Genomic DNA, 59,197 nt, shown 5'->3' on the forward strand with positions numbered 1-59,197 from the left:
GGCAAGGGTCAAACACAGTAGAATCAGTCAGGAATCGCTCAGGATAACACCCAGGAACTTGCTAATAGAACCTAACAACGGGCAATTTGCTGAAGACTGAATTCCCCTTTTAAACTGTTTGAATTTCGTGCCAGCGCACCTGCGCTTGTAAGAAACGGACAAGCGCGACATAGGGGAACCCGGAACCAGGAAGGGAGCAGCGCAGCAGAGGGCGTCTACGCCAGGGACGTGGCGTTGGACCCTGCTGCCCACTAGACCACCAGGTAACTTCCTTACAAGACCACTATTTTGGTGTTGGTCACTGGGCATAATGTCAAGCTATGGTAATTTAGCCCAACTGGCCAGATTGTTTTAACTGAACACAAAATGGCTTTTCCAATTGCGCGGATTTTTCTTGGCCAACGCAAAACAAGGCTGAAGCAAGAGCTCACTGGCACTCAGGCATCAACACAATGAGCCATTCCAATTAACTTGCTTCTAAGTTAAGACCAATCCCCACCATGGGAAAGAGGTACTACAGTCACAAACCCCAAGCTGGAAAGGAGTCATCTGTGAACTGGTTATAGAAGTCAGAATGTCCGCCCTGCCAGTATAGTACTTCTCCTCTGATGCCCTGGGACCAAGTTATTGATCTTTATGTGGTGTCTCCAGGATTGCTGGTGGGCTTTCAAAAGCCTATGGAGCTATAAGTTGTAATGCCGCTTATATTCAGGTCAGGTGTCACACTCACCTCCTCCATTATTCATCAGGAATATGAGATTGAACATGCACAAGAAGACATGACGGAGGTTTTTAACACTGGAAGATTTGAAATCTGGCATTTTTCAATTACATACTACTGCCAGTTATTCTGTGTCCCATTAGAGCCAACATGTTGCTCACCAACCCCTGGGATGTTGCTCCCAGTGGCCTTAAAGGAGCTGCTTAGTTTTGAATTCCTGGCTTGGAAGCAAGTTTTAGTTGTATAAAAAATAGGTGTGCTGCCAAGCAGAGCCTCCTGTAGGCTGCCAGTCCACAAAGGGGCTACCAAATGGCCAATCACAGCCCTTATTTGGCATCCCCATGGACTTTTTCGTGTTTGTGTGGCTCTCCAACTCCTTTTTACATTTAAATGTGGCTCACGAGTAAAAAAGGTTGGGGACCCCTGCATTAGAGCTTACATGGGGAACCTGTTGGTTCTCCTACCACATTCCGGTGATGCTGAGCCTTTTGCAGTCTGTTTATTTATTTATCTATTTTTGTTACAGGATTATCTATCTATTATCTATACAAGAAGTTGTTACCACCCTCCAGAACCTCCCTCCCTACAACCTGCCCAAGTAGAGGGACCTTCTCAGCCAGGACAATCTGATTCATGTTCAAAAAAGATGGTGGTCACAATTTGGTTCTTGAGAAGCAATGAGGTTATCAGAAAACTGTCTATTCTTGCAGCCAGAAAACCGTCCACCATTTTAGAGTACATTAAAATATGGGAAGATTATATTCTTAGTGTAAGAAAAGGAATGCTCCTCCTTATGATACCAATAAAATACATATAGTTGATTTATTGCAATTTGGAGCCAAGCTCAACCATAGCAAATGAACCCTTAAGAGGCAAATTTCAGCTCCCACTTTTCCGGGACCTATTTGGCACAAAACCTATTATCTATCTAAATTCTTACAGTCCCTTAGGACTGTAAAAATAAGTTAATGTGAAATTGATGAGGGTGCTATTCTAAGCACTTTTGAAAGGTAATACGTTCATTAATTATATTTTTTACTTCCAATATATTAAGGGATATATGTACTGTTAATATGTATGAATTTTGTTACAACAGCACAACTTCCTGGTCATTTTCTGACCAGTCTGAACACCAAGTAGTCAAGGAAGTTAGAAACCTTTCTTAAATCTTTCCTAAGCAGAACATCAGAGCAGCCGCTTTCTTTCTCCTGACAACTTCCTTCACCACTTATCTTAAGACTGGAACCAGGGTGGAACTGTGCCACAAGACCAGTGGTGTAGCTATAGAGGAAGCAGAACAGGGGGGTCCAGATTGTGGTGGGTCTGCTTCCTCTATAGCTAATAAAAAAACCCTCCTCCCCAGCCTTTCCTGCGGCAAGGAAGGAGGATGCAAGTTGGAGACGGGAATGGGCGGAGAGGGGGTGGGGTGGAGGCGGAGAGGGGGTAGGACTGAGGAGGGATGGGAAGTGGGCGGGAGGATGGGGATCGGAATGTGCACTGAGCAGGACATTGTGAAAAAACCTGTTGGGCCACAACCCTTGTGGGCCCCACCGACCCAGGCTTGCTCCCTGTCTGACATTTTGGTACTGGTGGGCAGATTTGAAAAGAGGATATAGTGATTGGGGTGGGAGGCCCCTGAGGTGGCAGCCCTGGTGGGCCCTGGACACCCGAGTCCAACATATTCCAGTCCAAAGAATGGAAAAAAAACTCAGTAAGTATGACACAATTTTATCTCCCCCCCAGAAGTAGTTTTTAATTTATTCTAATAGTACACACAAGTCAACCATGTTGCAGCAGTAGTGTACTGAAAATTGCTCAATCTTGTGTTGCAAAAATAGTTACATGACCCAATTTGGTGAAGAACCAAATAAAAAACACAATATTTCTAAAACCATGAAAAAACATTCACTGGTTAAGTAAATATTGTTTTTTTCATAGTCAGTTCATCTTTAAAAGGCATGTACCACACACATATAAAGCAATACGGACTTGACAAGAATGACAAGAATTGCATCATCTCTTAGAAATATTTTGAGCAATGCCCTCCCTTTTTTTGTAAAAACATTTGGTAGGCTGAACCTATAAATAAAAAACAGATGAGAGCTCCACCTAACGGCTGAAAAATTCCTGCAGTTTAAAAAATATATTCCTTGAAATTGAAAAATTTAAAATATTGGTCTAAATCAAATATTGCGTCTAAATCAAGTAAATATATATACATGGGAAATTTCCATGTCAGTGGGGGTATAAGAATAGTTCATTTGCTAAAGTGGGTGGGGCATTGCTTTAGGACCTATGGGTCCTGTGACTGTTGGGCAGGTAGATAGTAATTCAATGCAATATATAGGAATTAGGAGATTTCTTGGAGATGTTGGTTACTGAGATCCATGTGGTGCCATTTGGGAAAGGTTTCTTTAAATTGTGCCCAATAAAAGAATCATATTTAAAGGAGAACTAATCCCTTAATTAAAAAAAACCCTACCCTACGTAGACCCTCCCTCCTTGCTCCTCCCCCAGCCTCGCTGTTACCCCTGGTAAATGCCCGTAACTCTTTACTTACCCCTTGGTGCAGATTCAGGTCATTGGAGTTTGCGGGCGCCATCTTCTTCACTTCGGTAATCTTCGGGAAGAGATTGGCATATCGGTGCATGCGCAGTTGGAGCAATCTTCAGTTTTGAGACAACTTTGCATGCGCCGAAAGTCACGGAAATTGTCGAAGCGCCAAAAGAAGACCCGAAGATTACTGAAGAGAAGAAGATGGCGCCCGTGAACTCTGATGCCCTGAATCTGCACCAAACAACAGTCAGGCATCCAAAATGTTCTGAGCATGATTCCAAATGACTCCTATGTAACCTTCTTCCTCAGGATCAGGGTGTTGTCTGTAATCCAAAAACTTCAAACTGGACGATTTCAAGGTTACAAAGTGTTCTATATCTTTGGGGTCTCTTTGTCTAACCCAGTACTGGATCTTGGTAGGAAAAGACCTGATGTATTTGTCCAGTGCACTAATGTCCAGTATTGGGCTGCAGTAGATTCCTCTGGTTATAGCCATTTCTTTATTATGTGGAAAAGGTCATTAGAAAAAGGTCAATCGTGCACACGTTGGGCTTGCATAGTCATATCAACCACCAGCCATGATGAGATCTCTGCTTTCAGTTGAACATAGCTCTTGGCATTCTGTTCACTTAAATCCTAGTAGGCTTTTTGGGCTTCCACAATTAGTTATGTCGCAATAACCTCAACCCACTGCACTACCGCTAACCTCAATGTCATCTGTAGAGGTCCTGTTTTGTAGAGACTTCTGTACCGCTTAGCAAACAGTTGCTGGTGCCACTGGACCGGTCCAGTACCACCCTGTAGTTCTCTAGTCATGGCTGGGATTTATTACTGTAAATGACAGTTAACTGGATTTTGCTGCTCCAATGCATCCTTATTGTCCTCTGCCTGTTCATTGAACCATTAGTCATCTACATGTTTCTTGTTGATTTTGCTGTTGCATAGCCATGGCTTCCTCGTGTCTTTTCTGTTGGTTTGCATTCGTTTGCTGTTGGAAAAGATTAGCCTGAACCAGACACTTTATTAATTCCTCCATGACTGCTATTAGAGATTAAACATGTGCCTTAAAGTGGTGGTTCAACTTTAAGTAAACTTTTAGTTAAAAAAAAGTATAACTTTTTATTTTTTATAGCTTTTTAATTATTTGCCTTTTTTCTGACTCTTTCCAACTTTCAAATGGGAGTCACTGACCCCATCCATGGTCAGACTGGGCCGGCGGGACACCGGGAAAAAACTCGGTGGGCCCACGGCTCTTGTGGGCCCCGCCAGCCCAGATCTCCCTGTGTTTTTTCCTGGTTGCGGTAAAAACTCAGTTCCTGTGCATGCACACATACAAACCCTGAGACAGTCGAGGTAAAGCGTGCGCGCACATGCAGGGGGCCCTGAGGTGGCAGCCCTGCTGGACCCAGGGCCCCCCAGTCTGACCCTGACCCCATCTAAAACATAAATGCTCTGTAAAGCTACAAATGTATTGTTATTGCTACTTTTTATTGCTCATTCTATTTAGGCCTCTCCTATTCATATTCCAGTCTCTTATTCAAATCATGCATGGTTGCTAGGGTAATTTGGATCCTAGCAACCAGATGGCTGAAATTGCAAACTGGAGAGCTGCTGAATAAAAAGCTAAATAACTCTAACACCACAAATACTTAAAAAATGGATGCCAATTGCAAATTACTCTCTACATCATTCTAAGGGCAGAGACAAACGTGGAGATTCGGGGAGATTAGTAGCCCGGCGACAAATCGCCTCTTTGTTGGGTGACTAATCTCCCCGAACTGCCTTCCCGCTGGCTAGAATCTAAATCGTTTTCCGAACTCACCAGAAGTCTCCTCGTGAGGCAACTTTGGGTGACTTTGAAGAACAAAGCACTCCGAGTGCCATCCCGACAGCGATTTAGATTCTAGCCGGCGGAAAAGGCAGTTTGGGGAGTGATGGTATTTTTAGTAGTATCATTTTGACCTTGTGTAAGACAAAACTCAGTAAAGGAAAACCTTTAGTAATAGTCAGGCAATTCATAATACAACATAACAGTTTTGTCTGGGTAAGCTGATGGAGTAAAAAAAGTGACTACACTCCTAATAAGATCTATAAGGGTATTGATGCATACATCAATATGGTGAGAAGTGATGTGAATGTTTTGAAGTCAGAGTATGAACAAAAGGGTTTGAAATCTAAATCACCAAATCTGTCCAAGAATGAGAATATAGCCTTGAAGAATCTGCAGGAAAATAGTAAGATCATAATTAAACCAGCGGATAAGGGAGGGGCGGTGGTAGTGATGGATAAGAGCTTTTATACTACTACCATTAAGTTGATGTTAGCTAATGAGGATATCTATACTCCACTACACTTTGACCCCCTACCCAATATTCAGAAATTGATCAAACGAATATTGGTAAATGCAGTGGATAATAGGGTATTAGAACCTAAATTGGCTGTATTTTTAGAACAAAAAAATCCAGTAACCCCGGTTTTGTACATCCTGCCCAAAATTCATAAAAATTTACAGAATCCTCCAGGACGTCCGATTGTGGCAGGTGTACAATCAGTATTTAACCCTATAGCTGTGTTTCTAGATAAAGTGTTACGTCCATATGTAAAAACAAAAAGGTCTTTAATTCTGGATACCTCTCATTTTCTAAGTAAGTTACAAGCAATAAGGGAAGTAGGAGAAGAGATAATCTTGGTCACGTTAGACATTGTCTTTACACTAACATACCCCATAGGAGGTGTGGAGGCAGTAGAATATTTCATTGGTGAGGACCCCTGCTGGGATGGTGCGCAAAGAAGACTCATAATTAATCTGTTATGTATTATATTGGAGAAAAATTATTTTATGTTTTTTTTATGTTTTCACATCGTTGTTCGTTATGAACAACGATGTGGGACGGCGATGGGTTCAAATGTGGCCCCGACATATGCTAATATTTTTGTAAATCTATTTGAGGAGACATATGTCTATGTAAACTTATTGTTTCAGCGACACTGCAAAGCTTGGTATCGCTATATAGATGATATTTTTATGCTGTGGGAGGGGCCACATTCGAGCCTATTGGATTTTCATAGAGAATTGAACGGATATCTACCAGCTTTGAAATTTACTATACAATATGATCTTCTAAGTATTAATTTCTTAGATGTTTTGGTGTACAAGCATGAAGGTAGATTAGCCACAGATTTGTATGTGAAACCAACGGACAAAAACACCCTATTATTACATTCTTCCTTCCACCCGTCTCACATAAAGCGATCAGTTCCAAAATCACAATTTTCGAGAGTGAAGAGAATAGTCTCAGAAAAAGAGAACTTATCTGTAAGACTAAATGAGATGGAGAAAAAAATCCTAAATAGGGGCTACCCGGGCAGAACCCTGGAAAAATGGAAAGGGGAAGCTATGACTGGACAGATCGCGAAGAAAAAGATTTTAAAAAGGAAGGATGATAGAATGATTTTATCCAGTAAATACAATCATTTATCGAGCCATATTGGGAAAATTGTTTGCAAGCATTGGCGTTTAGTGGGTGTAGAGTTTCCTAGCTTGAATATATTCCAGAGACCTCCAAGACTTGCATACAAAAAAGCATGGTCTCTAAGAGATAGAATTGTGAAGGCTGATGTTGGCCCAGAGAAGAAGTGTAGGCAGGAAATTCTGGGAGTGAAGAAAACGGCACTTTTCCCTGTTTGTCATGCAAACATTGCAATAGTTGTCTAAAAGGGGATACCGTTTATCACTCACATAGAGGCACAGCAATTAAGATAAAAGGGTACCATACCTGCTTGTCCTCCTATGTAGTCTATGCTTTAAAATGTCCCTGTGGTCTCTTGTATGTGGGACAAACCCGAGACCACTAAAAGATAGAGTAGGGGAACACAAGTCAGATATCAGGAGAAAAGTGAAACAAAGCCCTGTAGCCCAGCACTTTATTGAGGCGGGTCATTCGGTATCACAGTTGCGTTTCCAAGTACTGCAGCAAGTTTTAAAACCCAGGAGAGGGGGCGATCGCATAAAACTATTACTAAAGTGTGAAGCAAGTTGGATCTGTAGACTTGAAACCAGGTCCGGACTGAGAATTAAAATAGGCCCTGGCATTTTAGGTACACAGAGGCCCAATCAGCCCACACAGAGGCCCAAACAGCCCTCACCAGCCCACTAAATACTGACTTTCTATGGGACCTTATAGCAGCCCCTCTGGCATTTGCCAGAACCCACAGATTGCCAGTCCAGGCCTGCTTGAAACTCTAAGCCCTAAGGGTATGAACAAAGAATATGACCTAAGCACAATAATATAGATCAGTCAGTTATTGTTTTTAAGAAGTATTTATTCTGTTTTAACTACTGTTTTTATTTCCTTATCCCCCTTATCCCCTATAGAACATCGACAGGATATACTGAATGGTGATACAGAATAGACTGCAGAATGAACCATTGATATAGAGAACAGACTGCCGATCGAATCACTACCATTAAGATAAGATATAATACTGTCATCACCTTGATCTAAGATTTGATTAGGTTATTAAATTTATGTGAGACATATTTGCCATGTAAGTGAAGTCACAAGAATGATAGTGTGATATATAATTATATAATATATGTAATGTTACATGTCTGCCACTAGGTGTTGTGGGTATAAAGGAAGTGATAATGACACTTTGTTTTTAGCTTGAAAAAGGATCTGTTGGATCCGAAACGTCGCTATGCTACCTCTGGGATTAAAGCGGTTTTAAATACCATATTGGAGTGCTGCAATTCGTGTATATATTGAAGCTGATGGAGTAACACACAGAATGTCACCCAAGGACTCACCAAAGACACACCTCTTGGTCCAAGCGTTATATAGCTTTCAGAAGGCATTTACAGTAATTGTGACAAGGGGTATATGGAAATACCATACATGGTCTGGCGAGGAGACTTACTGGCATATACATTTATACATTCCTGTAAGATGAGCAGTTTTTGCAACATAAGAGATTTCTGGTTCCAACTGTCCACAGCCTCCTAAACATCTGTTGGCTAAACATAGCCATTGTGGTAAAGCTATTGAGCAACACTTCTGCAAAAGGGCATAAGAGACATGCTGACACTATGCTGACACTCTGGAATCTAAGTAACAGAGTGGAGATCATTTATTTGTATGGCCTAGTATAAGTTATATGAGTGACCATTGTCCACAGTTGACCATTTGCCCTTATAGTCCATCCTGTCTTGGGCCCTATAGCGTTATGGCGTCATAGAGGGCGGGGGTAACAGATATCGACCCTCTGACACTAGCCATTCGTCCGTCATAGGAATTAGACCGTTCCAGATATATTTTATATAAACAGGAGATTAGTCGTCCGAAGAAGAGGCATTTTGTCATTGGGGCGACTAAATCTCCCAAAATCTCCACGTGTGCCTCTGCCCTAAAAGTTAACTCAAAGGTAAACAACCCCTTTAGGACCCTGCCCACATTTCATGCACCAAATGTGGGAATTCACTCAAATGTTGGACTTTTGGCAATAACTTCTTGAAGTAAAACACAGTGTTCTCCAGGGTAACTTTAGTCGTTACCTCACACACACACTTCCTACTTCCTGTGGAAGAGAGCTCCCCTCCCCCAGGTTGACTTGGCTGTACTTTAGCTACAAATGCCTAATGGACAATCTGTGTTTTCGTGCCAGACAGGTATTAATTAAAAACACCTAGGCCTGAGTCTGTTCCAGCCATGCAGCCCTCCAGTCCATTCAGGGGGTGCAGCTGAGGCTAAATTGGGGAAATAAGAATAGGGGGAACTGGAATCTGTGGTGCTGCTAATTCACATCACTCTGGAGTCTCTCATTCACATATTGAAAGAGGTTGGTTGAAGCCATATCTCCTAACTGTCCTGTTTTTCACAGGACAGTCCCGATTTTGCTCAACCCAGAGTCCTGGATTGTTACCAACATGTCCCCACTTTCTCTTTGATCACCTGCACTGAACAGTCAGAAAAAGTTTAAAAAAACTTAATTAGCTTTTGGCAGAGAGCCCAGAATAGATACTTTTGTAACAATTAAAAATAAGCAAAGAAACAGCTGCAACTATTTAAGATAAGCGGGTCTCTTGGGGAAACTATGACTTAAAGGGCAATTCACCGTCATTAGAAAAAATAATTATGGGTGTGGCCACAAAAATGGCCATGGTCCAACATTTTCCAATGTACTCTGCACTGCATATCTTTGTCCCTCTTTCTATTTAAAAAATGTTGGGAATTATGGTTGAAGCTAAAAAGGCTTATCACTTGTAATAATCGTCTTGAGGCCGAATTAGACCCTCTCCCTACCTGAATATGATACCCCTGGCCCAGTTAGCCATCACCGGTCTTACACAGGCCTTATACTAAGGCTAATCACTTGTGGCATTCCTCTTGAACTGCAAGCAACCCCTTTCTTTCTCGGCAGTGTCATTCTGTGGCTACTAAAGCAAATAAAGTTCTGCCTTGCATAAAAAGGGCATTAACTCAAGGGATGAAAACATAATTATGTCTCTTTATAGGTCCCTGGTGAGGCCTCATCTGGAGTATGGGGGCAGTTTTGGACTCCAGTCCTTAAGAGGGATATAAATGAGCTGGAGAGAGTGCAGAGACTAAGTGCAACTAAATTGGTTAGAGGGAGGGAAGACTTAAATTATGAGGGGAGACTGTCAAGGTTGGGGTTGTTTTCTCTGGAAAAAAGGCGCTTGCGAGGGGACATGATTACACTTTACAAGTACATTAGAGGACATTATAGACAAATAGCAGGGGACCTTTTTACCCATAAAGTGGATCACCGTACCAGAGGCCTCCCCTTTAGACTAGAAGAAAAGAACTTTCATTTGAAGCAACGTAGGGGGTTCTTCACAGTCAGGACAGTGAGGTTGTGGAATGCACTGCCGGGTGATGTTGTGATGCTGATTCAGTTAATGACTATAAGAGGGACTTGGATGATTTTTTGGACAGACATAATATCAAAGGCTATTGTGATACTAAACTCTATAGTTAGTATAGATATGGGTATATAGAATTTAATTAAAAGTAGGGAGGGGTGTGTGTATGGATGCTGGGTTTTCATTTGGAGGGGTTGAACTTGGTGGACTTTGTCTTTTTTCAACCCGATTTAACTATGTAACTATGTATATCTTTATAGCTATACAATCAAGACTCATGTTGCGCTGAATCTGCAAAGAGCGGTAAGTAAAAGTTAGGGGCATTTATCAAAGGTAACAGCTAGGTTGGGGAGGAGCAGGGAGGGGGTCTATGTAGGGTAGGGGATTTTATAATTAAGGGTTTGGTTCTCCTTTAACTAAGATTAAAAAACAGGTATTCAATAAGCCGCCTCTTAGTCCTAATAATCCCATTAGATCCTGCTACTCTCCTACTGAATCAAGTAGAGGAAACATCCCCAAATCCAGCAGAAAAGGCACTCTTATGTTTCCTATTTATTCAAGCAAAAAGACTCATTACACTTAATTGGAAATCTAACAGATCCCCCATAAAGAAACAGTAGAAACAAATGGTTAAGATGTTAGTCCCCTTTTACCAGCTAACCTATCTGCGCAGGGGATGACCAAAAAAGTATGGTCACCATAGATCTCTAAATACTTACCATCACTACTACTCCATTCTGAACCACAGACAACGAATAGTCCACAATCCTCACCTTAAAACTACCTACCCCCCCCTTACTCGACGAACGACAGTAGTATCTATTAAATTGGGAAAATCAGTTTATTGTTATCAGTTAAATACTCTAATGTGGTTTATATCCCAGGTACCAGGATAGACATACACCCAGTGTATAAGGCGCTTAATTATAATTGAAAATGAATGTATAATTCTACTCCTTGCCTGGTTTAACATGACACTTTGATCTACCGTTGGAATGTCATTAATACATTGTGTAACCTGAACATGTATGTGTTTCTTTGTTTTTGTTTTGTTGGAAAAAACTTAAATGTTCAATGAAAAGAATTTGGAAACAAATAAACAGGTATTCAGGCCTGTGTTCAGTAGTTTTTAAAGAATTCTCTACAACTCAGGGGTACATAGAAACATTGGGGTAACAGTAACCTTGCTATAGTTCCAGGTGTACCCAGGGTACAAATAAACACTCACCCCAAATCTCCTAAACTGGCCTTTAGGCTGGGCCCCCTTAGCTCATAATAAAATTACGGATACCGTATTGGGAGACCTAGAATTAATTGCATGCTCTAAAAATTATGATATAATTGGTATCACTGAGACCTGGTGGGATGAAACATGTGACTGGATTGTGAATTTAAATGGTTACACCCTTTTTAGGAGGGACAGAGGGCGTAAAAAGGGTGGAGGAGTGTGTTTGTATGTAAAGCCTGAATTAAAGCCATGCGCTAAAGAAATAACAATAGCTGGCACTGGTGAAGGAGTAGAATCCCTCTGGGTAGAGATTTTGACTGGGCAAAAGGTAACAAAAAGAATTATCATTGGTGTATGTTATAAACCACCTCGTATAAGTGTCGAGTATGAAGCCCAGCTACTCTTGCAGATACAAGCGGCTTCACAGCTGGGTCAAGTTGTTGCTATGGGTGACTTCAATTATCCAGACATTGACTGGGGTAATGGGGTTGCTAAGACAGAAAAAGCTAGTAGGTTTGTAAATATGCTGAATGACAACTTTTTATTCCAGCTCGTTCAAGAACCTACTAGGAATAACTCTCTTTTGGACCTTGTAATAACTAACAATACTGAACTCATCTCTAACATTTGTGTGGGTGAGGGGCATTTAGGGAATAGTGATCATAACATGGTCTCCTTTGAGATTCTGTTGCAGAAGCAATTCTATAAGGGAGGAACTAAAACACTAAATTTCGTATACGTGCAAACTTTGACAGTATAAGGGCTTATCTGCAACATATTAAGTGGGAAATGCTTTTCACAGGGTTAAACACAGAACAAAAATGGGAAGTCTTTAAATTGCTGCTTAATAAATATACTTGTCAGTATATTCCACTTGTAAGCAAGGAACGCCGTTGCAAAGCAAAACCTTTTTGGTTCAATAGAAGCGTTGGTGTTGAGGTGGGTAAGAAAAGACGTGCTTTTAAGGCTTTCAAGTTAGCTGGTACAGCCGAAACATTTATAAGGTACATGGAGGCCAATAAATCATGCAAAGAAGCTATAAGGCAAGCTAAATTTGCTATAGAAAAGGATATTGCAGCTAGCAGTAAAAAAAATCCAAAATTATTTTTTAAATATGTTAATAGTAAAAAAATGAAGCAGGAAGGGGTGGGACCCTTACTATCAGAGGGGGGTCAGCTGGTTGATGAAAACAAAATAAAAGCGCAGATTCTGAACTCATATTTTTCATCTGTCTACACAAATGAGGAACCAGTAAGTGAAGGTTTCCTTCTTAACAGTCCCAATTCTAGTAATACAACTAATGATGCATGGTTCACACATGAAGAAATTCAAAAGAGACTTGAACATGTTAAGATTAACAAAGGTCCAGGGCCAGATGGTATTCATCCCAGGGTAATTAGCGAGCTTAGCTCTGTGATTGCCAAACCTCTTTACTTAATTTTTCAGGATTCATTGAGATCTGGCATAGTGCCGAGAGACTGGCGAATTGCTAATGTGGTGCCTCTATTCAAAAAAGGATCCCGTTCTCAGCCTCAAAACTATAGGCCAGTTAGTCTGACGTCAGTGGTAGGAAAGCTTTTCGAAGGGTTAATAAAGGATAAGATACTGGACTTCATAGCAAATCATAATACTATGAGTTTGTGCCAGCATGGTTTTATGCATAATAGATCTTGCCAGACTAACTTAATTTCTTTTTATGAGAATGTAAGTAGAGATCTCGATTCTGGGATGGCAGTGGATGTGATTTACTTAGACTTTGCTAAAGCATTTGATACAGTGCCACACAAAAGGTTACTGGTTAAATTAAGGAATGTTGGCCTGGAACATAGTATTTGTACCTGGATAGAGAACTGGCTAAAAGATAGACTACAAAGAGTGGTGGTAAATGGAACATTTTCTAATTGGACCAGTGTTGTTAGTGGAGTACCGCAGGGCTCTGTACTAGGTCCCTTGCTTTTCAACTTGTTTATTAATGACCTGGAGGTGGGCATTGAAAGTACTGTTTCTATTTTTGCAGATGATACTAAATTGTGCAGAACTATAGGTTCCATGCAGGATGCTGCCACTTTGCAAAGTGATCTGTCTAAACTGGAAAACTGGGCAGCAAACTGGAAAATGAGGTTCAATGTTGATAAATGCAGGTTATGCACTTTGGCAAAAATAATATAAATGCAAGTTATACACTAAATGGCAATGTGTGGCATGGCCGGGCCCCCCTTACCCTCAGGCCCCTTACAACTCTCCCCCCTGCCCCCCCCCCCTGATGGCTGCCCTGAGTATATAGCAGAATCCACAAACAAATTCCAGCGCAATCCTGTGACACTAGGGTTGCCATCTGGCCGGTAAAAATTATGGCTGATCTCAATGTTATTAATAGGGAAAAAAGGAAGGCCGGTATTTTTTCCATAAAAGGTGACAACTCTATGTGCCACTAAGATCTGACAATGGAGGGGAGTACAAAAGCATTGAAGCTAAAGCATATCTAAAGGAACAAGGCATTCAACAACAAACAAGTGCTCCATACACTCCAGAACAGAACGATGTAGAAGAAAGTAAGAATCACACACTTGTAGAGATGACAAGATTTATGCTAAATGATGAAAACCTCCCAAACAAATTCTTGGGAGAAGCAATAAGCACAGCAACATACCTACAAAACTGTCTACCAACAAAATCTATAGCAGCTACCCCTTACGAGCTGTGGAATGGTAAGAAAACTAGTGTAAATCACTTGAGAACATTTGGTTGCAAGGCACATGTGCACATTCCATGTGAAAAATGGCACAAACTGGGAGACAGAGCTACAGAAGGTGCAGTGGTTGGATACAGTGAGCAAAGTAAAGCTCTAAATCCTAAAACCTGCAAAGTGACAGTAAGCCACAGCGTATATTTTGACGAGTCTTCCTTATTAAAAACCATGATACCTGAATCCTCTGAAGAGACAACAGTGTCTGGAGGGGTAGAACCACTTGCCAAAATAGGTGACTCTATGAAGCACATGATGGAAAATTCACAAAGTACACCTCAACAACCAAAAGGTCAATCCCCACAAAAGGGATACCAGCTCCCAGGTACTCTTACAAAGCGTACACACAAGAAATATTTGAACCAAATTCCTGAGAAAAGATCAATCAGTTACCAAAAAGTGAAGCCAAAAAATGGCAAGTTTCAGCACAAGAGGAAATTGATTCCTTGAACAAAAATAAAACATGGACTTTGACACAGTTACCTCGGGGTCGCAAAGCAATAGGTTATAAGTGGATATTTAAAGGGAAGTACAATGCAAATGGAGAAGTTGAGCATTACAAGGAAAGATTAGTCGCCAAAGGGTACTCACAAAAACTTGGTCAGGACTTTGCTCCAGTAGTGAAACATATAACTGTGAGAACTCTTATATATGGCATGGCAGCCAGCAAAGGTATGCGAGTAAGACACCAAGATGTGAAAACTGCATTTCTTTATGGTGAAATTGATGAAGACCTATACATGGAACAACCACCTGGGTTTGTGAATCCAGAAACCATAGATTTGGTATGCAAGCTTCAGTAGGGCCTATATGGACTTAAACAAGCTGCCAGAGCCTGGAATAAGAAAATAAATCCTTGGAGGTCAAGTTACATGGAGGATTTTCCAGAAGCAAGGCAGATCCATGTCTTTACAGTAAGAAAGAAACCAACAGATGGATTTATGTATTGATCTATGTGGATGATGTGCTAGTCTGTTATGAGCAAGAAGGGACATTGATTACATTGTTCAAAAACTAAAGACAAACTTTTAAATGAAGGATTTGGAAAATGTCTAGTGGTGCAGCGGGGACGCCCACCACGCTGCTCCGTCGTCTCCCCTCAGGCGCCGGTTCCCTAGGTTGCGCCTCTGCAAAATTATAAGATTGTGTTCCTGGTGCTTCTGAGCTGTTAAGCTATCTGTTATCTGATTCTTGATTCCTGTTGTGACCCCTGCCTGGCTTTTTGACTATTCTGACTTCTGGATCCTGACCCTTACCTGATACCCGACTTCGCTTCTGCTTAATCCCTCTGATCTCCTGGTTTTGACCCTTGCCTGTCTGCCTATTCAGAACCCTTCGCTTGGCACCTCTCTTATTAAGACCTGGCGGCATCCGATTAGCCGAGGGCTCCTCCCGAGGTGAAAGGCGGCTGCTAAAGGCTGAAGAAAGAGCTGAGACCAGGGTGCTTAGCATCGGTTCTGGATTAGGGTGACGACCGTGACAATTACCTTGCAATACAAATTGAGAGACATGAGGATGGAAGTTTCCTACTTAATCAGAAAAATAAAATTCAAGAACTGATAACCTATTGTGGAATGGAGGAAGCAAAGAAAGTGAAAACGCCTATGGAAGTTGAATACCTGAAAGGCGAGAATGGTGAGCGATTGTTGACAGACAACCACCAATATCGAAAGGTTATTGGCAAATTGTTGTTCATAGCGACAGTGACAAGACCAGACATTGCAGCAACAGTAGGAATACTTTGCAGAAAGGTTTCAGCTCCATCACATTGTGATTGGAATGCGGTAAAGCTTATCATAAAATACCTGTAAGGGACTATCAATAAGAAGTTGAAATTGCCAGCAGTACACATAGCAAAGTTAACTGGTTATGTGGACGCAGACTGGGCAGGTGATGTAAAAGATTGCAAGTCAACTACAGGATTTTTGTTTCAACTTAGAAAAGGCACCATATGTTGGACCAGTAGAAAACAAGCCACATTAGCCTTATCATCAACAGAAGCTGAATATGTTGCCGCAGCACAAGCTTGTCAAGAAGTTATCTGGTTACATCAACTCTTGATGGACTTGGGTATGGACATTCACTAACCAACCCTACTCTTGGAAGACCACCAAGGATGTATTAAGTCATCACAAACAGAAAAGGTGAACCAGCGTACGAAACACATTGATGTGAAATATCACCTTCTGAGGGACTCTCAAGATCAGGGCATCATTCAATTGCAGTACTGTCCAACAGAGACTGCGCAAATTTGCCAGGCGTAAGGGTGCAAAGTAACACTAGCGAATTTACGCCAGTGTCCGTTAGTGAGTCGGCGAATTAACGAAAATGCGCTACGCTAGCGAATTAACTCTAGCGTTAGGCGCTTCGTCCTTTAGTGAATTTGCCCCTATGGTGGCAGACTCAATAACCATTACCCAAGAATCATTTTGAGAAACTGATTGAAAGAAGGGGTGTTGGAAAACAACAGGAAGAGATTGTACCAGTGTATGTTACTTAATGGAGGGAGGGTCTATTGTTGCTTACCAATGTGATGTCATGTTTGACCTGTAACCCTGTGTGGTTTTTTTATTCCTCTTCCTGTGTATTCTCTCTATGAAAAGTTCCTGTTACACACATGTTATGCTGAGTTCTAAAAAGCAACCAAGTTACTGCTCACTTACAGTTTAGATCAGCTCTCTGCTAACATAAAGAGCATTTGTTTTTAGATGGGGTCAGTGACCCCCATTTGAAAGCTGGAAAGAGTCAGAAGAAGCAATAACGATAGACAGGAGGGGATGCAGGTAGTGGCACTGGCCTAGCCACACGCCAGCATTGAATCCAGCAATAAAGAAAGCCAATACCTCCTTATGCATCAAACGGGGGTGATCCCAAGCTTTATTCCATGGTGCTCTCAACACTGTTCACAAGATCAAACGTTTCGGGACCGCATGGCCCTTCATCACATGCGGTCCCGAAACGTTTGATCTTGTGAACAGTGTTGAGAGCACCATGGATTAAAGCTTGGGATCACCCCGTTTGATGCATAAGGAGTTATTGGCTTTCTTTATTGCAAGAGTCAGAAGAAGGCACACAATTCAGAGATGATAGAAAATAAATAATGAAGGCCAATTGAAAAGTTGCTTAGAATTGCCCATTGTCTAACCACTGCCATGGCCATTGCGCGTTTGATACCGTGCCCCACAAACTACTGCTTTCTAAACTAAGAACTAAGATTTGTTGGGCTTAATGAAGCCATTTGCACAAGTATAGGAAAATAGCTACAGGATCGGGTACAGAGGGTGGTTAATGGTACATTCTCTACTTAGAGTAAGGTTCCAGATGAGGCTTTTACTGGGTTATTGTTCAAGTAAGCAAATACAGTATCTGAATGGGCTTTCCATTTGGCACTTCCTAGGTGTGCCTGCACTCCTCACTTTCCCCCTCCATCCTCATGGTCTATAATTGTGCTGCCTGTGAGTGGCATGAGCATTAGGTCCCCCATTCTGGCACATGCACAAGATTTTGGGATTATGCAAAGCTTGCCTTAAAGGGGAAGTATAGTCTAAAAAAGAATAAGGCTAGAAATGCTGTATTTTGTATACTAAACATAAACATGAACTTACTGTGCCACAAGCCTAATCAAACAAATGATTCATGTTTTCAAAGTTGGCCACAGGGGGACACCATCTTTGTTAAACATCTTTGTAAGACTATGCACATGCTCAGTGTGGTCTGGGCTGCTTAGGGATCGTCATAAATGATCAAAAAAGCACAAGTCAAATAATATCTGCCAGAAGCCAATACAGTAAGACTGATTAATAATCAGAATATACAGACTGCACTGGGTCCTGTGCTGTCATGTAATCTAATGTGGATTTTATAGTTTTTGTATTGTTTAATACAAACGTTCTGAAACTCTGCAGAACCAGTGGCTGCAGCAAAATAATCCTCCAAATAGAATCCCAGTTTATCAGTTTAAATCTGGCTCCATGATCTTTGTCCCTGCTGCTGGAGTTGGAAACAATAAAGGGGATGTAAAGGCAAAATAAAATCCAATACAAATCTCTACACAGTCGCCGACTGCTCTACAAGGAAACAAACAAAGCTGCTTGAGTTCTGCATGGCTGGGAAGTAAGACGGGGCTCCCCCTGCTGTTCATAAGTATGATTGTTTCCCTGCAGAGCACTTAGGGACCGTCTGACAATTCCTATCCACAGCAGTAAATGAAGGGAGAATTTCACTGCATACAGTCAGGTTTCTTATAAAAATGGTACACATTTTTTAATTAAAGGGATCCTGTCATTTCAAAACACATCAGTTAATAGTGCTGCTCCAGCAGAATTCTGCACTGAAGAGCAAACAGATTTTTTTTATATTCAATTTTGAAATCTGACATGGGGCTAGACATTTTGTCAATTTCCCAGCTGCCCCAGTCATGTGACTTGTGCCTGCAAATGCTTTCTGGCAGGCTGCTGTTTTTCCTTCTCAATGTAACTGAATGTGTCTCAGTGGGACATGGGTTTTTACTATTGAGTGTTGTTCTTAGATCTACCAGGCAGCTGTTATCTTGTGTTAGGGAACTGTTATCTGCTTACCTTCCCATTGTTCTTTTGTTTGGCTGCTGGTGGTAAAAGGGAGGGGGGTGATATCACTCCAACTTGCAGTACAGCAGTAAAGAGTGATTGAAGTTTATCAGAGCACAAGTCACATGACTTGGGGCAGCTGGAAAATTGACAATATGTCTAGCCCCATGTCAGATTTCAAAATTTAATATAAAAAAATCTGTTTGCTCTTTTTAGAAATGGATTTCAGTGCTGAATTCTGCTGGAGCAGCACTATTAAAGGACCAGTAACATCAAATTTTTTTTTACAAAAATTCATTAGTAAACATCAAAAAATAAACACCAACACAAATTAAACTTTTAAATTGTAAAGCCTTTATTAAAAAATAATAATAATAACTGAAAAGCCACTTCCTTTCTTCTTGAGAAGAGGCGAAAGGGCGACCATCCGTTCTGCAGCAGTTGATTTCTCCTCCCTGGCTATCTCTCCCGGCCGCTCTGCCGGCAAGATGGGGCAGCACTTCTAAGCGATACACAGACATGTATCCTCCAGCCGACGTCGCTATTGCCTGCCAGTTGCTCCACTTCACAGTATTGCTCCTCCGTCTCACCCTGACTTTTTTTTTTCCCCCCGCACCTTGCAGCTTCTGCAGAATGGATGGTCGCCCTTTATCAAGAAGAACAGAGGTGGAGTTTCAGTAAGTTATATTTTAATAAAGGCTTTACAATTTAAAAGTTTAATTTGTGTTGGTGTTTATTTTTTGATGTTTACTAATGAATTTTTGTAAAAATTCGATGTTACTGGTCCTTTAACTGATTCATTTTGAAAAATTTTTTTTTTCCCATGACAGTATCCCTTTAAAGTAAAAATGGGATTTAATTTTTTTGCCTTTACATGCCCTTTAATAAATTGGTGCCTGCCTGCTTACTTGTGATAACAAGCAAGAATAGCAGAAACACAATTTAAATAATTCAGATAGTGTAAATATAGTTTATTTGGCTCAGTTAACAGGATAGAAAAGTATTCTGAATGAGTTCTTAGGGTGAAAGGTCCCCTTTAAGAATCCTACTGCTTCATTATACATTTTTCACAAAAAAAAATCTGCAGACAGAGCAAGAGATTCACATGTCTATAAATGAGACAATAGTGTAATATCAAAACAGCAGACATTCTGGGGCCACGTTTGTTGCAAAGTTAAGAAATGTGCTTAATGCTTTCCTTGCTTGTTTTAAAACCCCTCTAATGATTTCCTTGTATTGTTCCGAATGCTTATTTATGACTTAAGCATAAGACTTAAGTCATAAATAAATAAGACTTTTTTTTTTTTAAATATAACTTTTGTTCACCCTATAAAAGAAAAGGTAGAACATTTTCTAATATGAAGCTGCATGAATCCACATTGGTGGCAAAATAATCCTATTTATTTCATGCTTAAATTTTTTTTAACATATGAGCCAAATTACGGAATAATCCGTTATCCAGAACACTGTAGTCCCAAACATTCCAGCTAATAGATCCCATACCCTAACAAGTATGGTATGCCTTATTACAAATTCTGCTATACAGAAAGTTCTGATTTACAGGAAGACCTTCCATAGATTTTATTTATAACTTATAGTTGACATATTTTTAATTAATTTCCTCTCTCTGTAACAACACATTAAGCCTAAACAGGTTGTAGCTAAATCCTTTTTGATGGCAACATGATCTTGTTGGACTTTATTAAAGTGATTTGCACTACACAAAAAAGCACATGGAGATCAAAAACATGGACCAAAAAAAAAAAAAAAAAGTCCTTTCCACGGCCACCTTTGGGGCCAGACCTATTTTGTATCTGGGGCCGGGCCCGATTGCCTTCGTTGGTAAAGACGGCGGTACCAATCAGTATCAACGATTGATATAGAAACCATTCCCTTCACTTTGTTCAGTCTCTTCTGAGACTTTCTTTTCTGTTGATTCCTCAGTTTCTCTACATCTTTCTTGATTATTTTTTTTTTGTAAGGATTCAAGAGAAAGGTAACCCAACACCTAAATGTTTTCACATTAGCTAAATACTGTAGCCATATACAGTATAATGAATAGGAGAATTATAAAACCCTTCACTTTACTGTGCTGTTAAATTAGAAGAAAAGTTAAACTATGGCTATGGGGCTCTCCTACCAAAGTACCATGTATTTGCTTGGCGGCTACCTAACATTTCCTTGTCTTTGGATAAATTGTTCTTTTTGTTCAGATTTTCCTTTGTATCCATTTTTTTTTAATTGAAGATATAAATGGCTTATTAGTGTACAACCAGTCCAACCATGCCATAGCAGTGCACAGCAGATTTCCACAGGAAAAAAAAAAAAAATCAATGCCGTTTGCTAAACCAGTAACAGAATTTTTTTTTTTTTTTAAATCAATGTGATTGGTTCAGATCTTTAGTATTACTGACCTAAATCTCTCTCTAAAGCAGTGATCCCCAACCAGTGGCTCATAAGCAATGTGTGACATCCCAACCCCTTAGATGTTGCTCCCATTGGTCTCAAAGCAGGTCGATTATGTTAGGCAAGTTTTAGTTGTATAAAAACCAGATGTACTGCCAAACAACCTCCTGTAGGCCATTCTACGTAGGGGCTACCACCCATTTTACAAGCATGTTGCTCTCCAACTTTTTTTTTTATTTATTTTTTTACATTTGAATGTGGCTCACTGGTATAAAAAAAAAAAAAAAACAACTTTTGGGATTCCTGCTCTAAAGCATCAAATGCAGCAAGAGATTCACCTACTGGCTGAAATCACTGCAACTAAAAAATATTTTATTGAAATATTGGTCTGAAAGATGGAGTAAAAATGGTCACAAATCAAACCCATGGGAAATGCCCATGTCAGTGGGAGTATAAGAATGGTTTGTTTGCCAATTATGGTCATAGCAGAACTATTGAACCACTGTATGTATTTAGCGCCACAAGTGTATGCAGTGATTACAGTTAAAATAAATAAAAAATAGAAAAATTAATGTGCTCAAGTACTCAAGTACTTGGGTGTTTCAACACACCGTTTGAGGAGGACCCTGCCCCAAAGAGCTTAAACCTCAGCTGATAGGAGGCTCACTTCTTAAATAGTGGCCTAAGTTCTTGTGACAACCCCTCTTCACACACAACCCCCCTGCCAAAAAAAAAAAAAATAAGTTTAGTAACAAGACCCACAGCATTAAAAACACCACCACTGATGTTTGGAATGCACACCCAGGTTGTTTTTGCATCTATAATAAACAGACAAACAGACCCCATTGTATACACACACACCAGATTCCAACAGATGCCTTTAATGAAGCGCTGAGGTTACAGTTCCTTTGAGTGCGTATAATTCACAGCAAAGACTCAAGCCATAACATGGGAAATGGGTCTTGTACATGTCCGAGCCTAAACCCCATGAGCCAACTGATTCCATTTTATTGTCCCTGGTTGTACCCACAAAACTCACATTTTTAGTGCAGCGCAAGCCTGTGTCAATTTTTATGCAATTGATGCCCATTCAATAGAATTATAAAAAAAGCAAGTTAAATGTAAAAAATAAAAGCAAGCATCAATATTATGTTGTGTACATTTGAACCAATAGGCATTCAGATGCCTGTGGCCCCTTAGCTGAGCAAGATGAAAAAAAAAAAAAAAGTCAGGACAATTAAAAACTGCCTTGAAAATGCACGTTCAGCACCCAAACTGTCATCAAATCATTTTAATCTATTCCACCCCCCCCCCCCTCTTCTGGCATCATAGCAGCAAACATTTGCATTTGTCTGGCCATTAGATGGCAGCACTGGTTGGTTTAAACTTGGATCCACAAATGTTTCTGGACTAAAACTTCCAACACAATATAATGAAAGATTAAGGGAGACTGGGAGTTGTAGTTCAGTAACATCAAGAGCCGAGAGGGTAAGAAACAAGCATTCTTAAAAAACTAAAAACCAACACATGAGCAATCTGATTGGAAATTACATTGTCACAAGTATAAAAGAATCTTTAAAAAAATTATATAAAAATCCCAACTCTAAAACGAGAAAGTAAGAACAGAGTAAGAGGCGGCTATTGTGGGTTTATCCCCATAAACTCCTGATAGGGCACCCTCCCTATAGATAAACACCTACCCACTATAATAACTTGCACCGTTAGTTGGCGCACTACTATAAAGTTGTATTTAGTGCCAGTCCTTTGGGTTATTTTCCACACCCGCCTCCCTCAGATGTGCCAGTGAACACCAGGCTGCTACTGTTTCTGCTGCTCAACAGAATCCGACTCTCCATCCTCAGTGCTATACTCTGTATATTTCTTGGCGCTGCCTTGCACACGCCCCGCCGGGTATTTCTTGGCATTCAGTTGTAGTTTGGTCAGCACCGCCTGGGGAAGATCCACGTGGCATTTCTCCGCCAGCTCCAGGAGATAAATCAGGACGTCGCTGAGTTCATGAGATAAAGCTTCACGCTGGGACGGGGTCCAATCAGGGAGACCCTCAGCCACTTCTCCCTTCCACTGGCTGTAACAATAGATCAGACTGAGATGTGTGGGGAGATTGTGCCACTAACAGGGAGCTACATAAAGATACTCTGCTCTACAATGATCCCACTTCAGTGCAAAGTATAGAGCTGCCATATAGAATTATATTATGCGAGTGCATATTTGCTCAGGATGACAAGTTGCACTGTTTCTAGCATTTATGCCCTTAAAGTGGGAACGATCACGAAAATTTAATATAAATTTCCTCAGACTGAGGAAAGAAACTTTCTAAATACAATCAAATAAATATTCGGCATGGTTTCTGAAATAATAAAGTTTATATTCACTATTCCTCTCTCAGCATCTGTTTCTCTTCATTCAGTAGTTAGGTGTCAGATGAATGATCCAATATATCTAATAGGGGGGCTCCTTTTGCCTAGAGGATGCATTAGAGCTCACTCAAATAACTGATTCCAGTACAAACAATAACTGCCTTTTGCACAATTCCTGCATGTAGAGAGACACGATGTCTGGTGATTTTAATAGAGTGAGCTCTAATACATCTTCTAGGCAAAAGGAGCCCCCCTATAAGATATATTGGATCTAACTGTCAATGAATATCTGACACTCAACTGCTGCATGAAGAGAAAACAATGCTGAGAAAGGAATAGTGAAGATCAACTTTATTTCAGAAACAATGCAGAATATTTAATTGATCGTATTTAGAAAGTTTCTTATTTCAGTTTGATGGAAGCTTATTAGATTTTCATGATAGTTCCCCCTTTAAAGTGCTGCTGAGACACAACTACACTTGTTATTATGGTTTAAGAACCTAAATGGTCAGAATAATGCCTAGTCAGGTGGTCATTGCTCTTTAGTTCTGCCAACAGGGGGAGTATGGGCAAAAAACAAAACACTCAAGACTTACAAAAGCTCGGCCACCTCTCCCACTTCTCCGACCAAAGCGAGCAACAGGTTCCTGGGCTGGTGAAACTGGTTCCAGTCTCTCTCTGCTGTGAACTGGGACTGGAGACGGCGGCTGCATGGGGGAGGAAACAATCAATGGATCATCATGCGTCTCTGCACAAACCCAGCCCAACTGTTCATATTTAGATTTACTTTTAGTATGATTTTGTAGGATTTTGAGAGAGTGATATTCTGAGACAATTTACAATTGGTTTTCATTTTTTATTATTTGTGGTTTTTGACTTATTTAGCAGCTCTCCAGTTTGCAATGACAGCAAAATTTGTTGCTAGGGTCCAAATTCCCCTAGCAACCATGGACTGATTTGAATAAGAGACTGGAATATGAATAGGAGAGGCCTGAATAGAAAGGAGTAATAAAAATTAGCAATACATTTGTAGCCTTACAGAGCATTTGTTTTTCAGATGGGGTCATTGACCCCCCATTTGAAAGCTGGAAATAAACTCCAAGATAAATAAATGAAGACCAATGGAAAAGTTGCTTAGTTCTATAACATACTAAAAGTGAACCATCACTTTAACTGTGCACCACACCCCATAGCCAAGCATTGCCTCCATACAGGGGCATCAAACATGCTATTATTCCTACAGGTATAGGATTAGAATGGCCAAGTCTAAGCAGCTTTTCAATTGGTCTTCATTAATTTTTTTTTTTTTTTTTTTTTTTAAATTGCCTTCTTCTGACTCTCTCCAGCTTTCAAGTGGGGGGGTCACTGACCCCATCTAAAAAACAAATGCGCTAAGGCTACACATTTATATTTTTTGCTGCTTTGTATTACTCTTTATATTCTAGTCTCTTTTTCATATCAGTGTATGGTTGCTAGGGCAATTTGAACCCTAGTAACTAGACGCTGAAATAGCAAACTGGGAAACCGCTTTAAAAAAAATTGCTAAACTCAAACCAATTGCAAACTGTATCAGAATCTCTCTAAATCATAAACATTAAAGGTGAACAATCCATTTAAGCTTTATGGCTACGGGCCAAACAGGGAACTCATCCCTTAACCACCATTTTTTTTCATTACTTTAAAACCCACACAATAAGACAGAAGATATGGTTGGTGTAAGTAGTGAATTTATATAGACTATAGAGAACTCCTCCCTCCAAGTCATAATCCCACCAGATCTTACATGTCTTCCATGGTGGGGGAGCTACTGAAGGAGAATTCCCTTGTGGAGTCTCCGGCAGGGCCGTGGTTGTTCTCAGTTGGAAACCCCTAAGAGCAGAAAAGAAAAGCAGTGGTTACATCGGAGTAAAGGTTACAGACTGACAATCTGTCCATCCCAAAGATCTGACTGCAATGAGACAAGCAGCACAGTGCCAAAATTGACCCAACCCAGATGCCATAAATACGGCTGAACCAGAGGAAGATCCAACTGCCAACATAACCCTAACAACAATATGGTGGTGGGGTAGTGAAGGTTGCATGTGTGATGCCCTAATAACCATTAAATATAATAGTTCTTTGGGGATATGGACATCAGATAATTCAGGGGACATCAAATAAGTCTGGTTAAACAGGTCGGTCTTCCAGCTGCATTTGGAGGAAAGTGAAAAACTGACTATTTGCAGCAGGGAAACCCAGAAAGAAGTTAGAGAGACCATGAAGGTGGGAAAAGGGATGAGGTTATGGATGTGAAGGCCAAAAACAGAACAACCTGTACATGATGGGGTATAAATCTGAGATGAACCCAGAGAGGTGTACATAAATACAGTAGAACTCCCATTTTTCAGGGGACCAGGAAAAAATTATGTAAAATCCGGGAAATGTGTTAAAAGTAACTTCTTCAAGTAGTGAAAGGATATAAGCACAGGAGTCTTACTTTGAGATACAATATTTTGTGTGTTAATAACAAGGGTTAAACATTGCAGTGGGGGGCTTGTGCAAGACTGTCAGTCACATACACAACCAACCAATAAGTGATTGGTGCAGGACTGTATAAGGGGCAGACTAGTTGCAATTGACCATTTACAGGCAAAACCATGGCACAATATACACCTGGTTACTATTTCATCTCTATTTCACAAATTAGAACATTCATGGAGGGGAAAAAAAAAAAAAAAAAAAAAGCAGTTTTTGGGAACATCAGGACAAAATTGTGATGTAAAATTCAGGAAAACATGACTTAAAATTAGGGACATGCACCCATTGAAATGCATTATAAATTGGTGGGACCATAAATAAAAAATGTCAAATGTGGGGAAACTTAAAATCAGGGGACTTAAAATTGAGGTTTCAGTGTAGTATAATGGGTCAGTCACTAACAACTGTGGCACTAGCATTACTATAAAGCAGGCGATTATGGCTTTATTAGCGCCAAAACAAAATATTTCAGGCCTAAATAGGATCCACCAATAAGCTTCTCTGGCACTGGGCAGAATATCCAGATTGCCAGCTTGGTGCGGATGTTGGAGAAGTTTCATCAGACCTGGATTTGTGGAGAGGCCACCAGGGCGGCAGGATTTTAGGGGGGGGCATGCTGCCCAACCACACCCACGTTAGTTCAAAAACACTGGGGATGTGCAGGAGATACAATAGTTCTTTCCCCATGCACCAATCCTCATTGCTCTTAGGTTTGTGACCTGTGGAGAAAAGTTTATCGGCCACGGTAGGTCCACAAGGTGGAGGATTGTGACGTCACTTTGGCGGGGTTGTGATGTCACATGGGCAGGATAATGATGACGAGGGGCAGACCAGAGGCATGGAGTGTGGAATCTGGAAGTATTCAGCCTCTAAAGGGAAGAAAGAGGTGCATTGGCGGCAGGCCGGGAGCAGTTTGAATGCTGCATTGAATGCTGTAAATTTGTAATACTGGCCCCCGGCTGCTATTTTACTGCTTAGGTTCGTGAAATACTGGCCAGGTGGCAACCCTAATTGCTCTGGTCCAGATGATGAAAATTTGAGCGAATAAAAGGGAAGGGACGGATGTGACAAACAGCGGGCTTAGGGGTGCCAGCTATGCAAATCCAGCCCTGAGTTTCATTGCTTTGGGCCTTAGGATTTTACATTTTATTTGGGAGAAATCTTGGTGGGAATCATCAACAACAGTGTGTTTAAAGGGAAAATGTAAACAAGGTGGGTATATTACCCTAAAGTGATAGGCAGCTTGTAAACTAAAGAAAGGAGGTAATTTTGGGCGATGCCCTGCAGAGGAAAGTCATGGGGCTTCAGAGTGGTGGTGGGGCAATAAGGTTGTTGTAAACTATACCAGATCTATCAACTGATCATCCTGGGACATATCTAACAAATATTTGAGTGGTTCACATGTAAGTTAACTTTTAGTATGTTAGATAATGGAAAGTTCTATGCATCTATTCAATTGTTCTGCATTCATTTTTATAGCTTAATTATGTGCTTTTCTCCCTTCAAGCTTTCAAATGGACTACATATGTATTGTTACTGGTACTTTTTATTACTGGTTTCTAAGCAGGCCCTCTCATACAAATCAACACATGGTTGCCAAGGTCATTCAGACCATAGCAACAAGACTGCTGAAATCTACTGAATAAAAAGATTAATAACACAAAAAGCAAATAGTCTCAGAACCACTCTCTACCTCATACTTAATGTGAACTGAAAGATGATCAACTCCTTTAAAAGGTGTTGTGAACCTTTAAATGAGCTTTTAGTGTAGGGGATATTCTGAAACAATTTGTAATTGGTTTTCATTATCTATTGTGTGTGGTTTTTGAGCAGTTAAGTAAATAACTCAAAAACCACATATAAAATAAATAAAAACCAAATGCAAATTGTCTACATCATACTAAGTTAACTCAAAGGTGACCAAACCCTTTAGACCCGAAAGTGCGATTAATGGGAAGATAAAAAGAGAACTAATTAGCATGGAAGGAATAGGAAAAGGAAGCATTTTCGCCAGCAGATTAAAACACTACATATCAGGCTACTAAGGGTTACCAGATCATCTCAGTAGTTGACACAAAAAAACAGATTTGCATCACATTTTACGATCAAATAAAAGCAACGTTCCTCCTAGACATTCACTACTACACAAAGCCTAAAGCACTGGGAGTTGTAAGACTAATAATGCACAGCGGCTAAACTCACCTCCATCCTCATACACGTGGATCAGCAAACACTTCCTGTTGCAAAAGTGGGTTCTATTATTCCTCCCTCTTACCAATCAGAGCGCAGCGGGCCACGGTGTGCACCAATGAGAGCGCGTCTCTCACAAACGCGTCCGCTCCAATCACAGGCCGCTTTTCTTAGCTAGAGCTGCAAGTGGAAAAAGGACCCAAGCAGCTCCCAGAATTCTCTGGGTCAGTGTGTAGTTTTGTGAAAGGGAAGAGTTGTGTGGTAAATGAGCAGACCTAGAGCAGTTATGGAGGCAGTTGTGCCTCTCTTCATTAAGAGGCCTGTTATTTCTTGATTCCTACCACAGGAAAACTCTTTCTAGAGCTAAAGATGCCCATAAAAATAGCCAATAAAATGAAATTTGTGAGAAAATTGCTTTTTCAGGGCCCCTGTGCACTTCCATTGGGTGTATTAGCCAGGCAGTAAGAATCACACAAGCTCTCCATGGCTTCTTGCAGTCTCTGGGGGCTTCTCCAATATACTTGCCCTGCAGTTTACTAAATGGAAAACAATGAGGAGAAATGTAGGCAGACAATCTGCTCCTCCGCTGCTGATGAACTATTCCATGTGCCTGTACCTGAATACAATGGGGCAGATTTACTAAAGGGCGATTAATCGCCAAAGACCGATTCGCACCACTTTGCCAGGCGCAAATTCGTCACCATTACGCTAATTCACTAAAATGCGAAGTTGCTTCCTGGGCGCCGAATGCTGGCGACTTTTCGCTAGTGATACTTCTTCAGTGCGAACATTTCATATCGAAGATTCGCTAGCGTTTGTGCCTAGCGAAAAGTCGCTTGTGATCTTACACTTAGGTCAATTTAAATAGGCGGGTAGATTGTGTGGAAGTCTTTATTAAAGATGTTGGTGCAAATGCTTGAAGTGGCCACTTTTGATTACAAAAAAGAACCTTCATAAAATCAAAAGAGATTATATAATGCCTTACACACGGGCCCACGCTCAGTATCGATCCTAGAGGGAGGCAGGCCCTGGTGCGTGACGCGCAGCCGGGCCCCGCCCTCTCCCATATGGCCGCATTTGGCCGCATTTTCAGCGGCGAACGGACTGCCAGGGGGCCCTGAGGGGGTGCGGGCCCTGGCCCACTCGCACCCCCTGCTCCCCCAGTAGTTCCGCCACCGCCCACAATAAAATGAATGTTCCATGCCCCTCAAGTGTCAGGGGGAAAAATGTTAACCCAAGAAAGCTGAGACTTTTGCAGGCAATCACACTTAAAAAAAGGAAAAGTCGCCAGCGTTTTTTCAACTTTAATGCATTTTCAGCAGACAGGATATGATGTAAGTGACATAAGATTGAGGAAGATGTAGCTGCATTTTATCACTTCGCCTGGTCTGAGGTGGCGAAGTCAACTCTGGCAAAAGAGGTAACCATCATTCGCCTGAGCGAAAAGTCGCCTGGCGATGGAGTGCAAATGAACGCTAGCGATGGTCTCTTTCGCTAGCGAATTGTCGTCTGCGCCTGTTAGTGAATTGGGGATGTCCCTGCGAAATGGATTTCTGGTGAATTTTTGCTTGCGACTGCCACTTTGCCCTTTAGTAATTCTGCCCCATTGTCTTGGCTCTGGTGCATAAAGACACAATGCTTCCGAGTGCAGGCAAACCAGGAGCGGATTCGTTGCGGGGCAGCGGACTCCACCTGCAGAAAAACGCAGTCGGAGATCCGGCATCGTCTGGCCCTGGCCTAAGGGGTACATAAAGAGCTGCTTTAGTTTATTTTCTATAAAGAGATTATAGAGGAATAAGAGGCGCAGTGGCGGAACTACTGGCGGAGAAGGGGGTGCGAGCGGGCCAGGGCCAGCACCCCCTCAGGGCCCCCCTGGCAGCCCGTGCGCCACTGAAAATGCGGCCGTACGGAGGGGGCAGGGCCCGCCCCCTCTAGTGACGGTACTGAAGAGGTGCCCTTTTGGGTTGATATAGAGCAATAAAAAGTAGCACTGGCACTTCTTGATCTCCCAGTTGAACTATATAATAACCTATTTACTGACCTTTTTAAGTGGTGAGTCACCTCTGAACTCTGACCCCTTCCCCGGGTGAATGTGTAATCTTCTGTGTATTCTCTGATAACAGGGATGAGCGGGGTAGAAATAGATCAGGGATTGTAAGAGAAAGAAGCAGAACAACAACTCACACAGGTAAGGGAACATGGCGGATTTTTGGGAGCAGACTGGCAATATGTGGATTGTGGCAAATGACAGCGGGGCTGCTCTAAGATGCCATAGACAGTCAGTCATTTTTGGGTTGGTGGGGGGCTGTTTGGACCCAGTGGCGTAACTGATACTGGGCCCCACAGTAAATTAATTTTAGGGCTCCCAACATATCCAGAAGCTGTTCTGTTTTACCAATATACCGTATGTTGAAATTGCTGTTTATTTAGGCCTCATGGGTAGGGTTGCCACCTTTTTGGAAAAAATTACCCGACTTCCTGTATATTTAAATTTTTTCCCTTTTAATAAAATTGGGGTCCAGCATTATTTTTACTGGTCAGGCCGGTAAAATACTGGCCAGATGGAAACCCTACTCATGGGGCCACCTATACCTACTAGGCCCCAAATGCTGGATTTACTCCAGGTCTATTTTTCTATATCTAAGTCAGTTTTGCACAAAGTTACAGGGCAGGTTGACCTTTATTACTGATTTAATGTATATACCGTGTAGCTGTGCCTGTGCTCCTCTATAACTGCCCTGCTGAGTGTAGTATACTGTCTGTAACCTCGACTGTTGTTTCTAGGAATACTTTGTCCAGCACAGTGGGGTGGAATCTACAGTGCAGCTGGGATGCTGCAATCTCACCAGTTTAGCTTCACCGAAAATTTGCGAAATGGTGAAAATTCTGCAAAATTCATGGAAGTCTATGGGCAACAATTTTTTCACCCATTAGAGTCTATGGGTTTCATTTTCACTTCAAAACTTAGCGAAAAATTTTGCTCATCACTACTAGAATGCCATTGCTTAGCTAACTTTACAGTAATGTCTCTGTAACTGCTTTGTCTGGAAGAGTTGAAGGTGTAGCTGGGGTTCTGTATCTGTAAAACAGCAGAGCAAAGTTCCTTATTAGGGGCATGTTGGTCTGCTGGGGCACAGTGGCCAATGTAATGCACTTTTTGGAGGAAATTTGGGCTATGGGACACGGAGGATAAGGTCTAATAACCTCAAAAATTAAAAGCATCATAAAAGCGTCAGCATTGGGCAGAGCAACGTTGGGGTGTAATGGGCCATGGGCTTATCAAACTCATATGTTGGCATATGTAGGTAAGTTTCGGGTAAAATAATATTGCAAAAATTCAGATACAGGTATGGGATCCGTTATCCAGTTATCCAGAAAACCCCGAATTATGGAAAGGCCATCACCCATAGCAGTGTCAGACTGGCACACCAGGGGCCCACCCAAAAACGTTAGACCAGGGGCCCACTCTCAGTACTATTTTCTTCTCCTCACTCTATTCTCCTAGTCTCTTTTCTTTACATTACTATAATCCATTAATCCATCTATTTAGCCTCTTTGTTTTCATAGAAATAGAGAATGGCCATGAAATAGGCCAAATGTTTAGTAGCATGAGGGCCGACTGACCCCCTTATCCGGAAAATCCCAAGCATTCTGGATAACAGGTCTCATATTTGTATCTTGAAATTCCTGCTTTGTGCACACAATATGCTTTTATTTTTAACAAGCCTAAAGGCTGGGGGATGGGCGTTTGTTTTCGTCTGGAAGTGGAAAACATCCCTGTACCATAACTTTAGAGTTTGCACTGAGAGTTCTTGACAAAAGTCCTCCAGAGATAACATTGTCCTGTATGTTTGCTCTCCTCTTCTCTTGCAGAGTAACTACAATGATGGACTGCCGTGATTTCACCACTCTTTTGCCCCGACCTCGTCTGCAGCAGTTTGCTCGTGACTGGTTGGCCGAGGATGCGCCCTGGTTAGATATTGCTGGTTGGGCAGCTTCCCGCCGTAATCCAGGTGGACAGGAAGAGGCGGTGCTACTATGCAAATCTGCAGGCATGCTGGCAGGGGGCCCATTCTTCCAAGCGGTATGTGAGGAAGCTGGATGCACTGTCCAATGGGATCACAGCGATGGAGAATGGCTGGAACCAGTCACAAGGGTGGCTACTGTCAGAGGTGACTTTCATTACCAGGGACAAACAATTAAATTGTTTTAAAGTAATAAAAATAGAATCCAGTGTTGCCCTGCACTGGTTAAACACTACCGTTGTTTTTATAAACAAGCTGCTGTGTAGCAATGGGGGCAGTCATTCAAAGGAGAAAAGACTCAGGTTACACAGCAGATAGCAGATAAGCTCTTTAGAACATAATGGTGTTATCTGTTATCCACTATTTAGGGTAGTGGCAGATGGGGAGATTAATTGCATAGTGACAAATATTGTCTTCTTCAGGCGACTAATCTCCCCGAAATGCCTTCCAGCTGGCATGAAAACGAATCGCCAGCGGGATGGGATATAAATCGATTCGGATTGCCGAAGTCGTCCGAAGTTTCCTAGTGAGGCAACGTCAGACCTGTCTGCCACTACCCTTAACCTGTGCCATATAGACTTTTTTCAATTTCCGCAACATGGCTACACAGCAGCTTGTTTATATGAACTATAGTAGTGTTTCTGAAGCAAATACATCCATTTTACCAGTGCAGGGCAACAGTACATTATATTTTTATTACTTTAAAACAGTTTAATTTTTTGCTCTTACTGTTTCTTTAAATTGCAATCAGTTTTATTAGGCTGATGCTAGAAAATGATAGCAAAGCTCTAATTTGCTGCTCTGTGTTACAGCTCTAGTGAGGATTAAAGGCGGCCAAATACAGACGCGGGGGCACACAAAGCTGCCGGGGGAGATTAGTCACACAGTGACAAACCGCTTCTTCTTCGGGCGACTAATCTGCCTCCCTATCGACTAGAATCTAAATCGCCTGCGGGATGGTACTGGGAGCGGTTTGTTTTCCAAAGACGCCCGAAGTTTCCTGGTGAGGCAACTTCGGAAAACAAATCGGTCCAAGTTCCATCCCACCAGCCATTTCGATTCTGGTCGGCAGGGAGGAAGTTCGGGGAGATTAGTTGTCTGAAGAAGAGGCACTTTGTCACCGGGTGACTAAATCTCCCCGAATCTTAGCGTGTGCCCTTGCCCGTATAATGTATATTTTCCAAATAATAGGCCCGCAGGCCGATAGATAGCCTAACGGGATTCTGTCATTGTTTTTATTTCTAAATGACACTGTTTACATTGCAAATAATTCACTCGACATTATAAAATTTTATTCCTGAACCAGCAAGTGTATTTTTTTAGTTGAAATATTGGTGTGGTGCATCTCAGGTCATTTTGCCTGGTCATGTGCTTTCAGAAAGAGACAACACTTTGGGATGGAACTGCTTTCTGACAGGCTGTTGTTTCACCTACTCAATGTAACTGAATTTATCTCAGTGGGACATGGATTTTACTATAGAGTGTTGTTCTTAGATCTACCAGGCAGCTGTAATCTTGTGTTAGGGAGCTGTTATCTGGTTACCTTCCCATTGTTCTGTTGTTAGGCTGCTGGGGGGGGGGGGGTAATATCACTCCAACTTGCAGTACAGCAGTAAAGAAGTTTATCAGAGCACAAGTCACACGACTGGGGGCAGCTGGGAAACTGACAATATGTCTAGCCCCATGTCAGATTTCAAAATTAAATATAAAAAAATCTGTTTGCTCTTTTGAGAAATGGATTCAGTGCAGAATTCTGCTGGAGTAGCACTATTACTGATGTGTTTTAAAAAAAATATTTTTTCCCATGACGGTATCCCTTTAAGCATACCTCCCAACTGTCCTGTTTTTAGAGGGACAGTCCCTCTTTTGACAGCTCAACCCGCAGTCCCTCGTTTGTACTGGAAAGTCCCGATTTTCTCGGCATTGAACAGGCAGAAAAAGAAACAATGTTTCTAACTTAATTGGCTTTTGGCAGAGAGCCCAGAACAGCCACAGCTGCAAATAAGATACTTTTGTAGCAATTTTGAGATAAGCAAATAAGTAATTGTAACAATATAAGATAACAGGTCTCTTGTGAGAAGTTAGACTCAGTTTAAATGGCAATTCACCTTCATTAGCAAAACTGTAATAACTGGAAGAAAAACACTAAAATATGTTCAAACTGTCATAACCTGCCAAATTTCGTAAAATGAACATGGTAATTAGGGGTGTGGCCACAGAAATGGGCGTGGTCAAAACAATTCGTGGCACTGCACAACTTTTTTGTCCCTCTTATTATTTCCAAAATGTTGGGAGGTATGCTTTAAGATGGTCATATTTGGTATGGCCATCTTTCTGTTGTTTCAGTCATTTGGGGAAATATCAGAACAACAGGAATCTGTGGGTCTGTAAAGTTCACCAACATACAATTGTTTCATTTATTTCCAGGTCGTGTGAATGACCTACTGCTGGCGGAACGCCCTGCCTTGAATGCTCTGTCTCGTATCAGCGGAGTGGCTACTGTAGCGAGGGAGGCGGCTCAGAAAGCAAAAGCCGTAGGGTGGCCAGGGCAGGTCACCGGGACAAGGAAGACCACTCCCGGGTTCCGCCTGCCTGAGAAGTATGGACTGTTGGTGGGAGGAGCTGGCACTCATAGATATGGGACCACTGATCTGGTCATGTTAAAGGACAACCATGTCTGGGCCATGGGAGGAGTCAAAGAGGTGAGGAAATAACTCACAAATAGGTAGTTTGGGTTTATTGAATTCCCCAAAAAATGCTTAAAAGGGCATTTCTTACCCCCTTTTTTAAAAGAGTCCTCAAATGTAACCTTATGGTTCACCTGCTTAGATTGTAAGCTCTACAGTCTCCTTCCTGTCGTATATCTCAGCACTGGACAGTCGCCAATCTAAAGGGGTTGTTCACCTTTGAGTTAACTTTTAGTACGATGTAGAGAGTGATATTCTGAGATATTTAGCTTTTTATTCAGCAGCTCACGTTTGCTATTTCAACACTCTGGTTGCTAGGGTCCAAATTACCTTAGCAACCATGCATTGATTTGAATAAGAGACTGGAATATGAATAGGAGAGGCCTGTATAGAAAGATGAGTAATAAAAAGAAGCAATAACAATACATTTGTAGCCTTACAGAGCATTTGTTTTTTAGATGGGGTCAGTGACCCCCCTTTTGAAAGCTGGAAAGAGTCAGAAGGAAAAGGCAAATAATTCAAAAACTATAAAAAAATAAATAGTGAAGACCAACTGAAAAGTGTTAGAAACAGCCATTCTATAACATACTAAAAGTTAATTTAAAGGTAAACCACCCCTTAAAAAATATATATTTGTTTATTGTTTCCCCCCGCCCCATTCACTGCAAAGACTGTATTGTAAGAAATGGGGCAGAAACATGTTTTTTTCTGATCCTCAGGCCCTTGATGGTGTTCGCGCTCTCGCTGGGAAAACTTTGAAGGTGGAAGTTGAATGCAGATCCCTGGAAGAAGCATTAGATGCTGCTGCAGCAGGAGCGGATATTGTCATGCTGGATAACCTAACCCCTGAGGTACTGAATAGCTTTCAAATAGAGGCTCTGCAGTCTGTCCTGTTTGTTTGTGATGGCCGACCGCGAGATTTGTCACCCGTAATAAAAATGCAGGACTGCGGGCGACACATCTCCCAAAAATGCTTCTTCACTGGCAACGATTGAAATTGCTGGTGGTAAAACCCACGCGTCGCTTTGTTCTTCTAAACCCGCCCCAAGTTGCCTCGTGGGGAAACTTCGGGCGACTTGTCGTAGGTTTTGTCACTGTCGTTTCAAATATTGCAAGTGTAGGAGCATTTTTGGGAGATTTGTCGCCCGCTGTTGTGCGATTTTATCGCAGCGACGCAAATCTCCCTGTTAGTCATGGCCCTAAGTCTTCTACTATTGTATTTCTGGATGTGATCGTATTCGCAGTAACAGGGAACTATGGGAATTGGGGTTTTCTTACAGCTGCAGGTCTGCAGTCTCACCACTAGAGGTTGCTCTAACATGCTGCAAAGTAAAGGTGCCAATTCAGCCTATTCAGACCAAGTTTGTATCTTACAAGCAGACCTGGACTGGCAATCTGTCTGGCAAATGCCATAGGGGCTACTATAAGGTGCCATAGAAAGTCAGTATTTAGTGGGCTGGTGGGGGCTGATTGGGCCTCTGTGTACCTGAAATGCCAGGGCCTATTTTAATTCTCAGTCCATACCTACATAATTTTTAAAAAAATAAAAAAACAATTTGTTTGTATATAACAAAAAAAAACCCACCAAGACATATTTAACTTTAAAATCGCAAAGCCTTTATTAAGAAATAACTTACCGATACGCCACTTGCCCTCCTCTTCCGACAAGGCGTCAGGGCGACGATCCATCGTGCGTAGGGTTGCCATCTGGCCTGTATTTTAGCGGCCAGGCCGGTAAAAATGATGGATGATCCCCATGTTATTAATAGGGAAAAAATATAAATATATAGGAAGGCTGGTATTTTTGTCCAGAAAGGTGGCAACCCTAATCGTGCGGCCATCGATTTCTCCTCCCTGGCTATCTCTATAGAAGGGAGGCAGGAGAAATAGAGCACCGTTCGATAGATTGTTGCCCTGTTGCCTTTTCTGTAGAGGAGCCCAAGTGGAGTATCAGTAAGTTATTTCTTAATAAAAATATGTCTTGATGTTTTTTCTTCGTTATATATAAACTTTTTTTTTTTTTTTTAAAAATGTATGTGACTGGTCCTTTAACTAATATCTGGCAGATCTTCCTGTTTATGACTACTACAGCCAGTGTCAGACTGGCCCACCGGGACACCAGGAAAAGTCCCGATGGGCCCAGGTGTCAGTGGCCCCTCATGCTGCTAAACTTTTGGCCTATTTCATGGTCATTCACTATTTATATGAGAACAAAGTGGCTAAATAGATGGAATAATAGATTATAGTGTGTAAAGACTAGGAGAAGAAAGGTTCATTGAGAAGAGATAGAAAAATAGTTCTGAGAGTGGGCCCCTGGTCTAAAGCTTCTGGTGGGCCCCTGATGTAAGGTTTTTGGGTTGGCCCCTGGTGTCCAAGTCCTACACTGCTCTCTGGATTGAGTAAAAGGGACATAAATAGGGTTGAAACCTTTTAAAACGGTGGAGACCGGACAGGGGGCGGGGCCATGACCTCAGGGGGTGGACCGTGATGCAGATGGGCGTCTCAATGACATCAGGGGTGGGGCTATGACGTGGCGATAGGCGATGGGCCGATCGATGTGTCAATCAAGGGAATCCTGCCGGTTTTCCTTATATATATAACAGTAGTATTTTATAGAAATTTACAAAAATGCTGTTGCACTTTATTAGAGTCGATTCTTTATTAGAATCGACGTTTCGATCCTCAGTTGGGTCTTTATCAAGATTACAAAACACTGGTGAAAGTAACAAATTTATAGACTCATAGGTATACTCCCCCCAGACAGGTGATAACAACAGTCCGATCAATTATCCCCGAAATCCTTGTGCAGTTGCAGATAAATACTGCCACCTAGTGGTAAAACACAAAAAAACAGTAGCCAAAAATAAACGGATTAAGAAATATACAAAAACATTCTTTTTTAAAAACAAGTATTAACGTTCATCTAAAAAAAGGCAAGAACGAACAATATTCATTTAAACCCTATGTTTAATTTTTGTATCCAAAAGGTTTCTATATGTAATAGCATGCGGCAACGATCGCCACCACGGCGAAAGTTAGGAATAGTATCAATCCCCATAAAGCGAAAGGTGGGTGGACCATGGCCTTTCTCTAAGTAGTGTTTGTAAAGGGGGATATCAGTTTGTTTATTTTCATTTGCAGCACGTAATGCTGACCTGTGGTTACCCATGCGTTCACGTAACGAGCTCTGGGTTTTGCCCACATATGTCAACCCACAAGGACAAATTAATATATAAATCACATGTGTTGTAGTACATGTTATTCTGTGTCTTATTTCTATATTTGCCTGTGCGTGGGTGATGGGAATTTCTACCTGTCAACATGTTTCCCCATGTTTCAATGGGGCAAATAAGAACGGTGAAACATTGTAACAATCTACTGGATCTGTTGGCATCCTACCTCTTTTATAGCCCCATATTGGTTTTTATTTCAAAGTCCTTGGGAGACTGTTGTCACTTTTCAAAATAGGCCAGTTTTTGCCTATAATGTGACTAATAACAGGGGAACCGGTACCGTATTGGGAGGTAATCACCTTCCTTTTAGGATCCTGGTCACTATCTGATTTCGTTTTAGGGACATGAGTCAGGGCCTTGTTTTTTTTGCCTCAATCAATTTTTTAGAACGATAGCCCCAGGAAGCGATTGTGTGTTTGTGTAAGCTGAATCTCATAATTTGTGGCATTACAGTTATTGCGGATGGTTCGAAGAAATTGGGAAAAGGGGACACTGTCCTTAATTGAGGGAGGATGAAAGCTATTCTGATGAAGAATTTTATTCCTGTACGTTGGTTTACGGAACAGGCTATAGTTTAAGCTACGAAACTGACACGTCCAGAAATTGTATCTCACTTGGGCCAATCGAAAGAGTAAAGCGTACAGGGGTATTGAGACTGTTCAAATCATCCACCATATTATGTAGGGAATTTAGGTCACCCTGTCCACACAAGGAAAATCTCGTCTATGTAGCGATGATACATTAAAATATAAGAACGATACTTAGGCATAATATATTTGTTTTCATACAATGACATGTAACAATTTGCATAGGCAGGTGCCATGGCTGCTCCCAAGGCTGTGCCTTCTTTCTGCAAATAATAATTTTTTTCAAAACAGAAATAGTTGTATTTTAAAGACGGAGGCAGAAGTTCACAAATAAAATCCACCGGTGGACCATCGTAGTTGGCTGCGCTATCCAAAATATTGCGAACTGCCTCAATCCCTTCAGAATGGGGGATAATTGTATAGAGGCTGCTTACGTCAAGTGTGGCTAGAAATACATTTTTTTGGGTAAAATTTATATCTTTGACGCATGCAAGAAAAAAACCCAAATTAATTTTTTTTTACCCAAAAAAATGTAATTCTAGCCACACTCGACGTAAGCAGCCTCTATACAATTATCCAATGGGGGGAAAGGAGGTGCGATGGCGTCATAATACGTCACTGGTGGGAGACACCAAATACGTAGGAGTGAAGATTTGTGGGAAATAAAGTAACACAGAATAAGGTTCCATTAACAACCAATGTATGAAACCAGCATATAATAAACGTAATACATTCTACTCGCTAACTTGGGGATGGAAACAATGTCAATAATCTTGCGATGTGTAACGAGTATTTATTATTCCAATACAAAGTGTCCAAATATGGTGTTTGTGGTGAACCGCAGCTGCTCACGTATTTACAAGTGATATCCAAGTCTTCTGCTGATATCGGTCAGCTCGTTTCCCACCGTACACGCATCGAATATCGTACGAAATTTAGTTTTGTACGATATTATCTGTGCGTCTTTGGCCACCTTGAAGGTGGCCATAAACATAGAGATCTGCTTGTTTGGCAATGTCGCTGATATCGGGCTGATTCAATCGTGGGCCCTAGGGCCCATAATACCATAATGGATCCGATACGGGCGGTCGGATTGCAGGACCGCATCAACGAAAAGATGCGGCTTTGATCCGACAGGATTTTTTTCCCTGACCGATCACCATTTGGCCGACTCGGTCTGTCGGCAGCTTTTATCAGCCCATGTATTGGGGCCTTAAAGGAGAACTAAACCCTAAAAATTAATATAGCTAAAACTGCCATATTTTATACACTGAACTTATTGCACGAGGCTAAAGTTTCAGCTTGTCAATAGCAGCAATGATCCAGGACTTCAAACTTGTCACAGGGGGTCACCATCTTGGAAAGTGTCTGTGACACTCACATGCTCAGTGGGCTCTGATTGGCTGTTGAGAAGCTAAGCTTAGGGCTCGTCACTAATTATCCATCAGAAAATGAGCTTCCCCTGTAATATAAGCTGATGCTACAGGTTTGCTGATTATTAAATTCTGATGCTAATTGCACTGGTTTCTATGCTGCCATGTAGTAATTATCTGTATTAATTACTAATCAGCCTTATATTGTGACATTTCTATTCTATGTGTACTGTATATTGTGAGTGGCTCCCTAAGCTCAGTAAGTGACAGCAGCACAGAGCATGTGCAGTGAATCAGCAGAAAAGAAGATGGGGAGCTACTGGGGCATCTTTGGAGACACAGATCTTTACTGCTAAAGGGCTGTGGTTGCCTTGGGCTGGTACAGAAGCACAAAACATCATGTACAACATTTCTAGCTACTTCTTTAGTTTAACTTTCCTTGTCCTTTAAGTATAATGCTGTGCAATTCTCACATGTGAGACACAAGTGGCTGAAATAGACAGCTGGCAAATCTCACGTCTCCAGGGTTAAAAGCCACAGCGTGTCTCTATTTTACTCTCTGCCATTTGGTACCCTGAGAAGTTACAGCACATGAGTCAACATTTGGGCTAAAAGAAAGGATTTACTCCTACACAAGAAAATATTCTCCTTGTTAGATACAGGGGTCCCCAGGGGGTTATTGGGTGCTTTAATGAAAGATTCTGAAAACACTACTTTATTTGAAGGAACTCAGTTAAAAATTCATGGGCATTTCACCTGTGACTTTAAGGGGTTGGTCACTTTTTAATTATCTTTTAGTATGATATAGAAAATGATATTCTGAGACGATTTGCAATTGTTTTTTTTATTTTTTGGTTATTTGTGGTTTTTGGGTAGTTTTTTATTCAGCCCTCCAGTTTCAGCAATGTGGTTGCTAGCTTCCAAATTACCGTAGCAACCGTGCATTGTTTTTAATAAGAGACTGGAATATGAATAGGAGAGGCCTGAATAGGAAGATGAGTAATAAAAAGTAGCAATAACAATACATTGGTAGCCTTACAGAGCATTTGTTTTTTAGATGGGGTCAGTGACCCCCATTTGAAAGGTTAAATGAGTCAGGAAGAAGGAAAGTAATTCTATAAAAAAGAAATAATGAAGGCCAATTGAAAAGTTGCTGAAAAGCAACCATTGTGCAACATACTAAAAGTGAACTTAAAGGTGAACCACCCCTTTAAGTTGGAAGATTAGGTGGACACTACTTAATTTAAAAGAACATGGTGAGTTCAAATTTCAAGGGGCATTTCAGCCTATAAATTAACAATTATTATATTATAGAATGTCCCAGTTCTTAGCAGCTTGTCACTTGGTCTTCATTTTTATAGTTTTTTTTTTAAAAAAACTGTTTTCCCTCTTCCAGCTTACAATTTAAAATGCTATCTAGTTCTGGAGGGGAGGGTCACCGACCCTTGCTCTGTGATGTTACAGTTTTCTTGTTATTGTTACGTCTCATTCCATATCTTTCCATTTGGACTCTCTCCTGTTCATCTCTCAGCCTATTATTCAACCCATTTCCTGGTTGCTAGGATATAATGGACCATAGCAACCAGATAGCTGCTAAAATTCCAAACTGGAGAGCTACTGAGCAAAAAACTATTTTTTTTTTCTTTAAATGAAGACCATTTGCAAATTGTCTCAGAATATTGCTGGCTACATCTTTCTAAAAGTTAATTTATAAGTGAACTACCTCCTAAGGTATCTAATTACAGATAGAAACAAATATATCGCATATATAGGATGGGGTGCTTTCCCTTCAGTTATACAAGGGTATTGCAGTGATTAGGGGGCGTTTATACTGCTTGTATAGCAAGTATTCCACTATATTTATGACAGTTTGGCCATAAGAGGCGGCATTTTTGCATCATCTCATTATTATCAGAGTGACCAATATGGCTGCCCCCATCCATAAACATAGTCATGCTCAATAAGGCTCGTCGGGCAGAATAGCCCTTGTTAATGCATTTCAGCATTTACAGTAAAGCAAACCCTCGTTAGAAACTGGAAATTTCTCTCTGTATATTAATCTGGAAAAATGAGAAATGAATACATGAACTGGATTGGGCATCAGAATGTGTCTCATCCAAGCGTTTTGATTGGGTACTTTAAAGGGATACTGTCATGGGAAATTGTTTTTTTTTTCAAAATGAATCAGTTAATAGAGCTGCTCCAGCAGAATTCTGCACTGAAATCCATTTCTCAAAAGAGCAAACAGATTTTTTTATATTTAATTTTGAAATCTGACATGGGGCTAGACATTTTGTCAATTTCCCAGCTGCCCAAGTCATGTGACTTGTGCTCTGATAAACTTCAATCACTCTTTACTGCTGTACTGCAAGTTGGAGTGATATCACCCACCCCCTTTACCCCCCAGCAGCCAAACAAAAGAACAATGAGAAGGTAACCAGATACCAGCTCCCTAACACAAGATAACAGCTGCCTGGTAGATCTAAGAACAACACTCAATAGTAAAAACCCATGTCCCACTGAGACACATTCAGTTACATTGAGAAGGAAAAACAGCAGCCTGCCAGAAAGCATTTCTCTCCTGAAGTGCAGGCACAAGTCACATGACCAGGGGCAGCTGGGAAACTGACAAAATGTCTAGCCCCATGTCAGATTTCAAAATTGAATATAAAAAAAACTGTTTGCTCTTTTGAGAAATGGATTTCAGTGCAGAATTCTGCTGGAGTAGCACTATTAACTGATGCGTTTTGAAAAAAACACGTTTTCCGATGACAGGATCCCTTTAAGATCAGGATTTTCCTATTTAGCTCCCTTCCTCCCATCTACTTGATTATGTTATCGCCTTTACATGCTGCAGTGTTGCAAGTCATTTTAACGTCTCCAATTCTAGAAATATAGAGATCGAAATAACACCCTACCACTCATAGGGTTGCTAGGAAATACTGTATAGTTTTATGCAAGCAATAAAATTCATTCTTTTTTTTTTTTTACAGTAAATCAGCTTTTCTAACACATTTTTTCTTTACTAAATCATAAAGATGATAGAGACCTTTGCAATTCTCTAATATTGTCTCTGTCTCTCTTGCAGTCGCTCCATGCTGTTGCACTTGCCGTGAAATCCAGTTATCCGTCCGTTGTGATAGAGGCCAGTGGGGGGGTCACACTTACCAACTTGCACCAGTTTCTGGGAGCTCATGTGGACATGGTGTCGATGGGATGTCTCACCCAGGGATCACCCAGCATTGACTTCTCATTGAAACTCAGCCACGGTCTCTGTAGGAGAGACACGGACTCTAGCCTCTAAGCCACGGACTCTAGCTACGTACATGTTGATGCTTTGATCATACTTTATTTCTCATTCCTATTTTAAGAAGACACTAGAACACAATAAAGGGAGCGATATGTAAAATAAAATGCAACCACTAAGCAATGTGCACAAATGCTAAAAATTATAATAAACACAAGAAATTCTTTTGTTTTGTAACTTCCTCCCGGTGGCTTTTGTCACCCGCGTGAATTGATATATACCATATATATAAACACTGCAAATCTCCCCCTAACTGGCCTTCAGACTGACCCCCTTAGCTCATAACAAGGTTACAGATATATAGAAGCATTGGGGTTAAAGTCACCCTGTTATAGTTCCAGGGGTACCCAGGGTACAATTAAGCACTCACCCCAAATCTCTCCCCCTAACTGACCTTCAGGCTTAGCCCCTTAGCTCATAATAAGGTTACAGATATATAGAAACATTGGTGTAACAGTCGCCCTGCTATAGTTCCAGGCATACCCAGGGTACAAATAAACACTCACCCCAAATCTCACCCTAACTGACCTTCAGGCTGGGCCCCCTTAGTTCATAACAAGGTTACAGATATATAGAAACATTGGGGTAACAGTCACCCTGCTCTAGTTCCAGGGGTACCCAGAGCACAAATAAGCACTCACCCCAAATCTCCCCCTAACTGACCTTCAGGCTGGGCCCCCTTAGTTCATAACAAGGTTACAGATATATAGAAACATTGGGGTAACAGTCACCCTGCTCTAGTTCCAGGGGTACCCAGGGCACAAATAAACACTCACCACAAATCTCCCCCTAACTGACCTTCAGGCTGGGCCCCCTTAGCTCATAACAAGGTTACAGATATAAAGAAACATTGGGGTAACAGTCACCCTGCTATAGTTCCAGGGGTACCCAGGGCACAAATAAGCACTCACCCCAAATCTCACCGTAACTGACCTTCAGGCTGGGCCCCCTTAGCTCATAACAAGGTTACAGATATATAGAAACATTGGGGTAACAGTCACCCTGCTATAGTTCCAGGGGTACCCAGGGTACAAATAAACACTCACCCCAAATCTCCCCCTAACTGACCTTCAGGCTGGGCCCCCTTAGCTCATAACAAGGTTACAGATATATAGAAACATTGGGGTAACAGTCACCCTGCTCTAGTTCCAGGGGTACCCAGGGCACAAATAAACACTCACCCCAAATCTCACCCTAACCGACCTTCAGACTGGGCCCCCTTAGTTCATAACAAGGTTACAGATATATAGAAACATTGGGGTAACAGTCACCCTGCTATAGTTCCAGGGGTACCCAGGGCACAAATAAGCACTCACCCCAAATCTCACCGTAACTGACCTTCAGGCTGGGCCCCCTTAGCTCATAACAAGGTTACAGATATATAGAAACATTGGGGTAACAGTCACCCTGCTCTAGTTCCAGGGGTACCCAGAGCACAAATAAGCATCCAAATGCCCAGGGCTGAGAGAGATGCATGATGAGCCAGGGCCAGAAAGTTAATATATTTGATCAATGGTCAAGTAAGAAACTGACATACCTTCCTGTGATTTAACCTTTCCTTGTCCTTTAAAGAGAGCGGCTCTGCATGGACAAGTTTTAGCAGTGCTAATGTGTTTTGTTACTAAACATGGGACTGAGACGGGGATGGATGTTAAAGTGAAGGAAAGCGACAGCTTGGTGACAGTTACAAGTCTCCCTCTAAGGAATTCAAGCAATGGCAGCTGATCACACTGTACTGAAGTGGTTTCCAGTAACAGCACTTGAGAAAAATATGTCTTAAAGTGAATTTAAAGTCATGATTGCTGTGATATTCTAATCTGTCCAAGCCCTAAACGGAGCAATTTCAGGCAGGCCATGGTATTGCACTTCTTCCTGGCCCTGTGGCCCAACAGGTTCTCCAGGGACAGCAAAGAAATATCAGGGCCACAATACACAAATAATTGGGACCCCTCCCGTCTCCGTACCCGGAACCCCCATATTTTACCCTGCCTTTCCTCTGGGTCAGTATAGAAAATCGATCCCTGGCTTGTACCATAATAACAGTTCAGTTCCTGCCGCAATAGACGCGTGTAATTAGTATAAATAAATAAATACATTATAAAAGACATTGTTCTACTTATTAAAGTCGACAAGGGATTTCTTCGGCTTTTACTTTCCGCAGAGGGGAGGGACAGTGCCTGCAATGGGGATCAATATGATCCCATTTAATGCACCAAGTATAAAACATTTGGCTGTTTTCCTATACATCCTAGAGACATGCAAGCATTAACCCTGTGAGATATATATATATATATATATTGTTTGTAACCATGTGCATTTGCATAGAATGGGTAAAATTTGTACTTTTTATTTCCTTTCGTTCGCTAATAGGTGTTCGAACTTGTTGGACCACCTTATGTATGACCCATGTTTTACTAACTAGTGTGACACTAGTAAACCTTTTTGCCTCGAGTTAGTCACTGCATGGTGAACTGAGTCTACAGTACAGGAGCGTTAGTAGCATGGGTTGTACAATGAGCAGTGGCCATAGGTCATGGAATATTACTTTAATATTTGGAAGTTTCTTATGTACCTGGTAGCCCTTAGTGCGGCAGTCAACTCTCCTTCACCCATTTGGTTCTATTGGACCCCCTATAGGCAGCCCATTGGTGTGCCCTGACACTAAATATTAACTGGGCCCCCATGGATGTAACCTGTGTCCCCTACCTGTCCTCCCTTCAAACTGGTGCACTCACTAACCAACAAAGGCAAGGCATTTATATCCTATAACTAATATTAACCCAATGCTATTAGAAGGACCAACAAGAGCCATACCATTTTAAAGCAGTGAGAGGGGTGGTATCAACCAAATGTGAGCAAATGAGGCCCATTTGTGCCACTTTGCAGAAAGGTATGAAAATTAAACTAAATTGAAATTTCAAATCATGAAATTCAAATAAATTCCTTCAATATCTTGAATAAAAAGTTGACTTTATTTTTCTTCCCTTGAGGGCTCCAGAGTTCCAGTTTAAGACATCAAAGAGCAAAATGTGAGGGAGGGTAAAAGGAGGGAAAGGGGACTGCAAGAAAGGGGTCAAGAACAACAGATGGGGGTCCCCCTTTCAGACCACCCCTAGAAGAAATAAATTACAGTTGTGTCTCTGATGGGATGAGTTTATAAAATAAGACGCAATATACAGCAAGGTTGGTGCTGGGCGTGAGGGTGCACCTTCCATCAGGAGGGCAAGATTGGACCTGTTTATTCCTGGTCTTTGTCCTCTCCGTGGGTGATGACATAACAGATGTTCTTGTAGTCTACATTGCCAGCAACATCAGGGGGGAAAGCTGTCCACATGTTCTTGATCTGTAAGTCAAAGAGAAAAATATTAGTTAGGGAAGGACTGATATAGATAGAAAAATGCCCACCAAACCCTGCCAGGGTATTCAGTATTGACCCGCACCTCCTCTGGGGTGAATCTGTCACACTGTGTGGTCAGGAGTTCCTCAAGGCTGGAAGGAAAAAGAAAATAAGAAAGATGAGGCAGAATAAAAGGAGGTCTGAACATAAGTAAAGAAAGAGAGGAAGAGTGAGAAAAGGATTTTACAAGGAATAGTGGATAAGGATATTAGAGAAGTTACAAGGAGTTGTGTGAAACAAATGGCAGCAGAACAGGGCCACCATCAGAAACATTTCCCACTAGGGGACCCATAGAAATGTCACACATGGGGCTTCTTCTCTCTTGCCTACCAAATATTAGTTTACAGAGCTCCCTATAGTTGTTGTACCACCTATACCCCTTTCATTGGGTGCCCTGCTTATAATCCTTAGCAGTCAATCAGCTGGTAAGTTGTATGAAAGCCATGAGGAAATGAGTGGTATGAAAAGGAGGTGGAAATAAGATTGGTGTTGGTGGGATATAGGGAGGCTACAGAAAGAGGTAATTGCATTAGGGGTGAGGACAAGCAGTGATTATATAAAGAGGGTAATATTGAGGACTGATAATGGGGTGTTGGATTATATAAGAGGTGGTGATATTTGTAGAGTAATATGAAAGATATAATTATGAGGAGCAAGGTTAATCAAATGGTTTAGTAGGACAAGGCATGTTTGATGAAATGATAAAAAGAGATTAGTGGAATAGGGTGTTAGCACGTATCTTATGTGTGGGTACTTACAATTGCTTCTTGATGGAACCTTTGGCCTCAGGATCAAGCACCTTGAATGCCCCAGTGATAACGTCTTCAGCATCAGCACCTAAAAGGAAGAATGAGGCAGACACTTAGCTTTGAGGCTTGAAGGTTGGGAAAAGTAGGGTGGGTTTGGGAAGACTGTGCCACTGCTATTTAGAGGTGGTGCTGCTAAGCTGAAATAAGATCCTTACCTTTGAGCTTCTCTCCGAACATGGTCAGGAAGACTGTGAAGTTGATGGGTCCAGATGCTTCTTTGACCATCTCGTCCAACTCTTCATTCTTCACGTTCAGGCGGCCTGGAGAGATCAGAAGCTACATCAGGAAGGATGGGGGACACACCTGCCTCTCTAGAGACACAAGACTCTACAGGGAATTATGGAGTAACCTGTACAAGATGGACTATATCTTTGAGTTTGGGTTTTGAATGTAATCTTTGTCTGTAAGAAGGCGCACAAACCCATTATTGTTTGAGGATTGACTGACTGTTGGTATTGTGTATCTTATGCAGAATAAATGTTCCATCGCTGGCAAATACTCACCCATAGCTGCGAATGTGTCCCTCAGGTCTTCCTTGTCAATGATGCCATCTCTGTTCTGATCAATCACTGTGAAAGCCTGTGGGTCGGACAGAGAGAAGGACATGGGACATGAGACACTGAGAATAAAACATGGTGCAAAGCAAATGCTAGAATAATCATTTGTTCCTTGCAAAATCTCCCGGTATTTGCTCCCATCCCTTTGTTCCTATCACTCATGATTTGTCTCTGTAGGCAGCGGGGGTCCCTGACTGTGCCTGACACGTTGCCCATCTGCCCAGAGTGGCTCTATATTTGGCTCAGGTCACACCCCCGCACTCAGCCCACACCTGTTCCCTTCTCTCTCGTTTTCTGCTGAATGGGAAGGATCCACTGGAGAGAACCAGCAGTCTCATGGAATTATATGATGCTTCTTAGTATACAGGACTGCAGCAAGGGAATAAGCCCAGGCATGGCTCTTTTACAAGGTAATCCTACTCATGTGTTGGCTCCTATCCTTCTATTTAAAGGTAACCCTACTGCTTTAGTACAGTGCATTATAGGTAACCCTGCTATTGCATTACTGTGTATCATATGTAACTCTACATCTATAGTAATGTGTATCATAGGTAACCCCACTCCTAGAGAACTGTATATCATAGGTAATGCTACTCATAGGTAAGCAAACTCCTATAGTACTGTGTATTATAGTACCCCCCACCCTTACAGTTCTGTATATGAGAAGTAACCACACTCCCATAGTGCACTCACCTCCTTAAACTCCTGGATCTGGGTTTGGTCAAACATGGACAGCACATTGGAAGATCCACCTTCTGCTGCCCTTCTCTTGGCCTTCTTTGCTGGTGCCTGTGGTCAGAAGAGAGCAAACATAAGTGGAGGAAAGAGTAGATTCAGGGGACATAGTCATTGTAATAACTTGGGAAAGGGTTGGGGGGGGCTACAAAATAGATTTAGAGGGTATATTTATAATATATATATATATATAGCACTTGTGATAGCTCAGTAACTAGGGCGAGAGTAGGGCAATGTAGGGTTCTAAATGCAGAATTTAGGCAGCTAGATAAAGAATTTTCTCAAATCCAGCCTGGTACAGACATCACCTGTGCCAATTCAGTGCACACACTCCCTGGGGGCATATTTATCCAAAGGTGAAAAAAACATTATGAAAACTATTAAGCTCATGCAATGGAATTGGGTTGCATTTTTGAGGAAATTTATAATACATTCTCACCTAATGTTAAATATGTCTTTCATAACAATCCCCCTCTAAAATCAATCTGGTATTCCCATTCTCTTACCCCCTTTTTCTCCTGCTGACTCTTATACATATACAGATGAGCCCACAGTTATTCCACTTTTCTTTGAGAAAGCCCAATAGGGTACATTTCTCGAAAGCATCCTACGGTCATAAAGTGGAATAAATGTGGGTCTCTTCCATCTTTGCCTCCCACTTCTCCGTTATCACAGTTACTTTTCTGCTAATGAGAAACATGCACAATGTGTAATTAGTGTGGACATAGCTCAGTGAGCTCACAGAATACTCTTTCTCTGAATAATGTGCTTAAAAGCTTCCATATTGCTTGCTTTAATTCACCAGACACCAGGTGACCGTCTACTGACCAAGCATCTCCCATAGTAATCAGTATGAAAGCTCAAACTCTTAAGAGTAATATCAACCATGGAGATTAGTAACTGGTTCTTGTATTTTAGTTTAAATAGGTTTCCAGTGGGTACAAAGAGTCCAAACCCAGAAGACTTACCACATTGGAAACAATGAAAACCATATTGAAACCATTGAAAAGTTGCTAAACACCATGGGTGACATCTTTATGTATGAGTTCTAATATGCAGAGAAGCAGAGCTGTGCGCCCACTGAGCTCTACCCACTTACCACCAAAGGAGTTACAAGTATAAGGTATAAGTAGGGAATATCTTCCTTTTCTCTCTCATCGTTCCACCTCTTGTTCACTCCTTGATTTTTACACTTCCCTCTTATAATCCGGTTGCAATGATAAGGTTCCCCATCCTCTCAGGATCCAGACACTGCCATCCTCACATGCTGGGGCCAATGCAGCAGTCTAAGAACTATGACTCCCTAGCACTCACCATGTCCTCGGTTGAGCTTGGTGCTTGTCCTGGTCAGAAGAAGAGAGTGACATAGGAAGGAGGTCCACAGGGTGGGATTTTATACCCCTCCGCCACAAGACGCAGCTTCTAACTTTAGCCTCATCCTCAACTTTGGCTGCAAGGAGAAGGGAGGAGAGGGGAGGAACCAGGGACAAAATTGTCCTGACCGAAATAGATGTGGATCCTCAAGGCGTCTTCTGACTCCTTTCTTGGACACACAAGGAGAGAAGGGAACAGCTGCTGGACTCGGATGTGAAGCGCTGATAGGCAAGTGGGGGGCCTGACCAGGAGGAGGGAGAGAAGGGTGGAGGGGAGATGGGAAGAAAGGAGAAATGAATTAGGCCAAGGAGTTTGATAAATGAGAGAGAAATAAGGGGGCTCTGTAGCTATCATAGCGATCAGAGAAGGTGTATTAAATAGATAAGATAACAACCAACAGGCAAGTTTATTGAGTTGTTTTAGGCGGCTAAAAGCCAGGGCCTTGGCTTATCTTGAATCCATAGGTGAAAAATAATGAAGATTTAGAGCAGTACAGTCTCCCCAAAAAGAGATCAAACACAATATATTCATATATCTATATTTTCTCCAGTAGAAAACCTTCTATTTGCAAAGCCACAGATGTGGGTTGATAACTACAGAGGGAGCAGATCCTGTGGCTGCAGGGGGGCCCAGTAGGTATAGAGGCCTTAATTCATATACAATATCAATAAATATTGGTAAAACAGGTCAACCTCTAGACATTTTGGAGGCCTGAAAAATAATTTGCTGTGGAGCCCAGTAATATCTAGTTACGCCACTGATTGATAGACTGTGGGAAAGGTTAAGGCTAGCGTCACACATTACACAGTAGATCTGAGTCTGGAGATAAACTCAGGCCAAGAATCCGCTCCTATAACGAGAATTAGTCCCATTCTTTCCTGAACGTGGATCCATTGTGTCAGCTCAGGTGCAGGCATAAGCAATGGATTTCAGCACCGAAATACAAACTGTATTGACATTCACTGTGTTTGTCTGCACAAAGGCCAACTCAATGGATCCGGGTGCAGCCAAAGAAGTAGCTAATTCTCGCCAAAGGAGCAGATTCCCATCCTGCAATTATCCACAGGCCGAAATATATTATGTGTGGCATTCGCTTAAGGCTAAGGGCTCACTATGCAGAAAATCCACTTTTCTCCGTCTGCTTTTGCACACAGGTTAAGAAAAATGAATCTTCTACTTGAAGCTACACTGATAAGCGCAGTATTGGCCCTAATACAGCCACACTGAGTCTATTTCAGCCCAAAAAATGCAATGTGTTTTCAGCCAAAACCCTCTGCATACAGGCCGATGCCGTGCCTAGCAGTGTAGCTCCATGGAGTAGAGGAGTTGCTTTTCTAAGCCAGTGTATAAAATGCCTACTAGTTCAGCAAAGATGTTTTTATTGTGCAGCAAAGCAAATTCTATAGTAGGGATTGTGTGTGAGATAGCAGGTAGAGTAGGGAGAGGTGGTGCCTATAGTAACAGTGGGATAATAGTCTCTGGGAAGGGAGTGTGACTGTGGGATAGCAGGTATAGTAGGGAGAGATGGTGTCTATAGTAACAGTGGATAATAGTCTCTGGGAAGGGAGTGTGACTGTGGGATAGCAGGTATAGTAGGGAGAGATGGTGTCTATAGTAACAGTGGATAATAGTCCTCTGGGAAGGGAGTGTGACTGTGGGATAGCAGGTATAGTAGGGAGAGATGGTGCCTATAGTAACAGTGGATAATAGTCTCTGGGAAGGGAGTGTGACTGTGGGATAGCAGGTATAGTAGGGAGAGATGGTGCCTATAGTAACAATGGGATAATAGTCTCTGGGAAGGGAGTGTGACTGTGGGATAGCAGGTATAGTAGGGAGAGATGGTGCCTATAGTAACAGTGGGATAATAGTCTCTGGGAAGGGAGTGTGACTGTGGGATAGCAGATATAGTAGGGAGAGATGGTGCCTATAGTAACAGTGGATAATAGTCTCTGGGAAGGGAGTGTGACTGTGGGATAGCAGATATAGTAGGGAGAGATGGTGCCTATAGTAACAGTGGATAATAGTCTCTGGGAAGGGAGTGTGACTGTGGGATAGCAGATATAGTAGGGAGAGATGGTGCCTATAGTAACAGTGGATAATAGTCTCTGGGAAGGGAGTGTGACTGTGGGATAGCAGATATAGTAGGGAGAGATGGTGCTATAGTAACAGTGGATAATAGTCTCTGGGAAGGGAGTGTGACTGTGGGATAGCAGGTAGAGTAGGGAGAGGTGGTGCCTATAGTAACAGTGGGATGATAGTCTCTGGGAAGGGAGTGTGACTGTGGGTTAGCAGGTATAGTAGGGAGAGATGGTGCCTATAGTAACAGTGGATAATAGTCTCTGGGAAGGGAGTGTGACTGTGGGATAGCAGATATAGTAGGGAGAGATGGTGCCTATAGTAACAGTGGATAATAGTCTCTGGGAAGGGAGTGTGACTGTGGGATAGCAGGTAGAGTAGGGAGAGGTGGTGCCTATAGTAACAGTGGGATGATAGTCTCTGGGAAGGGAGTGTGACTGTGGGATAGCAGGTATAGTAGGGAGAGATGGTGCCTATAGTAACAGTGGATAATTGTCTCTGGGAAGGGAGTGTGACTGTGGGATAGCAGGTATAGTAGGGAGAGATGGTGCCTATAGTAACAGTGGGATGATAGTCTCTGGGAAGGGAGTGTGACTGTGGGATAGCAGGTATAGTAGGGAGAGATGGTGCCTATAGTAACAGTGGATAATAGTCTCTGGGAAGGGAGTGTGACTGTGGGATAGCAGGTAGAGTAGGGAGAGGTGGTGCCTATAGTAACAGTGGGATAATAGTCTCTGGGAAGGGAGTGTGACTGTGGGATAGCAGGTATAGTAGGGAGAGATGGTGCCTATAGTAACAGTGGGATGATAGTCTCTGGGAAGGGAGTGTGACTGTGGGATAGCAGGTATAGTAGGGAGAGATGGTGCCTATAGTAACAGTGGGATAATAGTCTCTGGGAAGGGAGTGTGACTGTGGGATAACAGGTATAGTGGGGAGAGACGGTGCCTATAGTAACAGTGGGATAATAGTCTCTGGGAAGGGAGTGTGACTGTAGGATAGCAGGTAGAGTAGGGAGAGGTGGTGCCTATAGTAACAATGGGGATAATAGTCTCTGGGAAGGGACTGTGACTGTGGGATAGCAGGTATAGTAGGGATAGATGGTGCCTATAGTAACAGTGGGATAATAGTCTCTGGGAAGGGAGTGTGACTGTGGGATAGCAGGTATAGTAGGGAGAGATGGTGTCTTTAGTAACAGTGGGATAATAGTCTCTGGGAAGGGAGTGTGACTGTGGGATAGCAGGTATAGTAGGGAGAGATGGTGTCTATAGTAACAGTGGATAATAGTCTCTGGGAAGGGAGTGTGACTGTGGGATAGCAGGTATAGTAGGGAGAGATGGTGCCTATAGTAACAGTGGATAATAGTCTCTGGGAAGGGAGTGTGACTGTGGGATAGCAGGTATAGTAGGGAGAGATGGTTCCTATAGTAACAGTGGATAATAGTCTCTGGGAAGGGAGTGTGGCTGTGGGATAGCAGGTATAGTAAGGAGAGATGGGGCCTATAGTAACAGTGGATAATAGTCTCTGGGAAGGGAGTGTGACTGTGGGATAGCAGGTATAGTAGGGAGAGATGGTGCCTATAGTAACAGTGGATAATAGTCTCTGGGAAGGGAGTGTGACTGTGGGATAGCAGATATAGTAGGGAGAGATGGTGCCTATAGTAACAGTGGATAATAGTCTCTGGGAAGGGAGTGTGACTGTGGGATAGCAGGTAGAGTAGGGAGAGGTGGTGCCTATAGTAACAGTGGGATGATAGTCTCTGGGAAGGGAGTGTGACTGTGGGATAGCAGGTATAGTAGGGAGAGATGGTGCCTATAGTAACAGTGGATAATAGTCTCTGGGAAGGGAGTGTGACTGTGGGATAGCAGATATAGTAGGGAGAGATGGTGCCTATAGTAACAGTGGATAATAGTCTATGGGAAGGGAGTGTGACTGTGGGATAGCAGATATAGTAGGGAGAGATGGTGCCAGGGCTGGTCCTATCACATGTGGGGCCCAATTGGGACCATGTTGGCGGGGCCCCTAGACAAAGTGTTGCTGGCTACTGACACACCAAGTATTTAGGAAAATAAGGGCATACAGGCACAAAATAGAAAGGAAAGGGGCAGACAAGGTAACATAATAGGGGCACACAGGGTAAGAGAGAGAGGGAGGAAATAGGAGAGTGGACTGGGCCAATTAGTTTGGGGCTGGGCCGATTCAGCTTGGGAGCAGGCTTGGTTGGATTGGGGGCAGGCAGGGCCTATCAAGGTTGGAGGAAAGCTGGGCCTATGAGAGTTGGGGGCAGGCTAGACCTATGGATGTGGGGATGGGCTGGACTCTCAAAGTTGGGGGCAGGCCAGGCAGCATCATGTGCTGAGGGAAATATTATCTGTGCTGCCCTGTGGTGCGGGGCCCCCCAGAGGTGCGGGGCCCAATTGGGCCCAATTGGTCCAATTGGCCTAAGGCCGGCCCTGGATGGTGCCTATAGTAACAGTGGATAATAGTCTCTGGGAAGGGAGTGTGACTGTGGGATAGCAGGTAGAGTAGGCAGAGGTGGTGCCTATAGTAACAGTGGGATGATAGTCTCTGGGAAGGGAGTGTGACTGTGGGATAGCAGGTATAGTAGGGAGAGATGGTGCCTATAGTAACAGTGGATAATAGTCTCTGGGAAGGGAGTGTGACTGTGGGATAGCAGATATAGTAGGGAGAGATGGTGCCTATAGTAACAGTGGATAATAGTCTATGGGAAGGGAGTGTGACTGTGGGATAGCAGATATAGTAGGGAGAGATGGTGCCTATAGTAACAGTGGATAATAGTCTCTGGGAAGGGAGTGTGACTGTGGGATAGCAGGTAGAGTAGGGAGAGGTGGTGCCTATAGTAACAGTGGGATGATAGTCTCTGGGAAGGGAGTGTGACTGTGGGATAGCAGGTATAGTAGGGAGAGATGGTGCCTATAGTAACAGTGGATAATAGTCTCTGGGAAGGGAGTGTGACTGTGGGATAGCAGATATAGTAGGGAGAGATGGTGCCTATAGTAACAGTGGATAATAGTCTCTGGGAAGGGAGTGTGACTGTGGGATAGCAGGTAGAGTAGGGAGAGGTGGTGCCTATAGTAACAGTGGGATGATAGTTTCTGGGAAGGGAGTGTGACTGTGGGATAGCAGGTATAGTAGGGAGAGATGGTGCCTATAGTAACAGTGGATAATTGTCTCTGGGAAGGGAGTGTGACTGTGGGATAGCAGGTATAGTAGGGAGAGATGGTGCCTATAGTAACAGTGGGATGATAGTCTCTGGGAAGGGAGTGTGACTGTGGGATAGCAGGTATAGTAGGGAGAGATGGTGCCTATAGTAACAGTGGATAATAGTCTCTGGGAAGGGAGTGTGACTGTGGGATAGCAGGTAGAGTAGGGAGAGGTGGTGCCTATAGTAACAGTGGGATAATAGTCTCTGGGAAGGGAGTGTGACTGTGGGATAGCAGGTATAGTAGGGAGAGATGGTGCCTATAGTAACAGTGGGATGATAGTCTCTGGGAAGGGAGTGTGACTGTGGGATAGCAGGTATAGTAGGGAGAGATGGTGCCTATAGTAACAGTGGGATAATAGTCTCTGGGAAGGGAGTGTGACTGTGGGATAGCAGGTATAGTAGGGAGAGACGGTGCTAATAGTAACAGTGGGATAATAGTCTCTGGGAAGGGAGTGTGACTGTAGGATAGCAGGTAGAGTAGGGAGAGGTGGTGCCTATAGTAACAATGGGGATAATAGTCTCTGGGAAGGGACTGTGACTGTGGGATAGCAGGTATAGTAGGGATAGATGGTGCCTATAGTAACAGTGGGATAATAGTCTCTGGGAAGGGAGTGTGACTGTGGGATAGCAGGTATAGTAGGGAGAGATGGTGTCTTTAGTAACAGTGGGATAATAGTCTCTGGGAAGGGAGTGTGACTGTGGGATAGCAGGTATAGTAGGGAGAGATGGTGCCTATAGTAACAGTGGGATAATAGTCTCTGGGAAGGGAGTGTGACTGTGGGATAGCAGGTATAGTAGGGAGAGATGGTGCCTATAGTAACAGTGGGATAATAGTCTCTGGGAAGGGACTGTGACTGTGGGATAGCAGGTATAGTAGGGTGAGATGGAGTCTATAGTAACAGTGGGATAATAGTCTCTGGGAAGGGAGTGTGACTGTGGGATAGCAGGTATAGTAGGGAGAGATGGTGCCTATAGTAACAGTGGGATAATAGTCTCTGGGAAGGGAGTGTGACTGTTGGATAGCAGGTATAGTAGGGAGAGATGGTGTCTATAGTAACAGTGGATAATAGTCTCTGGGAAGGGAGTGTGACTGTGGGATAGCAGGTATAGTAGGGAGAGATGGTGCCTATAGTAACAGTGGGATAATAGTCTCTGGGAAGGGAGTGTGACTGTAGGATAGCAGGTATAGTAGGGAGAGATGGTGCCTATAGTAACAGTGGATAATAGTCTCTGGGAAGGGAGTGTGACTGTGGGATAGCAGGTATAGTAGGGAGAGATGGTGTCTATATAGTAACAGTGGATAATAGTCTCTGGGAAGGGAGTGTGACTGTGGGATAGCAGGTATAGTAGGGAGAGATGGTGCCTATAGTAACAGTGGATAATAGTCTCTGGGAAGGGAGTGTGACTGTAGGATAGCAGGTATAGTAGGGAGAGATGGTGCCTATAGTAACAGTGGATAATAGTCTCTGGGAAGGGAGTGTGACTGTGGGATAGCAGGTATAGTAGGGAGAGATGGTGTCTATAGTAACAGTGGGATAATAGTCTCTGGGAAGGGAGTGTGACTGTGGGATAGCAGGTATAGTAGGGAGAGATGGTGCCTATAGTAACAGTGGATAATAGTCTATAGGAAGGGAGTGTGACTGTGGGATAGCAGGTATAGTAGGGAGAGATGGTGTCTATAGTAACAGTGGGATAATAGTCTCTGGGAAGGGAGTGTGACTGTGGGATAGCAGGTATAGTAGGGAGAGATGGTGCCTATAGTAACAGTGGATAATAGTCTATAGGAAGGGAGTGTGACTGTGGGATAGCAGGTATAGTAGGGAGAGATGGTGCCTATAGTAACAGTGGATAATAGTCTCTGGGAAGGGAGTGTGACTGTGGGATAGCAGGTATAGTAGGGAGAGATGGTGCCTATAGTAACAGTGGATAATAGTCTCTGGGAAGGGAGTGTGACTGTGGGATAGCAGGTATAGTAGGGAGAGATGGTGTCTATAGTAACAGTGGATAATAGTCTCTGGGATGGAACTGTGGCAGTGGGATAGCAGTTATTCATATCTGGACAGGCTGATTTTAGCAAACACTGGATAAAACCAGGCAATATCAGTACAGTGTAGGTTAAATTCATTTAAATGTTCAGTTCTGGGTGGGTGAGTATCTCCCTGTGAGAGGGGGATGGCAGTAGTGGGGGGGGGGTGACAGGTGGGAGCTGGGAAGTAAAGCCCAAGTACTAATAAACATGTTACTATCACATTTCAGCTGTGGACAGCCATTACCAGCAGCCCCAACATATTTTGGCCTTTAGGGAATGCTGGGAATTGTAGTTTACATCTTATATGATCTAAAACTGTGTATCTATAACTATGTATGTATCAAAATATAGATAATAAAATGTTGTGTTTGTGTAGCACCCATGTTTATATTGTGGCCTATACTATGGTCCATGCAATTCTGCTTACATAGAAAATAATGTACCTCCTGTTGTAAATGATAAGCATATATAAAAGATAATATAAGCTGCAGAAGTCCCATGACTATATAATAACATAAGGCTGGAGAGTTGGCACACACACACAAAGGGAATATTATATTTTATTATATTTAACAGGGATGCACCAAATCCGCTATTTGGGATTCGGCCGAATTACTGAATCCTTCATAAAAGATTTGGCCGAATATCAAACTCAATCCTAATTTGCACATGCAAATTAGGAACGGGAAGGGAAAAAGTGGAAAAAACTTATTTTCCTCCTTGTTTTGTGACAAAAAGTTACGTGATTTCCTTTCCGCCCTAATTTGCATTTGCAAATTAGGATTCGGTTTCAGTTCAGCCAGGCACAAGGTGGGACATTCACTAAGATTCGTTATTGCGCCAGCGTCCGCTTCGCCGCGCTTCACCGCACTTCAGCAAGCGTATTTTCGCCAGCGCTACGCAAATTCACTAAAATCCAAAGTTGCGCTCAGGGGAAGCGTAAGGTTGCGAAGTTGCGCTAGCGTTAATTCGCCAAGCAAAGCAAAGTTACGCTAGCGATGGTTAATTTGCATACGGCGCCAAATTGAAGTTACAATGGAGGTATATGTAGCATCACTACACAAGCCTGGGAAACCTTCAAAACAGCAAATAAAATGTTTATTTTGCCCTACACATGTGCCCACTGTATAGTTAAGGTGCCATGAGTTAGGAAATGTAGGGGGGAAGGAGGGGAATTTTTTCGATCTTTTTCAGCCTATTAGCCATAAAAAATGAAAAAACGCCAGCGTTTTTTGGGATTTAGCGGACAGAAGCGGAGATAACAGCATTCTTCAGGGACTGGAATGCTTCTATAGCTGAAGGAGGCCATGAGTTGGGTTTACCCCCTTTTCGGATGAGAGCAAGGATAGGAGCAATGTGGGAGGAGAACCCCTTGATGAACTGTCGGTAGTAGTTCGCAAATATGATGAACCTTTGTATCGCTTTGGTGCTCAAAGGAAGGGGCCACTCTTTGATCGCTGAGACCTTGGCAGGATCCATCTCGAAACCCTCTGGAGAGATGATATAACCGAGGAAAGGGATCTTGGTCACTCTACTTCATTGTAGAGCTTCCACCCTCAAGAGGGAACACTGTAATCTGGGTGATTATTGAACGT

At 42.3% G+C, this 59,197-nt stretch overlaps 3 protein-coding genes across 3 annotated transcripts; 1 reads left to right on the forward strand and 2 right to left on the reverse strand.

Annotated features, from left to right (window-relative positions):
* Positions 1-21,970: 21,970 nt before the first annotated feature.
* On the reverse strand, positions 21,971-28,241 carry dctpp1.L (dCTP pyrophosphatase 1 L homeolog). The gene is given in 4 exon segments (NM_001092337.1): positions 21,971-23,191; positions 24,080-24,190; positions 25,267-25,352; positions 28,203-28,241. Coding segments are annotated over 4 exon segments (477 nt in total). The 5' UTR covers positions 28,215-28,241; the 3' UTR covers positions 21,971-22,923.
* Positions 28,242-30,355: 2,114 nt separating this feature from the next.
* qprt.L (quinolinate phosphoribosyltransferase L homeolog) lies at positions 30,356-43,567 on the forward strand. Its single transcript, NM_001093324.2, has 5 exons — positions 30,356-30,378; positions 32,064-32,362; positions 34,643-34,917; positions 35,622-35,753; positions 43,184-43,567. The coding sequence occupies exons 2-5, from the start codon at positions 32,077-32,079 to the stop codon at positions 43,397-43,399; spliced, it is 909 nt and encodes a 302-aa protein (NP_001086793.2). The 5' UTR covers positions 30,356-30,378; positions 32,064-32,076; the 3' UTR covers positions 43,400-43,567.
* Positions 43,568-46,355: 2,788 nt separating this feature from the next.
* Positions 46,356-50,359, reverse strand: LOC108701718 (myosin regulatory light chain 2, skeletal muscle isoform type 2). The gene is made up of 7 exons (XM_018236715.2): positions 50,215-50,359; positions 48,859-48,954; positions 48,112-48,187; positions 47,764-47,868; positions 47,558-47,636; positions 46,843-46,891; positions 46,356-46,745 (listed from the first exon to the last, which is right to left on the reverse strand). Exons 1-7 carry the CDS (start codon positions 50,215-50,217, stop codon positions 46,641-46,643), a joined length of 513 nt encoding a protein of 170 aa, XP_018092204.1. The 5' UTR covers positions 50,218-50,359; the 3' UTR covers positions 46,356-46,640.
* Positions 50,360-59,197: the final 8,838 nt, after the last annotated feature.

The sequence above is a fragment of the Xenopus laevis genome, chromosome 9_10L (assembly GCF_017654675.1).
Source record: "Xenopus laevis strain J_2021 chromosome 9_10L, Xenopus_laevis_v10.1, whole genome shotgun sequence".
Lineage (NCBI taxonomy): Eukaryota > Metazoa > Chordata > Amphibia > Anura > Pipidae > Xenopus > Xenopus laevis.

Bases quoted from the DNA above. Each gene is read 5' to 3' on its own strand.
- qprt.L (NM_001093324.2), top strand. From the start codon at position 32,077: ATGGACTGCCGTGATTTCACCACTCTTTTGCCCCGACCTCGTCTGCAG. The intron at 32,363-34,642 runs GTGACTTTCATT...ATTTATTTCCAG, and splicing joins AAGGGTGGCTACTGTCAGAG to GTCGTGTGAATGACCTACTG. The intron at 34,918-35,621 runs GTGAGGAAATAA...TCTGATCCTCAG, and splicing joins CCATGGGAGGAGTCAAAGAG to GCCCTTGATGGTGTTCGCGC.
- LOC108701718 (XM_018236715.2), bottom strand. The intron at 48,188-48,858 runs GTGAGTGCACTA...TCCGACCCACAG, and splicing joins AGATCCAGGAGTTTAAGGAG to GCTTTCACAGTGATTGATCA. The intron at 46,746-46,842 runs GTGCGGGTCAAT...TTTGACTTACAG, and splicing joins ACAGATTCACCCCAGAGGAG to ATCAAGAACATGTGGACAGC.